Source organism: Gossypium hirsutum, chromosome A04 (genome assembly GCF_007990345.1).
Source record: "Gossypium hirsutum isolate 1008001.06 chromosome A04, Gossypium_hirsutum_v2.1, whole genome shotgun sequence".
In the NCBI taxonomy this organism is placed as follows: Eukaryota; Viridiplantae; Streptophyta; class Magnoliopsida; order Malvales; family Malvaceae; genus Gossypium; species Gossypium hirsutum.
This window is the reverse complement of record NC_053427.1, coordinates 72,745,624-72,817,712: the sequence shown is the minus strand read 5'-3', so window position 1 is coordinate 72,817,712 and position 72,089 is coordinate 72,745,624. Positions and strand designations below refer to the sequence as shown.

Here is a 72,089-nt window from a genome sequence, read left to right as displayed (position 1 = left end):
TCTCTTAAACATGAAGGACTTTTGAGTCTCTCTCATATCGGGTCCAATTACAAGTACTTCCTAGACTTTTAACCCAATACATTAATAATTTGATCCAACTCGATATTTGTTTTTCTATTTCCCAAAATAAACATCTCTAAATTAATTAAATAAATTAATTTCCCAATTAAATAATTTTATCAACTTAAGTATAATTTTGTTAAAATCATGACGACTTTACCGTAAAATAATCTATGAGAAAATATATTTAATATTTCTACATTCAACGGATTCACTATGACCAAATGATTTATTTCTATTTTCGAACTTCATTTAATTCGAAAACCATATATTCGTTTTCAAGTAATTTTCATTTTTGGAGAAAACCATATTCATTTCCAAATGTTTCTCATTTATCCATTTTTACCATTTATGTTCATTTGATTCAACATGCAATTCATTTGTAATTTCAACGAGCTAGCAAATGGACTGATTAGACATATGCCATTAGGGCTCAAATGATTTATAATTAAATTCTAGCTTTTCTCCTACTAATTATTAACTCATTTAGTCACGATGTCATTCCATTATAGTATCGTGACTAAACTCTCCCCAAAAACTTACCATTACGAAATCAACTCGATCAATACTCATTTAATGACATTGTCATAAGTGTGTTACCCTCATAGGATATCTTTAATCTCTTTAGGATAAATTCGTTCTCCCAATATGATCTTATTTTATATCATGGTAACCATTACATCTTCCTTCATGAAAAGTCAATTACTATAAAATAGTAATCAAATCATTCATCACAAAGACGAATGACCCAGGACCACGTTTATTTTTCATCAACCATGTAATGCCAATAAGAGGATATCATTTACCTATATCTCGGGCTATGAATTCCACAGTTGCGAATGACGCTACAAATGTAGAAGTTGTATACCCAATGCACCAGCTTTCAGTTCCTTACCTATATGAACTCAAGTTTTTACTTACATCAAAGTATACTCAGGATTAAGGTATGCCACACTTTGAATGTCACAAGTGAATAAATCCATAAATGAATTTAGGATCTATTTTGATATCCAAGACAAGACATCTCCCAAATTGGACTTGATAGATGACATATTAGTCTTTCAATTGGTTTGCTCATTTTAGATTAGACTAAGGATATATTTAGGTTCGTCTACTAAAATAAGTTGTCTTTCCGTATGACGATCCGACCACGTAATACCGCTTAGTATTAGTTAAACTTAGGCAACCAATGAGCTAATATTTTCTTCTATTTTGCTTTAAATGCAAAAATCACGTGAGGACATTATACAAAGTATATTAATGTAAAACATGAAATATTTTATTAACCAATATGTTTAAAAAAATTACAAGCGTACATAGACGAAAATAGTACAATTAAGGCACCAAATCCAACATATTAGGGCCTAAAGACCTTAGTGAGGGGGTAAGACCCTGTCGGTATGCTGAATTCATACTTGTGCTGCCTTTGGACAAGCCACCAACACCGAATCAACCTCATCATTTCCTTGTTGATGGTGGTGCACTAGTAGGAAACACTGACAAAAGGCTCACTTTTCTTCTTTGCAACTCACCAATATCTTACCACCATTCTAGGTGGTTCGGTGATTGGTTTACAACTAGTTCCAACCATAAATAGCAAAACAACATAGGTAAAGAGAAAAATACTAAGCAAAAACACAATTTTACCTTGAAAATATCAGACGAAGGCAATTGCCTATAAATGTTATCGTTTATAGTATAAATATCACACCAAAAATATATAAAATTAAACCAACAGTGCTCACAAGCGTATGTCTCAAATTGTAATATAGTAAAGTTTACAACAAAACACCGATAAGTATTCCGAGGATCATACCCAAGGGATTACGGATTGGAAAAAATATTATTAAATTAATTACAGAAAATAAGTACTATCTAATCGAGTCACAAATTAGTATTTTTAGTCCAACTTAAAATAATAATTAAACTAATTAAATTAATTAACCTAAATTAACCTAAGGGAATTTCCTATTCCTAGTTTTGACAATGCGAGCCTCTAACCTATAATCGATTAAATCCCTAATTATCTAGTTAAATAATTAATTATCATCGATTGAATTACTTATCACCCTTAGCTAAGAATACCCTTTCGATATCATATTCACTAAGGATTATCACCTAAGCCACTCTTTCGATCTTTTCCTAGGCATACAAATACCCTCCTAGGCTCTTCGCTAGGCACAAGTTATACACGATAGGATACTCTTTCAATTTCACCTATCTAGATATTCTATCAAAGGCATCACTCCCTAATATACTAAGTACTCTTGAATACATAACTAATTTAAGATAAATAATCACTTAACAAATAAATTAGTTAAACACAATAATTTATTCAATTATTCATACAAATGCTAATTGATAAGACTAACGAAAATATAAATAAAAGAATAATAGATAGGAAAAAGCTTATGAATATAGATAGAAGCGTGGTGCCAGAGCAATCTCCATTCCCAATTGTCTTCACATCAAATAGAACAGTTCCAACTACACAAACATGAAAAGAAAATACAAACAAAACTAAATAGGAAAAATTGTTTGTCTAAGTCTACACTCTACACAATTCTAGTGACCCTAAGGTTGCTTATATAGGCAACGGGCTACTTGGTGACCACTCAACCCTAGATACACTTAGATACCAATAAATGCAATATTCTGATAAATGCTAAGGTCGAAAAATGAAAATATCCCAAGAGTGCCATATAAAGATCCAGCTTCTTTTTGGCCTTCCATCGTTGTGTCGTCATGACATAGGAAGGCTCCTCATCACGACGTCGCCACTGGAAACCCTTCTCATATTTATCACGCCATCGTGACAAGGGAAACCTCATTGTCACAGCGTCAAGTGCTTTCTCGACTTATCACGGTGTCAAGTGCTTTCCTGACCTTGGTTGCTTCGTTGTTCTATTGGGCTCTATTGTCTCGTGACTTGATCATCATCCCTTGTATTCTTGAACTTGAATTTACATCCTACACACTTAAATATCCCATTACTCACTCACGAGGGCCAAGTCAACCTTACGGGTCATTGAAATAGTAGAAAATGCGTAAAAATATTTATTTCATTAACTTTTAGTTTTTAACCTACTAATATTGACAATGAAATAATTAATTATGAAATGCCTAAAAAACAAACTAGTTAAGAAAAGGAATGACCTAAAATAACGTCTACATTTGACATCAAGTCAAATATCCCCACACTTAAAACCTTACTTCCCTCAAGCAAACTAAACAAAAACAAAAGTAAAAACAAAACAAACTGAAAACAAGAAATAAACATGCAAGAAAATAAAATGTACTTGAGCTAGTTTAATATAGGAAGTTGGATAGAATTATATTAACAAGATAGTGCAAATGAACATATAAATCTAGGATGATATACAATTGACTCATAATTTCTATAATTAGACAGGTAGTTCAAGAAATTACAAAGCAAACAAATAAAAGAACATTAAGTAAAGGTTTTCATCAAAATAGATACACAAATATATAATTTTGTTCAAATGAATACAAGTAGTAAAAATATCAAAACTTGGCATAATGTCATCCATATAAAGTACTATGTATGTCACATAGGACTTTTCGACTTGTAACGTTCTGCAGCTCAGGATGATTTGGATTTCAAGAATAGGCTCGAGAAAACGGCTAAGCATGAAAGTAGTTTGGCACATTATTTTGTCCTTGATACTCATCAAGTGTACATTTAGCTCACTACCTTATATCCACTTCTCACACCTTCCTTATATCTCCATCACTGAGGCCTAGTATAGTATTCATGTGTACAATCATTCGAGCTCGATTTTTTTTGAACAAATGTGATCGTAATTTTTTTTCCAACTCACTTTGCTTTTATTTTTCTTTATTTCTTTTTCATCGAGATTTCCTCGATTGGAATTTTGCCTTAATTTTCTACAAGCTCAAGAAATCTTATACCGACTATACCACACAATTCCTTAATTCACTCTCTTTTTTTCTTTTGAAACCACCATGATATATCTACCTAATCCATCAATATCAATGGTCAGACGTTTAAATCCGTGTAAGGGCTAAGAAATAAAGGATCAAATAGAATATTTATTTAGGCTTAGGGTTTCATTTGCGGTTCATCAAGAAAATGGATTTAGGCTTAAAATAGGTATTATGGAAAATATTTACGGGATAGCTTTTTGGCTTGAAAAATTATCTACCAAACAATGTCTTAGGTCATCCCTAGGTAATTCAATACATGGATTAAATTGGCCAAGTCTATCAACTTCTACAATCTATAATTCAATTAAACATCCATACTATTTATATACCTATTTATCATGTGGTATACTTAACATCTTAAATCTATTCACAGTGTAATAAATTGAACTAAGTAGTCTAAAATTAGATAATTTAGAATAAGTTGTTATCAAATTGAATTTATAGATTATTCACAAAAGCCTATGAACATGCTCCTAACCAATCACTTGTATTTCTACAAGCTCGAGCACAAACAAAACATATAATAAAAATTTAAAAAAGTACTAAAAACCTATAAAAACAAAACGAAATCACAAAATTTTTAAAATTTTTCTATGCCACCCCCACACTTTATTTGGCACATTGTCTCTAATGTGATATAAAAAATATAAATGAAAGAGGTTACTCAATTAGCTTTAAAGATCCATCGCAAATGGTGGGACTAACTCTTCCTTGCAGTTTTCGCTCAAATTTGTAGTGTATCATAATTTGTGGGGTTCCTACACAGAAAAAAGAAAATGCACAAATATATAATAATATTTTTATTATTTTTTACACTCCCTCAATTGTCAGCAAGGTTGTTGGCATCGAATTCCTCAGTGTCGCCGCCCTTGTACAAAATGACTCTCAAATCCTTTCCTCGAGTAGTGGATGTTCTGGCTAGTGCGGGTCGGGTGGCGCCGGATGGGGTTGTCCAAAATGGTGGAGGTTGGAGGCATCGAAACAACATTATGCTAAATTGTTCAGCTAAATGGCTCATCACCTTCCCGTATTCCTAGTTGCATGCGGTGTTGTACTTGAGATATGTCTTTATGCATTGAGTCATTTCTTCACTCATCATGGTTTTCAAAGTCGATGTCGCCCCTTTTCAATATACCCTCAGTGGTACGAGTTAGGGTTCTTCTATGGACTCTAGCAACCTATAATCTTGCATGTATTCTAGATGTGCCACCACCTATTTATTCTCTCTACTCTACTCGATCAGTGTACTAATTGTAGAACTGCGCATAAATAACATCGTTTAATATGCCCTTTGGTGGGAAAGTCTATTCTTCTTGGTCCATCTCCACTTTGACCCTTTTGCAGATCTCCGTAATTAAGTGCAAGTACAAAATTCCTCGTGTATGCCCTCTGGCACACTATCTCATCGTGTAAAGGATCTGGTACCCTACATTAATCTGTCGTCCCTGAAAAATAGAATACAACAGGAGAGCATGATCACGGGTAACTTCTGTGACATGTTGTGCAGGAAACAATTTTGCACAAATAAAATATATCAATATTTTTCCATCTGGGGGTCATTATTGACAGCTGAAATCATAATGGTTCACGGGTCACCTGCTTTTGGTCCTAATGTCCTTGACTCTTTGTTAAAAAGTGAATGATTTCATCATAATCCACCTCGCCCTCATTTAAATTTTTTTAAAAATAGAGTGTATAACCAGGTGTTTTATGAATGGCATCGATCAAGATTAGAGAGACGTCTACGTACCTGCCTCTCACAAAGAGTTTGTTGTCTTGAGCTTCAAGAAAATTCGCGTAAAGTTCCTGAATGATCGATATTATTGCTGATTTAAGTGGTTGTTAACAGAATGTATTCCACTGTAACCAATCGATCCTTGTGATTATTGGGTCATAGAACAATTGCGTGGCAAAATCAAAGCCACGTTCCGACATTAATGATTTACCGAAGTTGCCAAATTATTTGGCCACTTAATTGGAGATGAATCGTCTCCTTGGATCGTTTGGAACATCGTGTTCTGCAGATCATCGGGATGTCGTTCTCTTTTGCGATGACATTTTAACCAATTTCCAATAAAATCAACAACCAATAATACAATAAAAATAATTCAAAAAAATTTTTGTTCGTTAATCTAATAAAAAGCTAGCATGAATATTTAAAAATTGACAAAGGAATTGAATATCATCAAGTTTTCAAATTGTACCAATGGCGACGTCTTTGTGCTTTCCTGTAAGCCATCGTTGGTTTTCATTGGAGGAGGTGTTCATTGCGACACAATGAGAGTTTCTTGAATACAAAAATGAAAGATAAAAATTGATGTGAATGAAAAGTTACTGAATAATAAATGAAGAAAAAATTAAAGAAGTAGGAGGTTTAAAGCTGTGGAGGTAGAGAATGGCAGAGAAGAAAATGAATTTTGTTGAGAAGCGGTTGTGATAGGGCTCGTCGTGACGAGGCCCTTTTATAATTGGCCTCTTATTGACGTCAGTTATCGGCTCATCGTCGTGTAGCCGTTTCAATTTCCAAGATTGTTACGTAACTATTTATTGCAATGTGGAAAGCCCCTTGTTGTGACATAAGATACTCATCGGGATGACGCAAACTTCCTCGTCCCGACGTCACCCTCTGTTTGTTTACATGTTATGCTGGCATGTTAGGGATGTTGTTGAGCCACGTTGAGATGCATAGTGGCCTCATTGGGATGACACGATACTCCTCGTCCTAACGTCACAATCTATTTCGGCCCCCTACATACAAAATTTTGACTTCTCAATTCGTTCATTGTTCCTCCTTCTTACAAACTCAAAAATTAATACAAAAACATATAAAAATACTAAAACTACATAATTTAACGAAATAATTAATAATACGAAAACAAAAATTGAAAATTAAATGAACTTAAATGAAAAGCCTTATTTTGGAATTGAGACGATCCGTATCACCCCCAAAAGAAGATCTTTCAGCTAGTCCTCAAAATTTTGATTCGGCATCCTCAACCGATTCCATTGACGTTGCCTTATCTTTAACCAATGTGACATCTACATTACGAGCCATTTAACGTCAAATCCATCCCAACCCCAAATGATTCTTTGAGGTATTACTGTATCGAGCTTTCTCCTCTCCATGTCACGAGAAGTTTTGGTTGTCTGAGCTTTATCTTCATCATTGAACAAGAATGAGATAAACTCGTCAATTTCTTTGGCTAGCACAGTCTCAGTTATGGCCAGAAAGTATATTGGCTCGTCTACACTTTCATTCAAAATTGGTTATAGCTCATTTACCTCTAATTCTACTACTATGTCTATGTTATTTGAATCAAATACATCTTCGTTTATATTCAATTCATTCTTGCATCTGGTTCGACACTCCTGTCGACTTTCAAGATTTAATTCCAAATGATTGTCGATAATAAATTGGTCATTCGGATCAAGATTGGAGACATCATGTACGACCTCTTCCATTGGAGTATTTGCTTGGAAGTTTTGCAAAAAAATTCCTCTAACTGATCCAACTGTTATTGGATTCGTTTTGATTTAGCCTAGAATTCTCACTCGCAGCTTTCTTATTTGGACGTATAGTTATACAAATCACAAGAGTTTTGGCTAAATACTCGAATGTCCCTAAAGGTCACTCATGTATCTCTTCCATTGTTTCATTTCTTTGTTTGAAGCAATTCTATAATGAGCGATCTTTGGTTCTCTATAATCTCTCATTGTTTGTATAATCCTTCATCATATACTTCGTCGTCATCCTATGGGTTCATCGGATCTCCATCCCTCTCGAATGCATACTTGTTCGGCTTAGGTGGGAGTTCGTTCAAAGACTTGGGTTGTTTATCTTTTTAACCATAACTCCACTGACTTATTAAAGCTCAGTACAACCAACTTGATTTGGATTGTCCGTCCACTCACCTATAAAAATCAATGTTCTTGATTAAATCTGATAATCAACAAGGTAAATAAAAATATCAAAAATAAAAATATTTAACTATCTAAAACATCAAAATAAAAAGATTTAATTATGTACAAAAAAATCATAACACTATTTAGCTCGTTCGTCTTTCGATTAATATTATTTTATAGTAATCAATATAATAAAAATTTCACCATTACAATCCCCGGGAACAATGCCAACAACTTGATCACCTATAAACATGTTATCGTTTATAGTATAAACATAACACTAAAAATATATAAAATTAAATTAACAGTGTCCGCAAGCGTATGTGTCAAATTGTAATATAGTAAAGTTTACAACGAAACACCGGTAAGTATTCTGAGGATCAGACCCAAGGGATTGCGAATTGGAGAAAATATTATTAAATTAATTACAGAAAATAAGTACTAATCTAATCGAGTCACAAATTAGTAGTGTTAGTCCAAATTAAAATAATAATTAAACTAATTAAATTAACTAACCTAAATAATCTAAGGGAATTTCCTATTCCTAGTGTTGACAATGCGAGCCTCTAGCCTATAATCGATTAAATAAACTAATTATCTAGTTAAATAATTAATTATCTTCGACTGAATTACTTATCACCCTTAGCTAAGAATACCCTTTCGGTTTCATATTCACTAAAGATTATCACCTAAGTCACTCTTCCAATCTCTTCCTAGGCATACAAATACCCTCTTAGGCTCTCCGCTAGGCACAAGTTATACACGAAAGGATACCCTTTCGATTTCACCTGTCTAGATATTCTATCAAAGGCATCACTTCCCAATATACTAAGTATTCTTGAATAAATAACCACTTTCAGATAAATAATCACTTAACAAATAAATTATTTTATTAATCAAATCATGTGAGATATGAAATAAGCACAATAATTTATTCAATTATTCATACAAACACTAATTGATAAGGTTAACCAAAATATAAATAAAAGAATAAGAGATAGGAGAAAGCTCATAAACATAGATTGAAGTGCAGTGCCGGAGCAATCTTTGCTCGTAGTTGTCTTCACATCAGGATAGAAAAGTTCTAACTACACAAACATGAAAAGAAAATACAAACAAAACTAAATAGGAAACAAATTCTGTCTAAGTCTGCACTCCACACAATTTTGGTGACCTTAAGGTTGCTTATATAGGTAGTGGGCTACTTAGTGACCACTCAACCTTAGATACACTTAGATACCAAAAAATGTAATATTCTAATAAATACTAAGGTTGAAAAATGGAAATATCCCAAGAGTGCCATCTAAAGATTCAGATTCATTTTGGCCTGCCATCGTTGCATCATCATGACGTGAGGAAGGCTCCTCATCACGATGTTTTCACCGTGAAATCCTTCCCATATTTATCGCGTCGTTGTGATGAGAGAAAGCTCCTTATCACAATGTCAAGTGCTTTCTCGACCTTGGCAACTTCGTTGTTCTATCGAGCTCCCTTGTCTCACGGTCGAATCATCATCTCTTGTATTCTTTGACCTGAAATGACGTCCTACACACTTAAATAGCCCATTAGTCACTCATGAGGCTCGAGTCGGCCTTACGGATCATTGAAATAGCAGAAAATGCATAAAAACACTTATTTTATTAACTTTTAGTTCTTAACCTACTAATACTGAAAATACAATAATTAATTATAAAATGCCTAGAAAACAAACTCGTTAAATGAAGGAATGACCTAAAATAACTACTACATTTGACGTTAGGTCAAAAGGGCGACAAATCAAGAAAAATGACACACTAAAGTAAAAAACCCAAAAAAGTGAAACACTTCAAGGTCAACAACAAAATGGTAGAAAAACTAGAAAGAGAAAATCTTGAAATTTTGTGGCGGAAAAAATAGTTTCAAGCTTGAGGGGTTTTCCAAAATGGTGCATTTCATTGCTTGTGTACTTTAACGATTACAATCAATAATAGTTGGACACATGTCCCATGAAATTCTATGACCCATGACTGCTTCAAATTCCCATAAACAGTGATTCAACTTTTCATTAAGTACAAGTATTCTGGAATCTTTGAAGCAACTCTTCATATCTATAAGTGTACTCAGTACACAAAAAGAGAAACTTTTAGTTTTTGAGCCATTAACTACCATACCACTTGTTGAAAACATTTGCAAAATGTCTTGAGGTAGGCCATTTTATAACCTACCCCTCAACTAGGGGAACAACTGTTATACCCCTACCTAACTTGGACACGTGGCACCATGAGTGGTTACCTAAGAAGCACCTACGAATGGCACTCCACTTCACATCATCCAACGGGTCACTAAAAGACCAACCATGTGGGCATTTCACCTTTTAACAAGCCAGTCGCTTTTAGTGAGATGCTTCTATCCCCAAACAGGACCACTAAGGGACCATTGAGCCATAACAACCTCGCACTACCTCAACAAAGAGAATGTCAACTACACGACCTTACCACTTGGCCAATAACACGAGCACCATGTCTAGGAATTGTCGGTGATTTGGCACTATTGGGTAGGAGACCATCCTCCAATAAGTGCCCAAAAGAATGATGAAGAATGGATCTTTTTCCCCCATCAACAACCCTAAGCGATATCCCTAACACTCTACCTACCTTATCTTCACAATCTCCTCTACCTCTCTCACTTAATTTTCCAGTTCTTCGCCTGTTTAGATGAACTAACCTTCTTGTCACCACCACATTTGTAACCCTCTAACCCGTATCCATCATTAGAATAGGGTTACGAGGCATTACCAGACTTACACATTAGCATTTGTACAAAACCGTGTCATAAATTTACATTCCAAATCAAAATTTTTCAAATTTCACCATAAAGACCTAGTATGGGCCTCCGGGGCCCAATATATACTCTAGAAGTGATTTGGAACTAAACTGGTAACTTTGGAAAACTTTAAAAAAAAAATTCTTGAAGTTAGGGGAACATGACCGTGTGGTCAGCCCGTGTGCCTCCCATGGCCCTGTGGCCAGCCTGTAGGCAATTCTGACTTGCAATTTCTCAAGCATCAAAGGGGCACACGGCCTGGGCACACGCCCATGTGGCTAGGCCGTGTGGTAAACTGATTTTTCACCATTTTTAAGCCATTTTCACACTATTTTAACACATGACCATGCTTGAAACCCTTGTCTTTCACATGACCAAGACACACAAGCCGTGTCTTTTGCCCGTGTACTATCCTAACTTCACATTTAAGGATGCAGGGGACATACGGTCATACCACACGCCCGTGGGCTTACCGTTTCTTACATATAGTCTAATCACACGCCCGTGTGTCAGGCCGTGTGGACTCAAAATGAGCCATTTTGTCTCAAGTTTACCAACCTTACATAACTTAAGCTTCAAGCTACTAATTTCTTCAACTTTTAACTCAGCCAGAACTCGATTAAACACACTTAATATATATCCAATTAAACAATAAATCATCCAACCAATGTACCCTCATTGGTACCATAATTCATATCGAAATTCTAATACATTATCATACTAATCAAATTCATGTAAATTTAACTTCCAAAATATGTATATTTCATACCATGCTTCAACATCTTTCATGTTCATTCACTATCATTTACAAAATAACATCTAAACAGCTTAGGTACATGCCATTTTACCAAAAGAAAAGTATTTCACCATTCTGAATCTGGGATTGGCTTGGATGCTGAGTTCTTAGCTTTCTTTTGTACCTAATCCTGCGCACAGAAAACAAACCGTACGCTGAGTATGCACTCAGTGGTATTTCTATAAACTAACACTTAAACAAATATTAACATCAAAAAGCATTTTAAGTTACTTAATTCAAATCTATTGGCACTAGTTATATTTAAAGTTCTTTTTCAATGAAACGTTCAGTTCAATGATATCAGTCAGAAACAGACAATTTTTAGTACAGTGGCACAATCATTCAATAATTCAGTACATTAAATTACCCCTATTAACATAACTCGGTCCTTGACGGATACACGGATCCATCCCATACACCAGGATAGTATATAGTGTTTCATCGGCCGAAGCCGGAGTACACCGTAACAGAAATAGTAACAGTAACAGTAACAGTAACAGTAGTGGTACATAGAGTACCTCTTCGGAACGAATCCGGAACAGTAATAGTAGTAGACACTTATAGTGCCTCATCGACACAAAGTCAGAATTTCCCTGAAAACTTCCAATCCTATGGCATGCCAACTATATCCGACTAGCCCGACACTAGTAATAGGGTTTTCGCTTCCAAATTTTCGTATAACAGTTAATACATTTCAAATTTAACAATACTTACCTTTAATTTACTTACCATACATAATAAAGCAATACATACAACATTTAACTTAAAAGCTCAGTTTATAGAAACACAAACCGTAATTCTAGAGTTTATTCGTTATCTTCGTTCACTTTCTCTTTTCCCTTCTTTGATGACGTTTCCGGTTCTACGTTAGCAATTAAGCTTCAATCCCCAAAACCCTATTTTTTCTTTCTTTTTTTCCCTTTTTTTCTTTCTTTCTTTCCCTGTTCTGTTTTGTCTTTATTTTATTTCTTTTTATTTTCTTTATTTATTTTAACTATTATATTATATTATTATTATATTTTAGTAATTATTATTATTTACTTATAATATAAGTAAACATATACTTTTATTACATATGTATGTATTATACTTTACACACATGTAGTTAATTTTTACCACACGCTTGTCCTCAATTGGTTTAACTTCTAATTTAATCCTTTGACTTTTCTTTATTCAATAATTTATCTTTTACCCTTTATTCAATCTAGTCCTTTCACTCAATTAGCCTTAATTCAAACTAATTCACTTAACCAAAATCTAATTAATCACACTACTAACTTCGTAAATATTTATAATAAATATTTATGAATTCATTTTGCATAAATAATGACCGAAAAATTTAATTTTTTCGATACCGGCAAACTTTGGGTTGTTACATTTCTCTCCCCCTTAATAAATTTCGTCCTCGAAATTTACCTGAAAAGAAATGGGGGTACTCTGATCTCATTGTATCCTCTGGTTCCCATGTTGCTTCTTCAATAATATGACTTCTCCATAACACTTTTACTAAGGGAACTCGTTTATTACATAATTCATTTACCTCACGTGCCAGTATTTTAACAGGTTCTTCTTCATATGATAAATCAGGTCAAATCTCTATATCTTCAGTTGAAATCACATGAGAATGATCAGATCTGTATCTTCTTAACATAGAAACATGGAAAACATCATGAATCTTCTGTAATTCAGGAGGCAGAGCTAAACGGTATGCTACTGGTCCAATTCTTTCTATAATCTTATACAGTCCAATGTATCATGGACTCAATTTACCCTTCCGACCAAATCTCAAGATTTTCTTCCAAGGAGAGACTTTAAGAAATACTTTGTCTCCAACTGAGTAGTCTATGTCTCGATGTTTTAGAGCTGCATATGATTTTTGCCTGTCAAAAGCTGCCTTTAATTTTTCTCGAATCTTTTTAATAGTACTTTCTGTTTCTTGAATCAACTCTGGACCAACCACTTTCCTTTCATGTAATTTCGTCCAACATACTGGTGATCGACATCTCCGACCATATAAAGCTTCATATGGTTTCATTTGAATACTTGATTGGAAACTATTATTATATACAAACTCAGCTAACGGTAAATAACGTTCCCAACCTGATTCAAAATCAATGATACAAGCTCGGAGCATGTCTTCTAAAATCTGAATGACTCGTTCTGACTATTCATCAATCTATGGATGAAAAGCTGTACTAAAATGAAGTCGAGTACCAAGAGACTCATGCAACTATTTCCATAATCTCGATGTAAACCGTGGATTCCGGTTGGGAATTATTGATATAGGAATACCATGTAGTCTTACAATTTCTTAAATATAAGTTTCTGCCAACTTTTAGAGTGAGCAATCCGTTCTAACTGCTATAAAATGAGCTGACTTTGTAAGCCGATCAACAATCACCCAAATAGTATTTTTCTTACTTGCTGACAATGGTAACCCGGTTACAAAGTCTATTGTGATACAGTCTCATTTCCATTCAGGAATATTAATAGGTTGAAGTAATCCAATCGGAACCTGATGCTCAGCTTTGATTCGCTGACATGTCAAACATTTAGCTACATATTTCACTATATCTTTCTTCATACCTGGCCACCAATACAGTTCTCGTAAATCACAGTACATCTTTATTTCTCTAGGATGTAATGCAAAAGAACTGTCATGTGCTTCTCGGAGTATTGACTCTTTCAATTCTGAAGTAGTTGGAATGCAAAACCGATTCTGATATCTTAAACAATCGTGTTCATCAATGCTAAAATTTTCTATCATACCATACTACACCATATTTCTCTTCTTCATTAACTTTTCATCTTCTAACTGTGCCGTTTTGATTTGATCAAACGTTATTGGTTTTATTCTCATTTTAGCCAAAAGACTTCCATCATTAACAATACTAATCTGTACAAACATTACTCTCAATTCAGTTGCAGCCTTCCTACTTAATGCTTCCGCTACTACATTAGCTTTACCCGGATGATAATCAATAACACAATCATAATATTTTGGAAGTTCTATCCATCGACGCTGTCTCAAATTCAACTCTTTCTATGACAAAAGATACTTGAGACTTTTGTAATCAGTATAGATATAGCACTTCTCACCATACAGATAATGTCTCCAAATTTTTAGAGCAAAAATCACCGCTGCTAAATCCAGATCATGAGTCAGATAGTTACGTTCATGTGGTTCCATTGCAGTGAAGTATAAGCAATTACCTTTCCACCTTGCGTAAGTACACACCCGAGACCATTTAAGGAAGCATCGCTGTACACAACAAAATCTTTTTCCAACTTCGGTAAAGTCAATACTGGTGCTTCTGTTAACATTTGCTTCAACGTTTCAAAACTTTTCTAACATTGTTCACTCCAAATAAAACGAAACATTCTTTTGTAGTAACTTTGTTATCGGTAAAGCTATCTATGAAAATCCATTCACAAATCTTCGGTAATATCTGGCTAAACCAAGGAAACTACGTACCTCTAACACATTTTTAGGAACTTTCCCTTGAAGTATGGCTTCAATCTTCTTTGGATCTACTCTAACCCCATCTATTGATACAACATGAACAAGAAATACAACCTCCGTTAACCAAAACTAACAGTTACTCAATTTCCCATACAATTGCTTCTCTATCAATATTTGCAAAATAATTTGAAGATTATGCTCATGTTCAGTTTCAGACTTCGAATATACTAAAATATCATCTATAAAAACCACTACGAATTGATCCAAGTATGGCTGAAAAATCCGGTTCATAAGATCCATAAAAGCAGCCGGAGCATTTGTTAACCCAAATGGCATTACCATAAATTCATAATGTCCATACCGTGTATGAAAGGCTGTCTTTGGTACATACTCTTCTTTACCTTTAACTGATACTATCCTGACCTTAAATCAATTTTTGAAAACACAGAAGCTCCCTTTAGTTGATCAAATAAATCGTCAATACGAGGTAACGGGTATTTGTTTTTAACAGTCACCTTGTTGAACTATCGGTAATCAATACACAACCGCATCGAACCATCTTTCTTTTTAACGAATAACACTGGAGCTCCCCACGGTGATTTACTAGGTTGTATAAAACCTCGGTCCAATAAATCTTGCAATTGTATCTTCAACTCTTTCAACTCAGTAGGTGACATACGGTACGGTGGTATTGACACTGGATCTGTACCCGGATATACTTCAATCACAAATTCTACTTCTCGATCAGGAGGTAATCTAGGTAATTCTTCAGGAAACATATCAGGAAATTCACATACAATTCGAATCTTGCTACACTGACTTTCAACTGAATCTGAATTGATAACATAAGCTAAGAAAGCTGCACATCCCTGATAAAAAAGCTTACTAGCTTTGAGTGCAGAAATAATTCGAGCTAAGCCACTAGTCCATATACCATTTACTTCAATTCGATCACCATCTTCATTTTGAACAGTAAATCTCTTTTTATGACAGTCCAAAATTACTCCATGTTTTGATAGCCAATCTATACCCAGTATAATATCAAAATCGCCAAATGACATAATCAACAGATCAACAGAAAAGATTTTATCCTGAATCATCAAATGGACATTTTCGACATATTTCATTTACTAACATAGTTTGTCCCAATGGACTAGACATTTCTATCGTTGCTCTAGACAATTCAGGTTTTAAATTTCCCATCTCAACTAGTTTTGTATTAACATAGGAATGTGACGATCCTAGATCTATTAAAACATAAATGGGTTCTGAATGTAATAAGAATATACCTGTCACCACATTGTGTGCATCTCCTTCTTCTATAGTTCTCACAACATATGCTCGGGCCGGAGCTCTTACTTTAGATTGTTGTGTAGCATTTTCACTGGTTCTTCTAGTACCTCTTCTAGCAATTAGACCACTTCTACCTAACCCCCGACCTCTGGAAGCAGATTCAGATCTTTGTGATTCCGTTAATGCTGCCTTACTAATCTTCAGACAATCCTTTACAAAATGATCAGTGGATCCACATCGGAAACAACCTCCAGTTAATCTTCTACACTCATCTCTATGCCTGTTTTCGCAGTGTTCACACTCTGGAACTTTCATATTCTGATTTGGACTTTTAACACTGCCAATGAATACAGTTGTCTGTCTTCTTCGACTTCTATCACCTCTTTCCGATCTAGAGCTGAATCTCCAATTATCTCGAGCTTTTTTTGACCGTTTTGGTTGTGAACTTGAACTAGCAGTTCTACAATGTTTTTCAGCTAAACAAGCAACTTTAGACTTTTTATTTTTCCTCAGTACCTGTTCAATCATCTTAGCTCTTTCCATAAGATCTGCAAATTCAGTAATTCGAAGTTGCATCAATTGTAGTCTAAATTCATCACACAGCCCTCTCAAAAATCGTTTCCATCTGTCAGCTTCAATCGGTACAAATTCAATTGCATATCGGCTTTATCTCAAAAATTCACGTTCATAATCCACTACAGACATTTCACCTTGCTTCAGTGTTAAAAACTCATGTTTTCCATCTTCCATATACATTTCCTCCAAATACTTTTTCTAAAGTTCTCTTTGAAAGAATTCCCAGCTTATTTATTCTTCTGATACACTTTGAATTACTGTCTCCCACCATACATACGCTTCTTCTTGCAGTAAAGAAATGACACACGTTAGACTTTCCTGTGGGGTACATTCGAGTTGCTTCAAAATTCTCTTTTTAGTTTCCAACCAATTTTCGATTTTTGACAGATCATCTCCCTTCGAACCCAAAAATTCAATAGCTCCATATTTTCGCAATTCTTTAATTGGGGCTCGTCTGGTAGTAGAAGTAGTAGTCATTGCAGGTATGGTTCCCACTTCTCTTTGAAGAGCATCAGCTATTACTCTGAGTAATTCTGCATTATCTCTTTCACTAGTACCACCCCTTCCAGTATTTGATGGTTGATTACCTACCGGGTTTACACTTAGAGTTGCAGACTCCGCCATTCATATCATACGGTTCATTATCTTCACTATACATTTCTTGATCAGTTTCTTCAATTCTTTCGTAAGACAACTTTAACACTATAAAATAGAAACAATTTAATCAATATATATAATTCAGCATCCAATCCCGACTCAAATTTAATTTAATATGGCATGTACCTCTAGACTCAATTCCGAACTTGATTTAGTCCTAGAATCGATTAAACCTGAGTAGCTCTGATACCACTAAATGTAACACCCTTAACCCGTATCCGTCACCGGAATAGGATTACAAAGTATTACCGGACTTATACACTAGCATTTGTACAAAATCGAGTCATAAATTTACATTTCAAATTAAAATTTTTCAAATTTCACCATAAAGACCTAATATGGGCCTATGGGGCCCAATATATGCTCTAGAAGTGATTTGGAACTAAACTGGTAACTTTGAAAAACTTAAAAAAAAATTCTTAAATTTAGGGGCACATGCCCATGTGGTCAGCCCGTGGGCAATTCTGACTTGCAATTTCTTAAACATCAAAGGGGCACACGGCCTGGGCACACGCCCATGTGGCTAGGTCGTGTGGTAAACTGATTTTTCACCATTTTTAAGCCATTTTCACACTATTTTAACACATAACCATGCTTGAAACCCGTGTCTTTCACACGACCAAGACACACAAGCCGTGTCTTTTGCCCGTGTACTATCCTAACTTTACATTTAAGGATGCAGGGGACACACGGTCATACCACACGCCCGTGGGCTTATCATTTTTTACACACAGTCTAATCACACGCCCGTGTGCCAGGCCATGTGGACTCAAAATGAGCTTTTTTATCTCAAGTTTACCAGCCCTGCATAACTTAAGCTTCAAGCTAATAATTTCCTCAACTTTTAACTCAGACAGAACTCAATTAAACACACTTAATACATGTCCAGTTAAACAATAAATCATCCAACCAATATACCCTCATTGGTACCATAATTCATATCGAAATTATACTACATTATCATACTAATAAATTCATGTAAATTTAACTTCCAAAATATGTATATTTCATACCATGCTTCAACATCTTTCATGTTCATTCACTATCATTTACAAAATAACATCTTAACAGCTTAGGTACATGCCATTTTACTAAAAGAAAAGTATTTCACCATTTTGAGTCTGGGATTGGCTTGGATGCTGAGTCCTTAGCTTTCTTTTGTACCCAATCCTGCGCACAAAAAACAAATCGTATGCTGAGTATGCACTCAGTGGTATTTCTATAAACTAACACTTAAAAAAATTAACATCAAAATGCATTTAAGTTACTTAAATCAAATCTATTGGCACTAGTTATATTTAAAGTTCTTTTTCAATGAAACGTTTAGTTCAATGATATCATTCAGAAACAGACAATTTTCAGTACAGTGGCACAATCATTCAATAATTCAGTACATTAAATTACCCCTATTAACATAACTCGGACCTTGATGGATACACTGATCCAACCCACATACCGGGATAGTATATAGTGTTTCATCGGCCGAAGCCGGAATACACCGTAGCAGAAATAGTAACAGTAACAGTAGCGGTACACAGAGTACCTCTTCGAAACGAATTCGGAACAGTAACAGTAGTAGACACTTATAGTGCCTCATCGACACAAAGTCAGAATATCCCTAAACACTTCCAATCCTATGGCATGCCAACTATATCCGACTAGGCCGACACTATTAATAGGGTTTTCACTTTCAAATTTTCATATAACAGTTAATACATTTCAAATTTGACAATACTTACCTTTAATTTACTTACCATACATAATAAAGCAATACATACAACATTTAACTTAAAAGCTCAGTTTATAGAAATACAAACCGTAATTCTAGAGTTTATTCGTTATCTTCGTTCACTTTCTCTTTTCCCTTCTTTGATGACGTTTCCAGTGCTACGTTAGCAATTAAGCTTCAATCCTCAAAACCCAATTTATCCTTTCTTTTTCTTTCCCTTTTTCTTTCTTTCTTTCCCTGTTCTGTTTCGTCCTTCTTTCTTTCCTTTTTCTTTATTTTATTTCTTTTTATTTTCTTTATTTATTTTAACTATTATATTATATTATTATATTTTAGTAATTATTATTTACTTATAATATAAGTAAACACATACTTTTATTACATATGTATGTATTATATTTTATACACATGTAGTTAATTTTTACCACACATTTTTCCTCAATTGGTTTAACTGCTAATTTAATCCTTTGACTTTTCTTTATTCTACAATTTAACTTTTACCCTTTATTCAATCTAGTCCTTTCACTAAATTAGCCTTAATTCAAACTAATTAACTACACTACTAACTTCGTAAATATTTCTAATAAATATTTACAAATTCATTTTGCAGAAATAATGACCCGAAAATTTAATTTTTTCGATACCCATAAACTTTGGGTTGTTACAACATTCTCCTCCTTATCTCTTTCCTTGTTGTACACTTGTATTAACAACTATAAAACCTCAAAAGCAAAAGGAAAAAGCCCCCATTGTTTAAGCTTTTAGGTTTGGGTTAAAATCTACTTCTACAAAACTATTTTAATAATAAAGGCATGTATTTAACAATGTTTGTGTCGTGAAAAGTGCTTTATGTTTGAGTTTCTTACTCTTGGAGAAGTCGATATGTTGGTACGGTCAATGTTTTAATAATTAAGCGGGTGGTTAAACTAAGCAAACCATCGACTTTTGGTTATAATAATTAAAAAATGTTTAATCTATTCAACTGTTGATTTTTTATGTTGATTTTTGTTTTTTGTTTTTATCGTTTCGAGCGGTTTGTTCAAAGGCCAATTCAATCTCCATGTTCGAATAGATATACCAACAAATTTTCGATTTAACCAATTTGACCAACTGATTTAGTCCAATTCAAATAATATTGTGCGAGACTAGTTTTGGGTTGCTGCATACTTGTTGTTTCTCCCGTTTAATGTGTTGTATGTGGTGAATCCATTTTGTGTTGGTGCTTGATGTGTTTTGTTCCCTTGTATGCCTTTCTAAAAATCAAATAAAATAAAATTTGATTAAAAAAAAAAAGAATCTCCTTTCTCGTGTAGAAATTAAATTGTGATTCTATCCCTTCCCTTTTCATCTCCCTTTTGAAAGAATGGACGACCTTCACCACCCTTCTCTTTTTATTTTAGATAACCAAAATGTATAGCATTTCGTTCCCCAAGCATATATTATAAGCATAGAGAAAGCATAAATCAATTTCCAAATATTCTTCCGTTGAAACCACTATTATTTTTAGACCTATAATGAAATATAAATATGAGAAGAGAATCACTATTACTGAGCGTTGCCATTATTACTATCTTACAGTGTTAAACATCAAAACATGTTGGAAACTCCACTATCTTTTGCCTTAATTTTTCAGATTCTCGTCTTAGTTTTTTGTCTAAAGAACCTTTGATGCATCACGGACTGTTTTATTGATTTATTTATTCTTTTTTTCCCTCTGAGCCATAAGAGTCAGTGAAGGGTCTCATCCGAGAAGGGCTAAACGAATAGGTTGTCCGTAGCGCCACATAGCAACAGTTGCACTTGCTTTCTTGGTGGGTCCAAAATGAACCCAGTCCGATTGATGTGGATTCGTGGGAATAATCTTTTCATTTGAGGAGCCGTATGCAACAATGTCCATTCACTTTCTCTTTCATTTTTAATTTCATCGCGGCACATGGAACTATCACTTTTACCTGCATTCGTCTTCTTCCCAGCTCCCCATATGGCCCAATGCCTATTTTCTTTCTTCTTTTGTCGAGAAAAGTGTAGGCGAAAAGAGACTATCTTAGTCCAAATTCGGGCATGTCAACGAATTCATAGAGAGTTAAAAGTGGTATTTTTATTGCCATGGCAAAACAGATACAGAATTGTAGGTTTTATGGTCAGCTTTTGCTGCTTATCAGATTACAGAAACTAAAAAACAAGCATTTTGAACTCTTTTTGGCAACAAGCTGTTATTGCAATAGCCATCAAATTTTCTATTTGTTTGGATTTTATATATAGATATTAAAGATGGGAAATGATGGTTTATTGTAGAAGCAGCATGTATTACACCGTCGAATTTTCATTGCATATGTTGTCTTTTTGAGTGGACCCGGATAAGACGGAAAGAAAAAGGCATGGATGCCCACCGAGACTCTGGTAATTGCAATACGAAAATTTATGGGCATATTTCCCACTTTAGATTAATCCTACAATGTTCATGAATGACTTGTATCATTGCTGGTGAACTGAAGGCTGAGGCGCTTCTGAATTGTAATAAGAACGAACCTGATCTAGCAAAGGCCAATAGTGAAGGTATTCATTTTCAAACTGTAGGGTCGTCTACTCATCGCTCCTTATTAGATCTCAATGGTTTATGAAATCCAAATTTAATGCTCAACGAACAGCTTATGTTGGCCCAACTCCGCATCCTAGTGGCATTAATTGGACTGATGTGGCATAATGGAGATACAAAGCTGGTGATGATCCAACTCATCTTCTTGTTTCAGAAGATGGGTGGGCTTTGGTTGGGATCTATGGTGGCCTTAGAAGACCTGATCTGATGCAATTTATCATTTGGTTGGTAGTCTTTTCGATGCTGTATTTGAAGAGCTTCATGTATTGTTAGGGAAGTTATGTATGCACCACAAGCTTGGACATCATGACAGATTTGAGTTTTTCAAGTGGGTGAATCACAAGATTAATATCCAAGAATCGAATTCAAGTTTTGTTGAAAAGTTTGTCTCAAGAAATTTAGAGCAATTGCATGAAATCAATGAAAAGAAGGAAATTTTGGCTTGAATTAATAACACAAGACTATCATTTTTTTTACAAGTACAATTATATCAAAGTCCAACTAAAACGGTTAAACTTGATCATATACAAACTGTCACCCAATTATAATCGTATTTCAGTTTTAGTCACTCAATTTTAAAAATTCTTAATTTAAGCACTAATGTTTGAATTTGTTCATATTTTAGTCACCCGCCATTAAATTGGTAACAAAAAATCTTTTTCTAACTGGAATAATAACACATTTAGTACTTAATACTTATTCTAACAATTTTATCTTAATTCTAAATAATTCAATAGATTTAACCGTTCACATTTACAAATTCTATAAATTTGATCCTCAAACTTTCTAACCGAAGCTTTCAACTTTAAAAATAGAGGCATTCCAATCTATTAATTGTTTTTATTTATTGTTGAAATTATCCAATTTGATAAATAACCTTTTTTATTTATATTTTTAAGAAATTAGTATTACAAATTAACTAAACACCATTAAAAATAATAGAAAATAAAAATTTAAAATTATATAGATAATTTAATATTTGTAATAAAAAAATTGACTCTAACTAGAATAATTTTAGTTTTTAATTAATTTGGTAAATGATTTGACACTAAAGGTTTATTTGTTTCACCGAAAATAAATTTTGAAAAATGATTTATAGAAAATAACTTACTTTCTTGGAAAAGTTAATATTTTCTGGTGTTTAGATGAATCCGTATAAAATATTTTCTGTTGTTTGACAGAATTCTTAAAAATATTTCATAAAAGACGTTTTCAATGAAACAAACATAATTTGAGATTTTCTAATCTTTTCATTATTTAATTTAGTTTATTTTATATCTAAAAATTTATATTTTACATTTTTTTTGCATTTATTAAAAATATTTTGTTAAATTAGGTTAAATAGAATGTCATTTTTTAGTTACATGACTACCAAATGAGTATTTTTTTATTTAAAAAATGTGACATCAATAAAATTGACAAAAAAAATTAACAATGTTAATAATTGGACTTGATTTTTAAATATGAAAAGTAGATGGACTGAATTCTTGAAAATAAAAGTAAAGAGACTAATTTGTAAATTCATGAAGAGTACATAGACTTATGACATATTTTAACCTTTATCCTACAAAACATTTATTATTAACATATTTATTGTAACACCCCTTATCCGTGTCCGACTCCGGGACAAGGTACGAGGGATTACCAAACTTAAACATACACATACATGCAAAAACTAGGCCATAAAATTTCTTTTTAATTTAAAACTTTTATACACATGCATCATGCCCCATACACGGGCCTATAATGCCCTAAAATGCATTTAAAGTAGTCAGGGACTAAACCAAGAACCTTAGAAAGTTTTGAGAAAACTTAGAAAACTTCTTTCCATGAAATAGGGTCACACGCCCGTGTCAGCATAGGGACACACCTATGTGCCTAGGACATGCCCGTGTCCTCAGGCCATGTAACTTTCTGACTATGACGTCAGCAACCAAAATTTAACCACACAGCCAAGCCACACACCCATGTGCTAGGCCATGTCATCCACATGGCTAAGACACACGGCCATGTCTCTGCCCGTGTGTCTAACACTTAGGCTATTTTCCAAACCTTTTGTTACCATTAATCCTTCACATCTTTACACACATCAAAGTTATACCTCATGACATCATTTTAATAATTTAACAAACTTCACTAAAGTGTATTCTTAGCTTTAACATGCTATCATTCACAAGTTTCACATACTCATATAATATCAAGCCTAGATACATTAATCCATATTCATTGACCTTGTCAAGTGACCTTATTTAAACATTAAGCATTCATGTTCAATCATCATTGTCTTATTTATATACCATACAATTACTTCATGACTATAACCATTTTGATTGGTCATGAAGCATTTATCATGCACACATTTCTTAACACCAATCATGTATGTCCCACAAGCATAGAAAACATCATCGCATCGCAAGCAGTAGAACTTATCATGAATAACTAGGCTTACAAACCACAATCATTATAAGCCACATCTCATGGCTATATACAATGAATCAATATAAGTCAATACATTTGGTTAATCATAACAACATCTATCATAAAAACTAAGTCCCTATACATGTCACTCACTTGAAGGTGCTTAATACACATATGTCAATACTCTAAAGGTGATGGCTTGATAGTGTGATCTGCCTCCGACGATCTCCAACCCCGAGCTAACTTGACAACACTAAAGAAATGAAAAGGAGAGGGTAAGCTTTATAGCTGAGGAAGACCGTATGAAAATAATAAGAAATTTATCAACTTGCTTCTCAAGGTAATACAACCATATTTGCATTTTTACTTATGTTCTAGTCAAGTTGTTTTCTCGAGTCATAGTTACTAAATTATTTATATCTGGAGCTACGGAACTCCAATTTAAGATCCGAAATTGTTTTTTGAAACTAGACTCACATATATTTCTACCATAGAATTTTCAAAATTTTTGGTCTAGCCAATAAGTATAGTTTATTCCTTAAAATTACCCTTTTTTTGCTGTCTAATAGTTCCGACCCCTCTTCACTAAAAATTAATTATCTCGTAATACGGGACTCAGATGACATTCCTGTCTATTTATTTTAAAAATCGACTCATTAATAATTCTAAGCATATAAATTATAACCCATAAATATTTTTTTACAATTTCCAATAATTTTCTCAAATCAGAATAGGGGATTTCGAAATCATTCTAACTCAATCTCACAAAAATTTAAATATTTCATAATATGAAACTCTTTTGCTTACATCGTTTCTTCTATGTGAAACTAGACTCATTGAGATTTAATTTCATATTTATTCAGCCTCTAACTCAATTTCCATAATTTTTGGTGGATTTTCAAAATCATACAACTATTGTTGTTCAACACTGTTTTAGTGCAATATAATGATAACTATCGTAAGTTCACTTTCAACTAATCATGAACTCACCATTTCATGAATTCCATGTTCAAATGCACAATATAAGTTAACATGATACTGCAACAAAATTTATAATCATAATTCATACATCTTAGCTCACCGATGTCTCAACATTTCAAAGTCTCAATAACCATAAGCTTAGTGTACATACTTGTACTCATCGTAATATATCATATAACCATACCTCTTTAACATGCCCTCCCTAGGATCACATCTATTGCATTACCCGTTGAACCCTCGGAATACTATTAGATACACGAAAAACTTGCACATATACATATGTAGCCAAAGCTACCTCATAACATGTAACGCTCACAATGGAGCTACTCACGGGTTTGCTCATAAAAGCTATCAGTCAAGGTGTAGCTACACGGGCTACTCACATAAGCTATCAGGTATCCGACCAACTCAAGGATTACCTAGCCACCAACAAGGCACATAAGACCATTGCCCGGAACCCAATTACATGTATCGCATCCATTATGAACTCAGACCAATTCAACGAGTTCGGATGCTCGCATCCATAATGAACTCGGACCTTCAACGAGCTCAGATGCTTCATATATATCACGAACTTGGACTAACTCAACAAGTTCAGATTTCTTAATTCCTAGTGACATGTCACTTGTACCCTAGACTATTCCTAAGGTTCAGAAGGGATTTTTCGATACTCCATCTCTGTCGAACTTACTCGAAGTGTCGATCTCACTATCCATAGTATCAATTGTCCTTTCATAGCATAATAAAGCATAACTCAAATAGAAAATAAGCTTTTAAGAATTTACATAACATATATCACATATTGCATATATCACTTGTCATGGATCATCATTTTCTTGCATTTCATGTAATATTCTTCCATGTCATATTTCCACATCATATACACCATTTCATCAACTTTTCCAATATATATATATTAAATCATATAATATATGCAACATAGTAAAGAATAATAATTCAAACATAGCATTGCACTATTATTATCATACGAACTTACCTCGAATGTAAATTTCAACCAATTACTCCATTTTAGCCCATAATCTCGTACTTTTCGATTTAAGCCCAAATCTCGATTTCCTTGATCTAACATGATTAAATTCACTCATTTAATCATTACATTAATTAAAACATCCTATAATTCAAAATTTAGCAAAATAACCGTTTTGCCCTTAGACTTTACAAAAATTATGATTTTTCCCTTAGGCTCATAAATCAATTTTTATCGAATTTCTTCCTTTACCAAGCCTAGCCAAATTCTTTTTATAACTATAGCAACTCATAATTTCAATTATTTCACACATTTACAGCTTGTTTTACAACTTTACAAAATAGCCCTTTTTAGGTGTTTTCATGCAAACTTCTTTCACAAAAGTTGTTTATTACACAACCAAGACTTATTTTCTTCCATAAAAATTCAGAAAAAAACATAAATTATCTCATGGAAAAACCCTAGACTTTCAACAATTTTGTAAAATAGTCCCCCCCCCATTAGCTAGTTCATACTACAAGGGTCCCAAAAGTGTAAAAATCATCAAGAAAAATCATCAAAATCACTTACTTACAAGAGAACTAAGTGGCTGAAAGCTTAAGCTCTTAAAACCCCCTTGTTTGCTGCCATTTTCGGTGGGGAAGAAGAAAGGGAAAAAGATGATATCTTTTCTCTTTATTTTATTTTTATTTTAGTCAATCTAGTCACCAAACCTACTAAATTTTGACTTTTTGACCATCTTTGTCTCCTATGGCCGGCCATGCTTCTTTAAAGAGTCTAATTGCTCTTTAAAGACTCCCAATTTAGGTTCTCTAGTTATTTGACACTCTTAGCTATCAAAATAAGACTTTTGCACTTTATACGATTTAGTCCTTTTTCGCAATTAAGCTCACAAACGCTAAAATTAAATCACCAAAATTTTCATGCACCTTTATAAACATGTCATCACGCATAAAATAATATTAAAAATAATTTCTACGGCCTCGGGTTAGTGGTTCCGAAACCACCGTTCCGATTAGGCTCAAAATCAGGCTGTTACATTTATAATTTTAAATATATTTATTATATGATTAAATATAAATAATTAAATATGTATGTTTAATAATATTGAAAAATATAATATTTTATATTAATATATTAATATTTTTAATAATAAAAATAAATTTTATTATCAATATAATAATATTAAGCTTGATTTAAGTTATTTTTATATAAAAATAAAATTACCTATAGAAAAATTCTTTTTCGGAAAATGACTTATGTTTTTTAAAAAGGTAAGTTACAGGAAAAATAACTTATTTTACATTGACATATAAGTCATTTTCCGTTGACCAAGTTGTTTTTTGTGAAACAAACACAGGAAAAAACAAAAAATATTTTTCGTAAAACCTTTTACATATAAACAAACAGACTCTAAATCAAATGGTTAGTGATACATATTGTTCATTGCAGGTTTAAAAATAAAACACAAATAGTTAAAATTAAATAGAACACATAATAATCTCTTAACCAGTCCATACAACTAAAAAAAAAGGAAATTTAATTAATTCCTTCACATTTTTTTATAAAAAATTCAATGTTTATAATTTTTTGAACAATTAAATTTTTTAAAGACATATTTTTAACTTTGGATTTAATTTTTAATTTCAATAATCAATTTCAAAGACTATTTCCACGTATCTTAAAGAAAATATTATAATACAAACAACAAGAATATAATATTTGTAAATATGATTATTTAAAAGGAAAGAGAGAGAGTAAAATATATAGTTTGAGAAGGTTTTTTTTATTTACAAGATCATTTCTTGTTTGATTTTTGAACTCAACCATACACTGGATTGCTAAGGTTTCTACTTTAGAGGGTTGGTTTAAGTCCCATGACTGTTTCAGAATGAAAGGGGCATAAGAACAATCTATTCATTTTTCATACTCAAAACTATTTCTGTATCTTCGTTATATGAAATGATTTTGAAGTGAATCTTTTTAATTTCATAAAGCTCACGTTCTAAGCTTTCAATATGCACTTTTTCATGACTTTAAGGAATTATCACGTTCAAAACGTGAATATGTCTAGATTTTACAAATCATTTCAGATCTCAAACTTTTCTATTCTATTTACTTTCTTTCCTATTTAAATTGATTGTTTCTCATTTCTTAGACTTTATTCTAATTTGTTGTTTCTTTATTTTAGGAAATTTCATAATCACAAAATCATTCGATTTCAACAAATTTAACAATAAATATTCGTTTAGATTGTTTGATTCCGGATTCCGCATCAATAATGTAAAAATCAAACTGTTATATTTTATATTGCATTCATATAAATCATACATGTCAAATTTGACTTAAATTATAATTTATTAACTATTTGTTTTACGTGAAAAACTTTCTACCATTCAATAAATATTAATATACACAATATTTTATATTAACATGAAACAAATATCTGTTCGGTTTGAAATTTTACATACATAACAAGTACAATTAAATTAATAAATTCAAATGTTTGATCTTTAAAATATTAATCATACAAAACTATATGAAATAGTGTAAAAATATTTTTAATTTTACATCAGTATAAGTGGATTTCTCTTTTATTAACAATATAAATTAATTTATATAATCAATTATATATACTAAAAGCTAATTATATATAATTTTTAATCTAATTCATTTTACAGTTTTTTCATTCTCATTATAATTCACCTAATTGCTATGGCTGTGTTTGAATTCAAACATATATTTTACTACTAATTTTAATCTTATTGTAATTAGTATTTAATCTTAACGTCACCGCTATTTTTAATATTGCCAAAGTCAATCTTACTGTTCATCCAAATGAAACCTAGTACTATTTTCTTTGCTTTGATCATTCAACTTCAATTTTTTTTTAATTTTGTGATCAAGATTATCAATATTTAAATTTTTAGGCCATTCCTTCACCATGCCATTAGCAAAATATTGATGTGATCTTTTTTTATTGACATAATAATAAATTTAATCATTAATTTTACACATTATGTTAATTTGATCATGTTTTAAAAAAGTCAACAAATTTAACTCTCAATATTTATATTTCTTGTCAATTGTAAAAAATTAAAAAATAAAAAATCCAAAAAATAGATAAAATATTTAAGAATTATTAAAATTCAAAAATAGAAAATAGGAAATTTATAAAATATAAAAAAATATAAAAAGTTACAGGAAACACTAAAAACTCTAAATAAATTTATATTAAAATATATAAAATAATTTCTAAAGAATTCTCATATTTATTTTGGCTGACTCTAGCCTTTCATGGTTTAATAGATACAAAGATACTTGAACTTAATAATTTATAATTTATTTAGTATTTAAAATTCTTTTAGACAATTTAATTGGTACCTAAATTTAAAAATCATAAGTTAATCTGATACTTCTTTTAAGTATTTGACTAACAGTAATAAAAAATGTTGACATGGCAGCTAATAGTATAGTGACATGACATTTGACAACTTCGCATCTTGACACTTGGCAAAAAATAAAAAAATAAAAATTATAAACATGTCGAGTCACCATACTATTGATCGTCAGTTTCACATTAACATTTTAACGGTATTAATCAAGTACCTAAAAAAATAATAAGTTGACTTACGGCTTACAAATTTAGGTACTAGTTAGGCCCAAAAAGATTTAGACACTGAATAGGTATAAGTTATTGAGTTTAGGTATATCTGTATATAGTAATCCATTTATTTAGAAGTGCTGGAAAATTGTCATTCTGAGAGGAATTTTTTTTATTATTTTGTTTTCCTTTTAAGAGAAAATATTTGAATGGATTTAAGAGTAAACTACATCAATAGTCATGAATATGCGTAACTTATTGTTTTGGTCCCTCAACTAATAAAGTTACAATTCGGTCACCAATATTTTTTGGATCAGGTGTGACACTTTTTTTAATTGATATAATAAATTTGATCCCAACTTTTATATTTTCTATCAATTTGGCCTTGGTTCTATATAAAAATTATTTTAAAAAATTAAAATTCTTTAAAATTAAAAAAATTGAAATATATATAAAATTATAAAAATATAAAACAACAAACTACACTCTCAAAAACAAAAGAAGAGCTAGAAATAATAATAATAATAATAATAATAATAATAATAACAACAACAGAAACTACACCCTTAAGAGGTTGCAAATTTTAAATGAAAAACAAACACTTAAATCACTTCAAAAGGCTTTTAATTAAGTGTATCTACTGGCAGCAACTAACATCGATCATCATCAGACAACAGCTCGAAAACAAAACAAAAAATGCAGCAGCAAGCAAACCGACAATAAATCAAATAACAAATCTACATTTATACAACGGAATGAACAAAAATGAAAAAGAACGATCAATATTTGACCTAAACAACATGATCTTCTTGCACTCTGAACGATCCTGGAATTGTACACCTTCAATTCAATTGCGTTTGTTCTAGGTGAAGGAAGAAATTGAGAAAAACTTTTAGGGTTTAAATTTATAACTTTAAAAGTTTTAGCTTTTTTTGTTTGTTTTGTTTTTGGTTTTATATTTTTATGATTTTCTACATGCTTTTTAGAAGCTTTAAAATTGAATGAAGATTAACATTTATATTGGAACATGTGCAAAGGTCTAAAAGGATGGGTACAAAAGTAACATTATGAAGATATACAATGTTTTACATCATACCGATTTTGGAAAAGGTTAAAGAAGAGCACATGGAACTTGGTGGCTATCAAAATATCTCTTGATATGAAATTAGTTTGCTTCATCTGGTCTCACATAAAATCCATTTCTATAGCAGCAACTATCAACTCTCATCTCATTCTACATACTGTTTCATTATCCAATACCCTTCTTTCAATGCAAATTGGAGTAATATACAGCAGGAGTTTTAAAGTTGGAGACAAAAATCAGTTTTCGAGCCATGCTTCATGAAGGTTGAGTGAAGTCCATGTGATAGCAAGTGGGATTGCAAGGATAAGGGCAATCAATCTCCTTCGTTACTTTACGGTTGAAGTACCAATCACCTACAGACTCTGCAATGGTCTGTTTCCAGAAAATCACCCAACTCGGATGGTTAATAGATATCAAAGATCCAAGAAAAGCGCAAAGATCAACGATACACATTAAATATGACACATTGCTCACCTTATTGTTGATTCTTGGAGAATTGGATGAATGCCATGTCTCAGCCATCCATGTTTGGCAATGAACAAAGCAAGAATTTATGAACATTCCCCCTTCCTTGTCATGTTGGAGCTTACTTAGTGCTTTAAGCAGGGAACTACGGAAACCTACAGGTCAGAAGCCCACGACATAAGGGTTGCGTCAATGCTTGGAAATTTCGATTGCATGATTTTGATGTTGAGAAGTCTAATTGGATTGTTTTAGCCAAGTAGATTGGGTACATATTACATATCCAACTACCTTGTAGATTTTCAATCTGGGTAGAATCACATTTCTGAATGCTCAATCTGCACCTTCTCCAGTAGCCATCAGGATCCGATCCGGCGGGGACTAAGATGTGTTGTATCTAGTGATAGAACCTATAATGAGAAAGGAAATAGCATTAAGTAATAAGCAAATAGTCGTGTTTGAACAAGTTACCTGCCAAAAATCGTAGGCGGGGTTGACAATGAACAATGGGGTCCTAATATTTTCGATTATTTGTTGAGGAAAGATGCACTGGAAGAGCAATCAACAACAGACAGACAGCAGGTAAGTTGTGATTCAAACTATTTGAACTTGAACAGCAAAAGGAGAAAAAAGATTTAAAGGGAAACAAGAAACAAATAAAATAGAAAAGCATAAAACCTACCTTGGATGGCTCCATTTCTGTGATACATTCCTTGTGCAAACTTTTTGCTACACCCTGACATGACATGCATACAAGATCAAATTCAAAAATGGTCGAATAACAGAAGAAAAGATTGAGGAATCACTGATCAGGACCTAATGGTATGTACTCAAATTACCTATTAAAATTTTTATGATAATCGCCAAAATGATTAAAACCAAATGGCATCATTTTCTAAGGAGGAACAATACATAATACAAGTATGATATATGGAGATTGAAACTGAACCTGTAGTTGGACAACATCATGGTAGAAATTACTCATGGTGCGATTTCCAAGAATATCTGGCCTGCAATGTAGAGAATACAAAATAAACTAACATATACAGTCAAGACTCAAGACTAACTTCAATTAGGATGCATTACCTTGGATCATACAGACAAACGAAGCAATACACATTATTAAATACATAAAAGTATATACATATATGATGTAGTTTTATATCCACACATTATAGAACATTATGACCAGTTAAAGAATTAGCTTAAATTTTAAAATGCATTGATCTTGTACCAACAAAAAAAGAACATACTCATCAAGGAAAAAACCTGCATCAGCAAGACACTTGACAGTGGCATCCTTTGGCAGATGCGCTCGAAAGTCATCACAATGTATAAGAGTTGCCAAACCTCCAGCAGAGCATCCTGTAAGAAGTGCCTGCAAAGTCCACAAATCCATCACCTTGCAACTATCAACTGAACGATAACGATATTGAAAAAGAGTGAACAATGTCGTTATTTACAATTTCACTTTTAAATATGAAACTGTAAAAAAAGCATCAGTGTAGTAGCTACCTACCTGTTTGGCCTTAGACAAGCCAAGTGATAAGAGTTCACTCATAATTGCTTCCCAAATGAGTTGGCCCCTGAGGAAAAGCTTAGTTCCATTCTAAGGAAAAAAACCCGAAAAATTAAACCATATTTTTAAAGCAAATAATTATTTCAGTAAAAAAAAATAACAAATAAAAAAAAAAAACAAATTTACCTTGAACTCACTTTCAGGGTGGCCAGCTAAAGATGCACCATCACAGTAACGCATCTTAACAATGTTCCAATTGTAAAAATCTGAAGAAAATAAAAATTACCCATTTTGAAAGCACACTCTTTAAACAGCATAAGTTATCCAAAAAAAGAAAAAGGAAACTAATGATGCAAAAAGTATACCAGGATTTTGCGAAGATTGATGGCTTAAAATCCCATCGAATGGAATTAGGGGATCCATGTACTTAGAGGAACCCAAAGCTGTTCTTTTTCGAATCTCGCATGTTTCTATTGAATTACACCAACCTCCACCCTATAAATCAAACAAGTAAAATTCGAAAACCAAGTTAAATTCTTGTAAAACCCCAAAAGGAAAAGGGAAAAGTAAAGAAATTACCTCAATGTGGAGAAGCCAATTGTTAGAGCCAGAACCAAAGCCCTTCTGAAAATGGTATCCAGGTAAACTTCCATCTAAACAAACTGCAAAAAAGAATTAATCGAAAAGTCAATGCTAATAATTAAATTTGATAAGAGACCCAAAATTAAAAGTTTGAATCTTGGAGGATACAAGCGCCTGTAGCTTTGGCTCTGTGAAGCAAAGTCAAAGGAATGAGATGGTGGTTGGAGGGGAGATTGAAGGTAGAGGAGGAGGAGGAGGACGTGGGGTTTCGAGAATCAAAGAGGAGAGTGAGAGCGAAGAGGATGATAGTGAATCCCACGGCTGCGATCGCCCAATCCTTCTTCGCCCACTTTCTCCACCCACGAAGCCTAGGATTTGCCATTGCTTCAAAGCTCCAAAAAAACAAATTGCAGTGGAGAGTTAGGTATTTCGTTTGTTTGTCTTTATTGTAACAAAACGAATGGATTACTAGACTCACAAGTGGAAAGCACAACAAGCCCATACTGCGTCCTTTGATAGATCTCTAAACTACATGAATTTTAGTTCATATCAAAATTTCATATTTTTAAAACATGTTTTAACTCTGACGTGTGAAATTTATCATTTTCTAACATGTTTTTGTATCATATTCAAAATTTTCGTGCCCAAAAATTATGCCACAATATCAATTAAACCATCTGAAAATAATATTGGGAAGTTATGAATGACAAGAAAAATGGGAAAACTGCATGAATCCTAAAGTATGTGTACCATTACCAACATCATTTGGTTACATGACTGCAAATCAAACATGAAAGATCCATTTGCTTGACATGAATGAAATTACAATCGTTTGTAAAGGTTAAATCTGACACCAATACACACGATCCAGTATAAAATTCTAAAATTAGCAAACCTGTGCGAGTCACAGTATCATAAGGTTTTGGTATTTCCTATCTACCATATGAACCTTTGGATCATGGGTTCATGTTCCCAGTGGAACGGCCAAAACGAACATTCTCATCATAAAGATATTAAGGACTGTATATAGAATACCCGTCAGAAGCCAGCTTTGGCTGTTGTTAATGCTGGAATGAAGCATGACCTGCTGTGAAATGCAGAGGAGCCGCAAAAAGAGAGAAATGAGACTAAAATACATTATTTGAGCAAATTTTGGAGAAACTGCATGAGCTTCTTTCACACCTGTGACATTAAGTGGCAGAAAGAGAAAGAAGAAACAAAAGAAAGGAGGTAAAGGAAACAAATAGTATGGTAAAGTGAATAATACCTAGAACTACACTCCCATTCCAAAAGAGAAAAGAAACAAATGTCAGCAACACGAAGAAGAAAGGGCTAACGGAGACCGAAAGCTTCCACTTTATGTGTCATGAAGTCAAAACAATGGCTGAAATCTCATAAAGCAGACCTGAATTATAATGTCAATAGGATGTCACATTAGCATAAATGATCTCTTCTCTGGCAAAGAGTAATTCCTTAAACCTTATGAACATGGTTGAAGAGAAAGTCTATAACAAAATAATTTAGTTATTTTTGCAAATTATTTCACTAAAGCCAAGATCAAAGATGTTAAAGTTACCTGAGGTTTGAGAGGCTGAAGAGGTGTTTGTCGAGTTTGTCCAGTAAAAAGACTGTTTATTAGCCTCTGCATTTCCCATGGATTTCCTTTTCCTCAAGTTTGATCTCACATTGACACTGGTATAAGGGTTGACAAACTGCTACCCTTGTTTGATGCCTTCAAATTATCTACTAACACACGATTTCTTTGATGTGCCAGAGTGATATCACTGACCCCAGAGTATGCAACAAAAAGCATCCATATAATAATATTTTCTGTTGAATAACAACAGGCAAGGCCTCAAGCTACAAGAACATAGCTGAAATGAGTAAAAACCTACAGGAAACAACAAAGAAGAAAGGTACAAAAACATTTAGTTAAATATGATCTATCCCAAAATTGTTTGATTTGATTGTCCTAATTATTGGCACTCTCTTAGCCATGTATATCAAGATTACGAAGTAAGAAACCTCAGGAATAGCTTGCATTCAGTTTTCCATATGCAGTCCGAAACATAGCAAGGTAACCTTTTCCCCAGGCAGCTTGTGAAATATCATCCAGGAAATTTTCATTATTGACAAAATAAGGAAACTAAAATTAAACCGACTCATTTACCAATGCACTGAATAGATATTTCTTCTTCAGACGTGCAAGATACATGGCGAGCACAGCAGTAAGTGATGCAACATCAGTATAGTAAAGAAAAGTGAAGAACCAGTGGACTGGATACAAGGCTAGAATTGTTGCAAAAACCGTTGATTTTGTATCATCAAGAGCTGGCCTCAAGTGGGTCATTATCTCATATACAAGAATGCTACATAGTACTGCCAAGACTTCGTTCCGTTTTACAGAACGAAGAAAGGCAGTGGAGCCAACTTGAGGAAATTATGAAGCCAATTGTAGAAAACATTGGCACGGAAACAATGCAGCAAAATGAACAAGATAGTATCTGTAGAAGTATTTTATAACTAAATGTAAATAAAACATTGTATCTGTAGAAGTATTTTATAACTAAATGTTAATAAAACATTTACAGCATTTGAGCAATAAAGTCAAAAATCCATCTTTTCTTAATATATCATCCATTAATCTAATTGACTAGAGCCAACCCATCCCTTGCTCATAATCTTTTATTTCATACAAAACAACCCATTAAAATTCAGTAAACTAAACCCGAACTCTCATTTTAAAAGAGGAAGAGAAATAGCATTACAGGCCAGGTGGTGCGGTGACCATGGGATCGCAGCTCCTGAAATCGCCATTGCAGTATTGTTGAGCTTGAGGTATGTGGAAACTCTCATTCTGTACTCAAAATCCACTACTTTTGAGAAAATTCAAAGAGGAGAAACAGTCTAAGCGTCTCTCTTACCATATAAGGATGAGGAACAACGCTATCACCAGGATGGAAATGGGGATTACCCAAAGGCTCGTTATAGCCACCACTGCTATGTATTCTCGTAACGAAGTTCAAATATCCAATAATTTCAAGCCAATTATTTTTAGACGCTAAATTCAGCTGGAGTAGCCGAGGCGAGTGATACAATTCTATTAACAAACCGAAGGAAACCATCGTGCTGCAACTGGTTGATTGTGTTTCTCTCCCACAAGGCGAAACTAAACTAGTCTTTTCAGGTAGCCTTTTTATAAAACTAATTAATTACTTAGATAATTTTTTTGATAAAATATAAAAATAACTTAAAATTTACAGTAAAAGTTAATAAAATTAACACATTTTATGCCACCAACATACCATATTAATAATCTGCATAAAAAATTAATATTTTAGTGGAGTCATCATGACTCCATTTATATAAATAGTAAGAAAATAATGAGAAATTTTTAAAAAATAAAAGACTTTAAGCAAGTTTTTTTTTTGGTGGAGCGAGATAATTTAACTTCACTGTATTTCAACACTCTAACCTATTGCCTATTAAACAAGCTGAATTTTTTAATTCTTTTCATTCCTTGTTTTTTGATTCTTTATTTCATTTCTTTGTCCTTTTTCGTTTTTTATTTTGTTTTTCTTTATTTATTTTTTCAATATTTTTTTATTTGTCTTTTATTTGTTTTATTTATTTGTTTATTATTAGTTTTATAATATTTTAAATGTATATTTTAAATGTTTTATAATATTATTTTAAAAATTTTAAATATATTTTTAAAAAATTTAAATATTATTTTTGAAATTTTAAATATTATTTTTTAATATTATAAAACATTTAAAATACATTATTTTTAAAGATACGACCTTTCAAATTTATTATTTATTTTATAATATTTTAGAAGTATATTTTAAAATTTTAAATATTATTTTTTAAAATTATTTTTAAATATATTCAAACACTTTTTTATTATATTTAAATTAAAAAAAATAATATTTTATTCGGTGGAGCTATTTAGGATGGCACCACCACTTTATTACAAGTGTAATCTTTTTAAAATATGTTTTTTAATATAAAAATTTAAAATTTTATTTTAGTGAAGCTATTCTTTATGGATCCACCTCTTGGTTCTCTAGCATATATAGAATGGTGATATTGTTTGTTTAGTAGGAGAGTGCAAAAATTCTGTTGAAGATTAATAACAATGTGTTTTCGAGTGTACCTTCTTTTTTATGGTGAAATTGTAGAAGGTGATGTTGGTTGTGTATTTCAAGGTCGACAAAGAGTAGTATTGCGATTCAAAAAAATATGATGCTGACAAAAATGAAAAGGAAGATCAGAACAAAAATAGCTATCTGTTGTCGAAGGGTGATGTCCAGATTATTTTACAAATTTCCAATCTTTAGAAATCCGTTGAAATTTTGTGAGATGCAACTGTTAGATGATTATGACTTGGGCATTATGATGGAAATATGATGGTCGACTGGGAGTGAGAACCCCCAACCAATTGAGTTATTTGCTAAGTTAGCAAACTTAGAGCTTGTTAAGAATGTTAGTCTAATAAGTCAACATCGCGAATTTGACTTTGATCTTAATGTCGGATGGACAGACCAGCTAGAATGCGGAAGGACGTCGCAGATACCCAAAAATCTAAATTATGGTGGGAGTTTTTATAACAACCCTACCCTCGGTCCCCATCTACAAGTACATCCAGAGGTGATAATAAGCACAGAGGCAGATTGTAACAACTCATTTTTAGTAAAATCGGAATAATGGTTTCAGGACCACAAATCCGAGTCAGAAAGAAAAATTATTTTAAAATTATTACTTGGTCTGCATTATGATAGAAATGTTATATGAAAATAAGAGTTATATGTTTGAATTGAATGTTGTATTTGTCAGAATTGTATAAATGATTAATGTATGAAAATAATCACATGCTCGAAATTTCTCGAAAAATAATAAGTTCTGTCTGAATAATGAAATGCGATGGATACAGTATTTTCCCGAAATGATTATAGTCCTGCATAAATTGCCGACATTATAGCTCGGACTAGCATCCTGATAAAAGCCTCCTCAAGCATTCTTGTTATATGGATCCTGCGAGCATCCTGATCGGTAGTGATCCTACATGTGTTGCGCACTACCGCAGCTCTTTGTGAGCGTCCTATTACATGATTTGATCGGTTGTGATCCAGCATTTAATGTGGACACAAATGCAGCTCTTCGTGAGCATCTTGATATAAGCTCTCATGAGCTTCTTGACATGGCTCGCTTGAACTCCCTGTTAAATGGCTATCCAGTACTCCTTGATAATAACTCTTCGGAGTTACCTGTTAAGCTCAATGAGCTTCCTGATTTAAACTCTTATGAGTTTCCTGTTTAGCCCGAATAGGCGTCCTGTTACATGGCTTATCTGAGCATTCTGATATGTGGCTCAAGAGTGTGCTCCCTGATTATGTGCCCTAATGGGTACCCCTGAACATGAATTGATAAATCACTGATTTGTATACCTTGCGTATACTACCTGAGTATCCATCGATACACTACAGCAAAATTGACTTTTAGCGGCGTTTTTTTAGGCCTTTAGCGGTGCTTTTAAGCGCCACTAAAACTATTCGCGGCGTTTTTGCAAGCGCCGCAAAAAAACGCCGCTATAGACGGCGCCGCAAAATTTTGCGGCGTTTATTTGGAAAAGCGCCGCTAAAGTTCATGAAATTTAAAAAATATATATATATAAAAAAATTAAAATTCATTATCAAAATATTGAGAAGAATAATGTCCATGATTTAAATATAAAAATTTTCTATTAAATATAAAAATTTTCTATTAAAATTCATTATCAAATTAAAATAAAAATAAAAATATAGAATCAAAACTAAAATAAATAATAAAAATTAGATTAAATATAAATATAGAATCAAAATAATAAAGCACCATTATAAGTCACTAAAAGCAAGAAAAACAAAATGACTTAATTTATGGAATTCACGAATGTTAACATCAGACATGAGTTTAAAACTTTGTCTTCGGAAGGATGTTCAAAACCAGAATCCACAATAGATTGAAGCAACTTCGGTTTCATCAGCAAGTTTCTGAATCCCGAACTGTGAATTCCAACATACCCCCTACACCACATAAAAAAGAACATTGCTTTACACTAAAACTAGCAGATTATATTAGAACATTGTTTACCTTAAAAATATGTATAAATTAGAGTCAACTAAGGCTAAAATACCTGAGGAAGTGTTTTGACACAGCTGCGATAAGTATAAAGGACTGATGCCATCTCCTTCCCATCCTGGATAAATGTGTTCTGCCATGCCATCAAATACAAGATCAGAGACTAAAACAAAACACTAAAAAGTTTATCAAGATTTTGCAATTAAAAACACCATGTCAAACTAAGTTTAATAGCTCCACCAAAATACATCTTAGAAGGAAAGGACACTTTGCTCACAAAATGTCTTTGTTTTTCACTCAAACTAGTAGTTGACAAGCACATATAATCATAGAAAGAAGATAAACATTTAGCCCATTAGTCAACCAACTTTGGTACCCTGAGAGTTAGAAAGTCAACTTACTGTATAGGACCAATCAAAAAGCAAATACACTAACTCTTATTAATAAATTTTACTTTTATTTTGTAATTTGGAAATTGGAATTTTTTTTATTAAAATGAAAATTGAAATCCTTTGGCTTAAACCACAAAAAAATAACTGAATTTTTTTTGGTCATAATTGATACCTAAGCTAAACTTCATTACTCAAAGTAACATATAAACTACATTATGTTACTCAAATTACCCAATCTGTTAAAAAAATTCACTTATCTAATCATTTTGTGATAGATGATAATATTTAACTAAAAAAATAATTTTTATTTCCTTAAACTTCTTTCTAAAAAAAAAACTTATAAATATATACATTTCTTTTTTTCTCCACCCAACAACTTAGCTATAGAAAATTCAAGTTCATCCAAACCTACTTTTCAATAACAAAACCTAAACTTCGGCAAGCTTTTTTTTGTTTTTAAATCTCAATTTCGACTTGTTTTTCATCCAAATTCAAAATTCATTTATTAATTTTTTTTAAAAATAAAATTTTTTATTCTTTTCTATATACTTTTTATAAGATAATTAATATTAGATAAACATCTATAACAAAAAAAAATTGGATAACACATTAAATTCAAATACTTGAAAAAAAATGAGTAAAAACAGGTAAAAGAATTACAAATAAAAATTATCTAACAGTTAAAAAAATGCATCAAAAAAAAGGATCATCGTGCGAAGAGAGAGAGTAAAACAATGAAAACTTAATTTTATTAAATTTGATTTTTATTAGTTAAATTAAATTAAATTAAATTAATTTAAAATTACCACGTTTCATAAATTATTAGCTAATTTTAAAAACATCAAAATGTAATTTAAGCATATTAATAGCTTAAAATGTAATTTAAACATCAAAATGATAGTGGTTATGTTGTCAAGGGTTTTTGATACTGTATAAAAAAATGATTTCTCTAATCATTTAATCACATCCAAATACACATGAAAGATATCACTCAGCTATTAATTCCCCTGAACAACATACTTGTTCAGGGGATGCACATCAAACTTATCATTTCTCTCCAAGCCAAAGATACAACCTTGAAACTAATACTCTTATGTGCCATATCTAACAATACTAAATCTAGTTGGCAGCATTGAACAAAACATAGACAACCACACAACAAGGACATGCAAACAAATATAATACTACTCTAAAAGGAATTACCTCTGAATAAGGCCTTGTATTCTACAGCAACAACACGGATTTCGAACCATACCAGCGTAGCTTTAACTGTTTCAAAAATATCATTCAAAAACAAAGTGAAAGAATAAAGATCTAGATGGAAATTTGATACATCTGCTCTATCAAACATGTCAATCTCATCAACTATGACCAAAGCTGGAAAACGATAAATGAGTGATCATGTCCATAAACAAAATTTTGTAGATGTTTGTCAACTCTCTAATGAAGTTAAAAAATTCCACAGCTTATAAAACAATTTTCCTTTTAAGTAAAATATTTTTATTATAAAAGAAAACAGTAATCCAGCCAGAAAGTCTAAATAGGAACTCCAATTAATATAATGGAGAAAAATCGACTCTACGGCTCAACAAACACAATCAGACCCAAGGGAGCTGCTCTGCTCATATTTGCCATGAAATCAGCAGCCTTATTATTCAATATTTTTGATAGTGGTTACTGTATAGGTTTGATATTAATAGCTTGTGGTGTATTCATATTTTCTATTTTCATACATTGTTAAATACACAACAGGTCCAAATAACAATAATTTACAACCATTTAAGGTAAGCCAAAACAAAATCTTTGTTGCTGTACATGGATAAGGTAATACTACTAAGGTAGCCTAAAAAACTCGTATACTAAATTAACCATATGTTAGAACCCAAGGCCAAATGCAATTATCTATTACCTTATTTCATCATTTTGCAATATGCCTAGGTCGAATCCTAATACGGATCAATCCGTCTTATGCTACGTGCAGGTTCGTATTATGATCCTAAACTGCACAGTTAAGGGACATGTGAACTCATTTTCTATAAATTCACTCTTAAGTTGACCATCCAACTCGGAGAAGGTAATGTTGAAATTTAAAACGCCACAGGAAAATGTATGAAGCTCTTACCATGGCTCAGAGTTATTGCCAAGATAATTTCTGACATACCATGGCCGAGTCCAACCTTCCTCCATTGCAATGAGATTGAGACGTACAATCAATTTCTTCACAGCATCTTCTTCTGGGTTGCTAACTGGATCTGTTGACGGATTTTGTGCGGAAGAACTCTGAAAATAGTTCACTAAACATGTTTGTCCCAATTCTTCAAAACAGAGTTTGAAGTTGCATATTAAGGTGTACCATGAAACTTACCTTCATGTCTTGATACAATTTGAGAAATTTCAGAGCCTGCTCGTACAATCCACAATGATAGAGGAGAATGTTATAATCTCTCATTTCCTTCGGATTGGTTTTTAGAAGAATAAAGCGTTCACATGTTGGAAATATGGTAACAATTTCATCATAATAGAAGTACATAAACCTTGACATTACATCAGAAATGCATTGAGCCATACAACTTTATGAGCAAAAAGAAGACGAAATTTTACCTAAAGTAGGTTTGAGAAAGGAAATTCAAAAGCGGAGAAAAACGATAATGAACTTAATAGCTGAAACCAAAAGCTTTGAACTGACAAGAAAAGGAAGAAAGATCGAATGCTAAAACTGGAAATAGTGCAAATAATTTTCTGAACCCTTTCTGTTCCAAGGAATGAGAACGAGAGAAGGAACGCACAATAATAAGTTTCAATTATCTTTACATTTAATGATCTTGATATGTGATACCTAAAATAAAAAAGTATTTACTCATGCAACACCATCTAATCATACCAGATAAAGCACGCCCCATATCCCCAAAATGAACACTGGTCCAGACACCCCGATCTAGCCTATGTTGAGCAGCCTTTGCAGATGCAAGTCGATACCCATTGCATGAAATAAATGTGAAATCATAACCTAGAACACCAAAATAACATCTAAATACAGATTGAATTGAAATATAGATAAAATATCTATCTTCAAAGCCATTAAATTTATCTATACAGTTAGCAGCATTTGCTGCCTTTAAGAATAAACTATCAGCAGTACCACGTTGAAATGGCTAGAAAGCATCCTTTAAATTTCTTAAAATCTGCAATCATGAAACTATCTGAGAAGAGAACAGATAACAAAAACCAAATGTAAAAGATTACAAAATGAGGAGAAAATGCAATATCCATAACAGAAATAGATTAAATAAAAAGTTCAAAGTTTGAATGTATTGAAGATAAATCTCCCACAAATACCCAAAAAAGGAAAAAGATTAGCTTACCCATACAAGATTTGAACTTAGACTTACTAGATTTCGGCGAAAATCAAAGGGATGGAGATTTAGAGATGGAGATTTAGAGAAGCAAGAAATGCAGTGAGAGAGATGCTGAGGATTAGGGATCAGTATGGCGACACGGAAATGGTGGAAGGATTTTGATTTGGGGATTTTGATTTGGGGGAAAAATTAGATATGTTTTGGGGATACCGATTTTAGGGGGAGATTTTAGGGGGAAATTTTAGACGTTCCAATGGGTAAAATTTGGGGATAAAATTAATAAGGGATTTCGGGGTTGTGGTTTAGGAGAAACAAAATAGGTTTTTAGTAGAGTAAAACGGCGTAGTTTTGTTCTAAGTAAAATGATTTTTTGTGGCATTTTTATGAAAATGCCACTATTGCTTATCTTTTGCGGCATTTTTCAAAAAAAAACACCACAAAAAATCATTTTATTTATTTTGCTTAAAATCCCTTGTTTTGTCTGGTGAAAATTATTAGTCAAATGATTTTATAAAATATTTATTATTACTATTTTTATAAATTGGATTTTTATAAAAAAAGACTAAAATTTTTATTAAATGGCTGTAATTAGAGAGACGAACAACATAGTAGGGGAGAGTGAGTGGATGTGGTAGGAGGGAGGGAGCGATTCTTAAGGCACCTGAAATGGAAGAAAGAATAAGAGGAACCAACGGGGGAAAAATTAAGGGTTTAACGGGGGAAAATTTTGGGGATAAAACGCGTGATGTTTGAAGGAAAATATATTTTGCTGCGTTTTCATATAAAAACGCCACTATTGTTTACTTTTTGCTGAGTTTTTCATTGAATAAAAAATGTTTGAATATATGAATTTCCTTTTTAGACAAAACTTAAAATACTAATTTATTGAATTAGTAAAATTTATTTGATGATGTAATGCTGATTATACGAATTTCCTCTGTAGACAAAGCCTAAAATACTAATTTAAATTTTTGTTTTTTAGTGTTAGATTTTATAAAAAAATGTTGACTTTTTTTGTCACTTTTGCTTGATTTGAATATAGTATTGAAGTCGAAGCTATTAATTTCCTTTTTACTTATTTGAAAAGATAAAAACCAAAATAATAATTTATATTTTCTTTCGGTTTAATGTATAATTTGGTACCCGAGTTTGATATTTTTTAGTATATAATTCAAGTTTTAGAGTTAATTTGATGATAATTCATGTTTAGATAATAATATTAGTTATTAATTTTTGCTAAAACAACCCTAAAATCATAATTAAATTACATCCATATATGAAAATTTAAATAAATTCACAATTCACAATTGGCGTTGAATGTTAATTGCTAAGACTCAGTCAACAGTTGGGTGACATCCCAATACCATCAAACATGTCGTCTAATTTGTATGCCAACACACCAATGTTGTTCAATTGTAGTTCATGTTTCAAAGGTCTAGACATTTTTCTTCCCTTTCAAACCCCATTCAGTTTTAAGCTACACTCTTTCAAATTGAAATTCTTTAATTGTATGTGATATCGTTTCAAACCCCATTCAGTTTTAATTCCATAATTTATTATGAACATAAGCTTTTACATTAATATCTATGTATATACACATCAACATCCATATGATGGTTTTTGGAGTTTAGGGTTTTAGGGGTTATAGTTTAGTGTTTAGGGGTTTTTAGGATTTAGAGGCTTAGTGTTTTAGGGGTTATAAATTAGTGTTTATTATTTTTTGGGGGTTTAGGGTTTTAGGGATTATATGACTTTTAGGGGCGTTTTATCGAAAGCGCCGCTAATGCTCTGGTTTTTAGCGGCGTTTTGCCAAAAGCGCAGCTAATGCTCTAGTTTTTAGCGGCGTTTTGCCAAAAGCGCCGCTAATGCTCTGGTTTTTAGCGGCGTTTTTTCAAAAGCGCCGCTAATGCTCTGGTTTTTAGCGGCGTTTTACCAAAAGCGCCGCTAATGCTCTGTTTTTAGTGGCGTTTTAACAAAAAACACCGCTATTGCTCTGTTTTTAGCAGTGTTTTTTGATAAAACGCCACTAAAAACGCCGCTAAAGCCCTATTTTCCTGTGGTGATATTTCAATAATTCAACGGATAAATCTCCAGTCATGAGAAATTATGAGAATAAAAGAACTATGTCTCAAATGATTCTGAAATACCAGAAAGGTTGTAGTATGATGAGCTCATCCATGTTTGTTTGATGTACATGTGAATATGTGACTAACTTGCTTAATTGAACATATGTAAATAGGTAAACTTGCCAATTTGTTGGGAAGCATGTTATTGTTATGTTTATTTAAATTAATATGATTGGTAAGTTTAATTCCTGATATACAAACTTGCTAAGCATTAAATGCTTACTAGGTTTATTTTCTTCTGTTTTATAGTGCTCAGAAGCTCGTAAAGGTTAGAGATTGGTCGGAGTATCATCACAATATCCACCACCTCGTTTTGGTATAAATAGTAAACATATTTTGGTATAATGGCTTGTATATGTTAAACTTGACAAATTATTGGCTTGTAAATGGTTGTTTGTGATCTAGCCATTGGAATGGCTAGTGATGGTTTGAATTGGTATATTTATAAGGTTATATCATGGTAATTACATATATGTTTAGTATGGTTTGATTGAGTTATGTTAAACAAGTATGTATATAAAATGTAAGATTATAAACATGAATGCATGTGATAATATATCATGTTAGATGTTAGAGTTGGCTTGGTTATAATGCTTGAATTGGTCGGTATATGTTTGCAAGAGTTGCTGTAGGTTGTTGGCAAAAATGACTTTATTTTGTCCACATGGGCATGTGTCTTGACCGTGTGTGACACATGGCCATGTGCATGGGCGTGTGGTTTGGCCGAGTGTCCCCTGCATCTTAAAAGTTAGAAACAAAATGCTCAGAATTGATCACACGGGCAGAGACACGGGCATGTGTCTTGGCCGTCTTAAACCTGAACCTAAATTTCAAAAATTAAAATTAACCACACGGCCTAACACATGGGTGTATGGCTGGCTGTGTGACCTAAGTCAGAGAGTTACATGGGTATGTACACGGACTGGGACACGGTCGTGTGCCTCACATTGAATACCACACGGCCTAAGACATGGGCGTGTCATTGGCCGTGTGAGCCACATGGCCTGACCACACAGGCGTGTGTCCCTTGCACCTAAGAAAAATTTTGAGTTTTCGTAAAAAAATTTCTGTGATCCCGGTTTAGTCCCGACTCGACTCTAATATGTATTTTGGGCCTCGATGACCCATATGAGGGACATTATGATTGATTGTGATTTATTTTCGAAAATAAATAGTAAATGACAACAATTAATTGTAATTGATCTGTAAACTCTAGTAATGCTCTGTAACCTTGTTTCGGTGACGGATACAGGTTAGGGGTGTTACACAAATGTCGGAGAAATGACCAATAATAGTGAAGATTCTGATCAGGACGTTGAAGATTTTAGTGACCCTGATGTTGATGAGGTTTCGAACGATATCAATGATGAAGGCCCAGAGGAGGTTGAAGATGTTCACGGCCCTTCATTCAGTAACCTGAGTTGTGATATTGTTTTACAAAATGAACCCGAGGGCGACATGTTTTACGTAGATCCAAATGCAGCACATGCATCCAGGTTCCCTGAGTACGCTGATATAGTACCTGGTCATAAATTGGTGTCAAATTCACAGTTGGAGGAGGAGTTGTTCGTTGGGCAACAGTTCGAGAACAAGGTGAACTTTATGTTTGCCATCAAACATGTAACATCTCGATTTTGGGCCTAGTTGGAATAATGGTTTCGATACTACAAATTCGATGAGGAAAATTTTTATATTTATTATATTTTTATGGTTTACAATTTCACGGAATGATTTCGTAAAAATTTCGTTCTAAAATTTTGACGTTTGGGCATTCAATTTAGTCAAAAGGTCTAAATCGTAAAAAGTGCAAAAGTTGAGTTATACATGTTAGAGGTGTCCAATTGTTATAAAATTTTAAATTGGAGGTCCTTATATGGTAATAGACCATTGGTTAAGTTGGTGGAGAAAAATGGACATGGTTAGGCATGTTTCCAAAGTTTTTCATTAAGGGTATTTTGGTTATTTAGTTATTAAAATGAATTAAAAACAAAATTAAAAGCCAATTTTTGTCCATCTTCAACCTCTTGGCTGAAACTTGCATGGATAAACAATGTATAGGGTTTTTCAAGCTTCCAAGCTCGATTGTAAGTCCGCTCTAGCCCCGTTTTTAATGATTTTTACATTTTTGCAATCCCCGTAACAAGATCTATCTATTTCTACCATTAATTTGAACTAGGGTTCATGTTTAAAAATTGACCTGTGTGTGACATGCATTCATTTTGATGTATAATAGTAGAAAATGAGTGTTGGGTGCTAAATAAACGACTTTTACTAAGCGATTTTCGATGAAAATGTTTGAAAGGACCATTTTGTAAAATTTATAAAAATGGCATAAAAGGGTGTTTTGATAAGAATTGTAGTTTTCCATAGTTATGGAAATGGTTCGGCTAAGCCAATAGAGTGAGAAAATTGAATAAAAATCACTTTACGAGCCTAGGGAAAAAGTGTAATTTTGATAAAGTTTAGGGGCAAAAATGTAATTTTTCCAAAATATGATTTTTGGATCACATTAAATAATGTGACTAATAATTAGAAGAAATGTGATATTATAGATCAAGAAAAACGAGGATTGGACCTGGATCGGGTGAAAAATGGAAAATCGATGGTTAGGTTCCTTTTTGCTATTTTGGTGCTGAGGCAAGTTTGTGTGTCAATAATATTGCATTGCTATATTTGAATTGAAAATTCTATATTATTATTGCATGAATGGCATGATTTAATATATATTGAAAAGTGATGAAAGAATGATAAATAAAATTTGTGAGAACAATGATATATGTCTAGTAGCACATGAAATGTTTGATGGTTCAATCATTGATGGCTTACTATATAATAGCTGAATATATTGAGAATTTGATATAACATGATGTTTTATTAAGTTGGATAACTTGTGAAAGAGTGAAAAGGAAGGTAAGTCCATTTGTAAGTAAATACAATGTGTGAGGTATGTTAATTGCTCACATGATGATTATGTGATAAATGTACGTTCTTGACAAGAATATGATTTGAATGTTCAATGTATGAAAATTTATGAAACATTGACATGATTGATAATAAGAGGAAAAAAAATCTCGGTTGAATGAAATAGGATATTTGATGGATTCCTAAAAAGGAATTGATGGTAAAAAGGATCTATCCCGGACGGGTGATCCAATCCCTATATAACCCTCCCGAAGAATATGTGTGAACGGATTTAGCCCGGACGGGTAATCCGAATTAGGTTCTAAATTTTGCCTGGACTAGTAATTCAGATCCGATCTTATTTGAGTATATGTCATTAAAGGGAATTTATCCTGGACTGGTAGTCCCAACAATACTCTATGAGTTTATATTATAGGGGATTTAGCCTAGACTGGTAATCCCGCTGTAAAAAAGCAGGTTTGCGAGAATGTGCTTTTTAGAAAGGGAAAATACGAATTGACGAACATGAACTTGTAAAGTGATCTAGCCTCCCGAAGAATATGGGTGCAATATGGATTTATCCCGGATGAGTAATCCGATTAGGGTCTGAATTTAGCCTGGACTGGTAATTCAGATCTGAGCTCATGAGAGTAATTGTTGTTACAAGGGATTTAGCCTGGACTGGTAATCCTGACATTTACTCTATGAGTTTATACTACGGGGGATTTAGCCTGGATTGGTAATCCCGCTGTAAGATACGAGGTTTGCGGGAGTGCGTACTTGAAATGACCACTTGTACGATTTGATGGTACATGGGATATCCATCGAAATTTCCGAGAAAATTTAACGAGATTAATATGAGAAATGAAATAAAAAGGTTCTTGCCATGATAAACTCATTTATGTTATATGATACTATTATGATGCTTATGAATTGTCATGTTTGGACGAGTGTTGTGCTAAATGATAGCACAAGTAAGTACTCAAAACCCATGGACTTGTGATAAGAATGAAAATGAATAAGTGATACTTATAAGAGTAATTTCATGAAAATCTTATGATGGTATCATTATATTGTACTAAAATAGTTTGGACATTAGCGGTAGTCCTACTTTGAAAATCCACCAAAAATTGTGGAAGTACAATTAAAGACTAAATTAAATATTAAATGAAGGCTTATTAAGTCTAGTTTCACATAGAAGAAACGGTGCAAGCAAAAGAATTTAATATTATGAGATATTCAAATTCTAGTGAGATAGAGTCAGAATGAGTTCGGAATCCCCTGTTCTGAATTGGGAAAATCACTAAAAATTATAAAAAAATAATTATGGGTTAGAATTAATACGAATAAGTCTTTAATTATTATATTTTCAATAGAATTAGACAAAAAATTATCCGAATCCCGTACTAAGAGATAAATAAATATTTGTGAAGAAAGGTCGAAGCTGTCAAACAACAAAATAGGGGAGACTTTAAAGAATAAACTATAATTATTGGCTTAACCAAAAATTCTAAAAATTTTATGGTAATAATATATGTGAGTCTAGTTTCATATAAAATTATCAGATCTTAATTTGGAGTTCTGTAGCTCTAGATATAAATAATTTAGTGACTATGACTTGAGAAAATAGCTTAACTGGACTTTGAATAAATAAAGAGAAATTGAAAAATAGCATGTTAATACATTGCTTATTATTTTCATATGAGCTTACAAATCTTAAAGCTTACTCCCTCCTTTCCATTTCTTTTAGTGTTGTTAGGTTGGCTCGGTGTTGGAGATCTTCGGAGGCAGTATCATATTATCAAGCCAATACCTTTGGAGTATTGATACATATGTTAGAAATATCAAGTGAGTGGCATGTATAGGGACCTAGTTGTATGTCATGTGTGTTGAAAGCATGTTTTATGACCATGAATTAAATGTGTAATAAGGAGATAAAGCAATAATGCTTTGAACGTGAAAGTTTGATGATAAGTTGAAATAAATTGGCACAAAGATAATTGTGGTATGACTAGTCTTGGTTTAATGTGAGAATGTGCAACACATGTATGTTGATAGGTAAATGATATGTTTGTATCAGTATTGAGGATGTTGAATGCCATTGGATCCATGTCTATGTGTGTGCATGTAAGGGTGACAAAAAGGCTTGGAAAATAGCCTAAGAGTTAACGGCACGGGATGAGACACGGCCGTGTGTCTCAACCGTGTGAGAGACACAGCCTGGTGACACGGGCGTATGGCCTAGCCGTGTGGTTCAATTTATTTGCTGACGTCATAAAAAGAGAGTTACACGTCCTGAGGACACTAGCGTGTTGATGGCACACGAGCGTGCCCTTGTGTCCACACGGGCGTGTGACCCTGTTTCATGAGAAAAAAAATTTAAGTTTTCCCGAAACTTTCCAAAGTTCTCAATTTAGTCCCAAACCTTTTCTAAAGTATGTTTTGGGTTTCGTAGACCCAAATAAGGGACTATGTGCATATGATATAATGGTTTAAAATATGAATGAAATTTTATGGTCCGATTTACATGATTGTTTGTGTTTAAGTCTGGTAATGCCTCGTACCTTGTCCCGGTATAGGACACAGGTAAGGGGTGTTACAAAATAGTACAAAATGAAGTTGTCGATTGATTACATAGTTGTCAAGTCTACACTAACATTATATGTTGGGGAATGTTGAAGAGCTGACGATGGGTGTGGTTGGTGGGTTCGAGCTGCATTTATATAGAGGACTCAACAATGGTAAATACGAAAATTAGAAAGGCGTCATGCATGCATTGTCGCACGTATGTCTCAAGACTACTGAAAATTAGATGCCAAAAGTATTTACAACTGCATCATGCCACTAGTTAAAGATAGCCCAATCATTCCTATTTCAACATTGATTGCGGACATGCAAGCCCGATTCTAGTGCAGAGTGTTGTACAGGAAAGCATGGTGGGCAAAAAAAATGGCCTTGCAACAATTGTACGGTGGCTGAGATGAGTTATACAATAAACTTTAGGGTTGGATTTCACCAATGGTAGAGTACGTCCCAAGAACTGTTCTGGACTAGCAAACATTACCTTATAGAGGCTTGAATGGACAATTAGAATTGGGGAGAAGAGTTTTCCGTCGACTATTCTGGACTTTTGGTCCATGTGTTAGGGTCTTCTCCTACTGCAAACTGCTAGTGCAAGTTGATGGAACATGACTTTATGGAAAATACACGCAAAAACTTCTGATTGAAGTTGCACAAGATGGTAATGAAAATGTACTACTGATCGTTTTCGCCATCGTGGAGTTAGAGAACTCTGAATCGTGGACATATTTCATTCAGAACTTAAGGAGGCATGTTGTCAGGCAAGACAACATCTGCATCGATAGCTCGAAGGGCCTTGTTGCTGCAATTCGGCAATCCGAGGTTCCATGGAGGTCCGTCTACTGTATTCATCACATTGTTGTCAACCTCCACAATGAGTACAAGAACAAAGACTAGTACAAACAAATCGTGAACATAGGTAAAAATATCATATTTAAATTTGTATTTGTAAATATTTTGAGTCCATTTCCTAATTGGGATGGTAATGTGTTTTATCGGAATACATACGTAGGATACGAGCTGGAAGCACACCAATTCAGACATAAGTTGGCGAGGTTAAAGACTGATATGGCGGGGTCCAAACCTTCTCTCAGACAATGGTTGGGTGCATGGAGCCCTGGCAATAGGCTCAATGTTTTGACGAGGGGTACCCAATACGATCATATAATGACCAACCTCGTTGAAACCGTTAACTCCGTCTTGAGGCATATACGTCACTTACCAATTTCAGCAGTTTGTTCAGCCACATTTTATTGGCTAGCAACCTTAATGCCAAAAATGGGGTTGAAACAAGGAAAATAGTTGGAGGCAGGACACGTGCACGTTGAAAATATCAGGGATGCCATGAAAATGAACGCTCAAAGGGCTAGGTCAATGGATGTAGAACTATATTCCTGAAACTTGGACACTTTTCGAGTGACAGAATACATTGGTCGTTGGTCGGGAATCCTACCACGGTCTTACGAAGTTGATCTCCGAAACAGGTAATGTGAGTGTGGGATGCTCCAAACACTATGGTACCCATGTGCGCATGTGATTGCAGCGTGTGCTACGTATAGTTTAAATGTCGAATAATATATCGACGATGTGTACACACTTGAACGTACATTGTGTATTTGGGGTAACAAGTTGCCCGTATTAAGAGATATATCGACATGAGAAGTGCAACCACCTGCATTCGAGATGTTGTCAGATTTGTCACTACGTAGGAAAGTCAAAGGTCGACCAACAACAACAAGAATTCGGAACGACATGGATATCAGATGACAGGTCTATCCAAATCTTTGCACCATATGTAGAACAATTGACCACAATTAGAGCAACTGTCCCCGTAGAAATATCTATACTAGTCAATCTTCACAATCTGAAGGAAACTATTATGCCCTAATCATATTTAAGCATTAAAACAAAAAGGCAACCATAAAACTACAAAAAATACATAAAAAAACAATAATATCTTAAAAAACCATAGGCGATATGGGTAAATAAAAAAATAAAAAAGACTTATTTTTATTGAATCGATATCTATAATAATACATAGAATTTTATATATAATTAAACTAGGCATATTCAAATTCGAAAATTTATCTCACATACAATAGCTTTTAAAATATATATATATTCACTCGTTAAAGACAAATGTAAATTTTTTGTACCCCACAAATGGAACCAAGCACAATAACAATGCAAAATTAAACAGAAAGGTCATCATATTAAAAAATATATATATAAATTTATAAATGTGTCATAAATTTAAAAAATTATAACTAACACGTAGAGATCAATTTCATACAAAAAGGAATTAAAAAGAGGTAATAACAACCTAATAGAGATCGTTTCATACAATCAAAACATGTTGAGCAAAGTAGTGCTTAGCAAGAAAAAACGAGAAGCTAAAATGAATTTTTTTATTTAATTTATAATTAATTTTACTGTTTCGTTGATCCTCGATGAAGTGTGATCCGTATTTGCTCTAGAAGATATTTTGATATTTGCATAATTTTAAAAAAAATTACATAAATTAAATATAATTAATTATTATATTATAATAACTATAAAATATAAAATACAAAATACAAACTATAAATAACTTACTAGTTTTTTTTTTCTCTTTTCTTCTTCTACAAAATATTTGAAGGGGGACCAAAATTCCACATTCTTAAATAGGACGTTCTTCTACTCTTTTTTTAACTAACAATTATTAAGCTAATGACTAGTCAAATTGTTGATGTCATTGACACGATGTGGCGGGTCATAATATATAATTTTAATTTGTTAATATATATTTTAAAAAAGCCATAGTTTTTTTAAAAAATAAATCCTTTTTTATTTTTTTCCAATCAATTCAATTTTCACCTTTTTTTTCCTTTTTTTTCACTTTTATTTTTTATTTTTTGGTCCTCTGTTTTTTTATTTCTATTAAAAATGTCCCTTTAAATTTCTTGATTTCACATTACATAAATTATTTATAGCCTTTTTTTATAAAACTAACTTAAAAAATTAATTAATTACATAAATTACCTTTTTTATAAAATACGTAAATAACCAAAAATCTACAGTAAATATATAAATATACTTAAAATATTATAAAAAAATTAAAAACAAATAATAATAAACAAATAAAAGATAAAGGAAAAATAAATAAAATATTATTTTTTAAATTTTAAATATAATTTTTAAAAAAATTGAAAATATTTAAAAATAATTTTAAAAAATATTTAAAATTTTAAAAAATAATTTTTAAAATTTTAAAATATACATTTAAAATATTATAAAACAAATAATAAATTTGAAAGGTCATATCTTTAAGAATAAAATATTTTAAATGTTTTATAATATTAAATTTTTTTTTTAAAAATTTTAAAAATAATTTTAAAAATTTTAAAAAATAATAATTTAAAAATATATTTAAAATTTTAAAAAATAATATTATAAAACATTTAAAATATTATAAAACCAATAATAAACAAATAAATCAAACAAATAAAGGAAAAATAAGAAAAAAAGTAAAAAAGTAAATAAAAAATTAAAAAAAAAGAAAAAGGACAAAGAAATGAAAGAAAGAATCGAAAAAAACAACGAATGAAAAAAAAAATAAAAAATCCAGGCTACTTGAATAGGCAATAGAATAGATTAGGGTGTTACAATTCGGTGGCGTCAAATTATTTCGCTTCACCAGAAAAAGATAAAATTACTGAAAGCCCCCTATTTTTTTAAAAATCGTAGTATTTTCCTAATATTTATACAAGTGACGCCATTTTACATGGCTCTACTAAAAAATTAATTTTTTAATGCAGACTGCTAACATGGCATGTTAGTAGCGCCAAACACATTGGCTCCACCAACTTTTACTGTAGATTTTGAATTATTTTTGTATTTTATCAAAAATAAGTCATTTAAGTAATTAATTATTTTGGGGGTTAGTTTTATAAAAAAAGCCATCTTTTCACTTTTGTGGTTCTCTGTCAATTTCAAAAATTTGACAAATTGACAATTTAACCCTTAAAATATACTTATTTTTCATGCTCAATTTGATAATTAAAAGTATGTACCCATTATAAAAGTATATTATTTTTTTCTAATCTTTTTTTAAACTTACTTTCAAAAAAGTGACTTTCTTTTTTAAATATATAAAGTTCTTTTATTAAATATATAAACGTGAAAATAAATATATAAAAAATTAAAAAATATAATATAAATATATGTAAGTAAAAATAAAAATATAGAAATATCATATATAAAGTAGCGTGTAATTTCTTCATGGGAGGTTTCTAAAATGTTCCAAGCTTTTCATGTGTTGAGAGGAATCCATAAATTCTTCTAAACTCTTGAGTATCTACCCATTGAAGATAACATGCAAGGCTTTACAATCGTATTTAATAGTCTTATCTTTTTTAATAGTCCAATTTACTTTAGGTTTTGGAGTTCTCTCAATAGTGTGAGGTGGATCCTATCAATTCAACATAGCTTTTCATGCTTTTTCACCAATTGATCTGATAAATCTCTCGTTTGAAATTTTCAGTAGACATAATTGGATCTATCCAAGAGTTGTGGACATATAGTCAAACAACTTTCCTTCATACACTCCATTATTAATTATCAGACGCTAATTACTTTACATGAAAGGTTCTGATACCAAATGCTACTATGTTTAATTGTAAATTGTCGAAACTTATTTTTGGTATGTGATGAGGCTACAAGTATTGGTATGAACAAAGCAACAAATACTAGAAAAAATATAAGCAAATTGGTAACATAATTTGGTGGACCATCTACCCCTGTACGACTTAGCTCAAAGAAAAATTCACTACTAAACTCTCAGTTGTGCATTTGATATGAACTCTCCCCAAATAACCTCTCATTTTAAATGCTATTTAACTAACCACTGTTATTAAAATACCATTGTTGTTGTATTAACAGACCTTTCTCGTTCTCCATTGCTCCTCAAAAAGTGTACACCATGTTATATGTGTGTGTGGGAAGTGGAATATATACTAAAGATTCACTTATATTAATTAATCTACAATTCATTATTTTTACACTCCATTAGAGCTTAATAAATGTGTGGTTGGTGTAGTAGCCAATTTTGGCCCAGACCAACAAACACAAAAAAAAAAAACCCAAACAAACTAAAATAAAAGTCCCAAAATAAAAGTCCATTTACAAAACCAAACCAACCCAAGCCTAAACCCATTTCAGACCCAAAATCCTAGAAACCCTAAAGCCCAACTAGCCCATTACAAAGAAAACATTTCAGCAACCCTATCCCCTTCAAGCTTCAGTCGCCGCTCACCCCATGCATGCTGAGCCACCACGCGCGTCGCTTCGTCGCACTCCTCGAATGCTACCTCTTCCACGCGCTTGGCATCTCTCTGACACCTGCAAAGAAATTGAATACAACAACAGAGAACATGCAGAAGAAATAAATAGTAAAAAAACAAAAAAGAATAGAAACAGAGAGTTGCTTAACTCAACTATAAAAGCCGAATCACTTCCTTTGTAAATTCTTTACACGCACATTTTAATCAAAAGAGCAGAACAAAAGTTTAAGGTTGATCTCGATTTTCTTTTATTTTTGCTTTCTATTCATTTTTTTTACTACAAATCTATTTTTAAAAAAAGTGGGTATAAAATAAATAAAAAGGGGAAGGAAACACTTACCTGGACTGTCCTGGAGTTGCACCGCCCAACCTCCGCTCGTGGTGGCGCCGTGACAACGGTGGCGATGATGGGTTTCAAAACCGTAGCCGCAGGGGAGAAAAGGAGAGGGAGAGAGAGCAAAGAAGCTCTCTGTGTTTTTTTTTTAAAAATGGGAGCTAAAAATAAAAAAAATAAAAAAAAATTAGCTTTAACAGCCACGTAAAACGGCAGAGTTTTGGCCCTCCCACATGCCTCAAAACGGTTCCGTTTAGGGGGGAACGCGAGACCCGACCCCTACCCAAGGGGGATCCGCGTGTTTCCGAGTATTGGGGTATTTGCCCGAATGGCCCTCCAAATTTCTCAGTGCATATAGATTCACCCTATGCTGATTTTCTTTGCCTTTTTAATTTGGCCCCACATTTTGGTTTTAATACATTTTGGTCCTTTGACCAGTTTCGAAGCGGGGATACGTGAAACGATGCATTTTAAGATTTGGGCTTATTTCCCATTTGGCCCTCGTGGCTTTATGCAAGTTTCATTTAGGCCTTAATCTTCCCTTTTTAAATTCGCCCCTCTAATTTTTACTTGATTTCGATTCAATCCCTGATTCTGTTACTTTAAACTGTTTTATTTTTGTTTATTCCAGGTTTTTTTTATGTGTCAATTATTTTAAATATATACATATCTTATTTACTTTATTTTCTCTTTTATAAACTGTTTCTTTTATATTTCTTTATTTTGCATGTTTATTTTAAGCCTTTCACATGCTGTTTTTACTGATCTCTTTGAATACTTTACATTATTTTATCTTATGCTAAAAACATTATTCATATTAATCATTATAAACTGTTACATTCATTACTTTAAAGTACCATTTTCTATTTTAAAATCGTTTCATGTGTCATTTATTTAAAACTTTTTTTATTTTAAATTGTTTTACATACCTTTTAAAATTTTATTTATTTATTTTAAATATTCTATTTATTATTCATTATAAGTTTTTTATATATTACCCATTTAATACTTTTATGTACATATATGTATATTATTTATTCTAAAATTTATATATATATCATCTTTTCTTAACTTGTTTTATACATTATTGATTTTAAAAATTCATCTTTTACTTTATTTATTTTCAAACTTATTTATTATCTTTTTAAATAGTTTTAACGTTTTACTTATTTTGATTCGGTTTATACTATTTTTTTTAGGTTGTTAAATATGTTTTATTGTTCTTTGATTGCTAATGTTAGCATGTAAATAATGTATGTTGAGTCATTATTGGCATTGTATGTACCATAATTTGTTCACTTGTATTTTCATATTATTGTCGTACATTTGTGTGATGTTATTCAGGTATTATTGTCCACACTCATTACTATATTGTATTTCATATCATTGCCTCACGAATTAAACCCCAACACATTTATCCAACTTAGATCGTTTTATTTTATTTCAAACAAAATAAATGTACGTTGTTAAATATCATAATTGTTATATTTCAAAATGAAAATTTCAAAATAAGGCAATGTTTCGCGCTTTGGAACATCGAGGAATTGTGCCCTCTCGTTAATTATAAATAGCCAAATATCCTTTTGAGTTTTAAAATACACGAATTTCCAATTAAAATTAATGATAAACTTGCACTCGGGAGTTCACGGTATTGTGTCCTAACTTACAGGATGTGATACTCTGATATCTCGAGATGAGAAAATCTTTAGCAATCGTTTTTTTAAAATCGACATTAACAAAAAAGGATTGTATTTCAAATCCGTTCCCGATTTTCAACTTTCGACATTGAGACTTTAACTAATTAATTTGATACCAATTTTGGGCATGTCAAGGGTGCTAATCCTTCCTCTCACGTAATCGAATCCTGAACCTTTTCTCTCGAGTTTCGTAGACCAAAAATGCCGTTTTAGTAAACTAAAATGTTTTATTAAAACAAAGGTGATCCGATCACACCTAATAAATATCGGTGGCGACTCCCGTTTTAATTTTCACTTTCAAACAAAGTCGATTCCCATTTTCAAAAAATGGTTTTGACAGCTTGGCGACTCCGCTGGGGATTTTGAGAGTCGAGCCATAAATTGATTAATTTTTGTTTTTTGTCGAAAATTAAAAATCTGTTTTAAATTTACGATTACTTCATTGCATGTTATCTGTTACTTTCGTGGTTTTCTTCATAATATGCTTGCTTTAGTGGTTTAATTCTTTTGATGTATCTTTGCACATCACATCGCATAAATTTGTCAATTTTACCCTCTTAAGTGGGAGTGAGAAACTATTCCTTCGTGAGTTCTTCACCTCCGTATAGGATAATGGATCGCTTTCGGGATACATCTGTACTTACGTCTTTGTGAGATTTTTATCTCTGTATAGCCGTAGGGAAATATATTCCCCTGAATCGAACTTGGTCCATATGAGCCTATAATGGGTAAGGATCGATGAATCTGCTAGTTCAGGTACATGTAATGAGCCCTAAGAGCCTACCCTAGGTAGAACCACATCAAACCCTAGTGGTTACCCGAATAGGTGCTTGATTATTTCCTTTTTGCTTTGAGTTCTATTCTTTGTTTTTAATACTGACTTGTTGTGTTTTGCTGTTATTGCATGACATCTCATCATAAAAAGGTGTTGATTCACGTTCGGTTACTAGATAGAAAAGCTTAGCATGAAAAAAGGGTTTCTTGATAGAGTGGAGGATAATGCGGCCGTTCGAGTGTGGTCTGAGAGGACGTAACAAGAGAAAAGAGATAGTTTGACTGAGGGATATGAATCAGAGTTATGGGATTTCACTCGCATTAGTGTGACTCAGAACGACCTGCAAGAATTAAAGGAGATATGAAATAGTAGGAACGATGAGATCAAGCAGCTTTTTTACTGTAATTACGATGACCTACCCTATCTGCTCGATGTAAAGGTGGACAAGTACTTGTTTCGAGCCCTCGCGTAGTTCTAGAATCCTGCCTACAGTTGCTTCACCTTTGGAGGAATCGATTTGGTACCTACTATGGAGGAATACATGGCTTTACTTAATTCCCCGAAGATTCAGGCCGACAGGGCCTATTCAAGACCTGTTAATGTCCTGACTTTTTTTGAAGAAATTGATGAGTACCACGGGGATGAGCAAATAAGGGGTTACAACCCGAATCAAGCAGAAAGGGGATAGTAAGTGTATTCCTTGGAGGAATTTGAGGGACTTGATCCTAGCATACCTAGATATATAAAAGAGGGTTGATGTTTTTGCCTTAAGCATCTATGGTTTGGTCGTCTTTCCTAAGGCATTAGAACATGTAGATGAGGCAGTCTCAGACCTATTCGATCAACTTAATAAAGGGACCACACATGTCCGGAAATCCTTGCAGAAACTTTCAGATCCTTGAACGCATGTCAAAGGACGGGCGAAGAAAGATTCATAGGATGTGCGCAGTTATTGTTGGCTTGGTTCCACAACCACTTTTGGAAAGTAGAAAAGGTCTCCTATTGAGTTTTCTCTAAGGACTATTCCTCATTAAGAGAATTAGTGGCTACACTGAGGCGAGACGACATCTCAGAAGAGAAATGGATAGTTATTCTCCAGAATTTGCAAGGCGAAGATGTTAAATGGAGGGCTCCATGGTTGATCCCCGATGAGATCTTATATCAGTATGGTGATTTTGACTGGGTCCCTCTAGCTAGAATATGGGGAACCATTGGATACACTCCATTACTTATGTTAAGGCAGTATCGATCAAGGCAGTTTATACCGGTGACACAAGGGTTGGCTCAATGTGAGTTCTCTTGTAAGGATAATAATTATAAGAAGAAGGTTCGTGAGATATCAGATGCTTGGAACCAAACCCGAAGAATGAAAGGATTCACCGCGGGCCCAATGACAACCCCCGAGTATGAATGGTGGTGGGGTAAGAGAGTCAATGATAACATCCCTAGGCTGAATCAAGGGAACACTCGATCGATGGAAGAACATTTACGAGTTATCCCTTCCGAGTTAGAGATCATCAAGCAATACTTTGAGAAAAGGAGCTCGAAAATGGGAAAAAAATTGAGCAGTTAGAAGAGGAAAAGATGAAGTTGGGATTAGACATCGATATCCACAAGCTAGAGGCCGAGAAATTAAGGAAGGGAAAGAACAAGGCCGAGGAAGATTTGGATAGTCTGAAAACTGATTATAAGAACTGCGTATGTTGATAAGAACTGCCGATTTAGGTAAAACATCAGAGCAATGGCGTCAAGAGATTAAAGAAGAGAAGACTAGAGCCGATCATTGGGAGAAGAAGTTTCAAGATGCCTAAGCGCGAGAGGACGCTCTAAAAAAGAATTTGTTGGAGGGCCAAAGCGAAAGAGAGAGGTTACGAGCTTGGGTGGCCGAATTGCAAAAATCACTACATTTGTATCGTAGCTGTAACTCCATAATTGAGTTGATGGCTAGTCTAAGCAAGATCGAAGAATTGAAAGGAAAAATAGAGGAACTCGAGACTGTACTACAAGATAGCAAAATTTGAGTGGAACTTTTTGACGCAAACAACGACCATTGTAAGGAACAGCTTCACCACTCTCAAGATCAGATCAGAGATAGAGATTATGTCATGGGCGAAGCTGTGGCTCAGGTTCGGGAGGTAGCCGATCACTTGCAAACCTTGGCAGTTCAGGCTGATGTATTAAGCTTAAAGCATGGAGTCAGAATCAGATCGAGGCTGAAACTTGGCTTGGCTTCTTAGAAAAGTTAAGGCTTTGGGTATTAGGGCAAAGTCGTATATGTAATCATCCGCTCTATGTAAAGAAAATTTTCTTCTAGTAAAGTTATTCTAATGAAATTAGATCAGAATCAACGCCTTTTTTGCATTTCATTTCATTAATTTTCATTTCATCATGTGCATTAAGTTTCATAAAAGGACCCTAATTAAACAAAATTTTTTTAGTTAATCTGGAAAGCAATAAGAATCAACCAACCGAATACCGCTACAATACCCGTCGTAAAACCAAAGCAATGGATCAGAGATTAGAAAGATTAGAACAAATGCAAAGGGATATGCAAGAGCAATTACAAGCGTAGATGCAAGAGCAACTGGCTAAAATACAACAAGATATAAGGGAAAAAATGGAAGAATCCCAAAATAATATGATAGGCCAGTTGGCGCAGTTGCTGGCTAGAGAACGTGAAAAAGGGAAGAACACTATGGGGAATGATAATGAAGACCCTGTCTACCCTCTGGGCTTTGCTCTGATAAATACTCAACCACAACTGGAGGTGCACCCACGAGGGGTACCCATCACTATCAGGCCCCAACAATACCAGGCCGGTGCCTCGACACCGATGAATTTTCCTATAGGTTCGGGCTCTAAACCCGGGGATAATCCAACTAATCTAGTTGTCCTGGACCTTGATGACGTGGCAGAAATAGAGAAAGGAAAAGTAGACCTGGCAAAACAACTTGATGACCGATGTAAATGGCTTGAAGAGAAATTCAAAGCAATGGAGACTGCTGATTACCGTTGCGGGATCGACGCTAAGGACTTAAGCTTGGTCCCAGATTTGGCGCTCCCACTAAAATTTAAAACCCCGGAGTTTGAAAAGTACAATGGGACTAGCTGCCCTGAGGCTCACATAACGATGTTCTGTCGAAGGATGACAGGATATGTTAACAATGATCAACTATTAATTTACTATTTTCAAGACAGTTTGATCGGGTCTTCGGCCAAGTGGTATAACCAGATAAGTCGTACCCAAATTGGTTCGTAGAAAGACTTGGCTCAAGCTTTCATGAGACAATACGATCATGTTATAGACATAGCACCTGACAGAATTACATTACAAAACATGGAAAAGAAGCCAAGTGAGAGCTTCAGCCAGTATGCCCAACGATGGAGGGAGATAACGATGCAAGTCCAACCACCTCTCCTGGAGAAGGAAACGACCATGCTTTTTATCAATACCCTAAAGGCCCCATTCATTAACCACATATTGGGAAGCATTACTAAGAGCTTCTCAGACATAGTAATGTCTGGGGAGATGATAGAAAAAGCGATAAGATGTGGAAAAATTGAAGCGGGAGAAAGTGCCAAGAGATCAGCTTCGAGAAGGAAAGAAAATGAGGTGAACAATGCGAGCGTATACAATAAGGGTTATTCCAAGCCAGTCACAGTGAGCCAGCCGAGGTCAGTGACTACTAGCCATCAGGGCTTCGCAAAAAAAGATTCCAACCCAAGGCCTAACACGGAAAGAGTCTAGTTCACGCAGATCTCGATAACGTATAGGGAGCTTTACCAAAATCTATTCGATGCGCATGTGATGTCCCCATTTTACCTAAAACCCATACAACCTCCATTCCTTAAGTGGTATGACGCAAACACTCAATACAAATACCATGCAGGAATCTCGGGGTACACGATTGAGAACTGGCACAGCCTTCAAAAAGATTGTCGAAAGGTTCGTAAAGATGGGAATTATAAAGTTCGATGATCCCATAGGGCCTAATATGGTAGGAAATCCATTACCCAGTCATTTAGACAAAGGGGTAAATGTGATAGTTGAAAATGGAGGGAGGAGAACAAGATGGATGTATCGGAAGTAAAGACTTCGTTGAGATGGGTTTGGAAGAAAATGGTAGAAGAAGGTTTAGTTACACAAAACTTAAGGGAGAAGCCCGAATGAGCAAAGTGCTATTGTGAATTCCACGACGAAGAGGGTCATGAGATCCAAAAGTGCAATGAATTCAGGGCACTGGTACAGGGACTGATGGAAAATAAGGAAATTGAATTCTTTGAGTATACTGAGGGCCCGGAAGGAGAAGATGTGTGCGCTTCAGAAAGAGGGTCAACTAATAAAGTCCATGGGGTCAATCACCCGGTGGTAATCATATCACGACCAAGAATTAGTAAAGTCAGAGCATCAATTGCACCAAAGGTCATAATCTAGAAGCCCGTTGCTTTCCTTTATAAAGATAGTAAGAGGGTTCCTTGGAACTATGACTGTAACATGACGATCCTCGGAGAGGAGAACCTGGCTAGCACTTCAGAGGAAGGTCAAGACGAAGGTTTCTATACACGCAGTGAAAGGCATTATACCCCGAACACAAAGGCAAAACCAGTTAAAGGAAAATATGTGGTTGTTGAACAAAAAAAGGAGAAGACAACCAGACCAGAATCACCTGTCAATGAGCCTGTAACTGAAAAAGAGACTAAGAAATTCTTAAAATTCCTGAAGCACAGCGTGTGCAACGTTGTGAAACAATTGCACAAACAGCCAGCTTGCATATCGATACTAGCCTTGCTCTTGAGCTCAGAGACTCACCGCAGTGTATTGATGAAAGTGTTAATTGAAACATATGTTGCGAATGATATCTTTGTCAACAAGCTCAATCGTCTGGTCAATAACATCAGCGCTGATAATTTTATTTTTTATAACGATGACGAAATACCACCTGGAGGTATGGGATCTACAAAGGCCCTACATATCACCACTCGTTGCAAGGGATACACGTTGCCGGGGGTACTGATTGATAATGGATCAGCATTGAATGTCCTGCCCTTTTCCACGCTAAATAGGTTGCCAGTGGATAGCTCTCACATGAAGACATGTCAAAACATAGTAAGAGCATTTGACGGTACTGAAAGAAAAGTGATGGGAAGAATCGAGATACCTCTCTTGATTGGCCCAAATACATATAAGGTGGACTTCTTGGTAATGGACATCAAGCCATCGTACAACTGCCTATTGGGGAGGCCGTGGATCCACTCAGCTGGAGCAGTGCCATCGTCACTACACCAAAAATTAAAGTTGGTGATTGAGAGTAGATTGGTAACGATAAACACAGAGGAAGGCATCATTGCATCCGTTACCAGTGACGTACCATACATAGGTGCGGATGATGAGGTGATAGAATGTTCCTTTCGATCCCTAGAATTTATCAACGCTACATTTTTTGTCGAAGGGAACAAGATCCCAATGCCTAAAATATCCAAAACCACGAAGATGGGCCTGCAATTGATGGTCGGAAAAGGAGCTTTACCAAGGAGAGGACTTGGAAAATGCCTCTAAGAAAGGATTGAGGTACCGGTGCTAAAGGAAAAATAAGACCGCTTTGGTTTAGGATTTAAGCCATATGCGAAGCAAAAGAAGAAAGAGTTAAAGAAAAAACAATAGAGAAGAAATGTGCGTCTGCGCGGTGAGGAGGTCAAATAGGAACTAATAACCTTTCCTCATTTATCTAGAACATTTGTGTCGGGAGGAACTATCTACCCCGAACAGAAGATGACGAGAAAGAAAATGGTAGAAGAAATATTACAGAGTTTTGATTAATGCTATATATGAGAAAAAAATTGAAGAAGGGAATTTATCTAGAATTCTCCCTTACATCCCTGGGATTGTTTTGAACAATTGGACCGTAGAGGAGATCCCTGTAACTTTTAGAATTAAGTCAGAGTAATGTTCAAAACAAGCTTATTTCTCTAAGCCTAGGGGCAATAAGAATCCTTTTATGAAATAGGCATATGTCCAAATATTATTATTTCAATAAAAAATGCATTTTTGCGTATCATCTTGAGCAAATATTCTTTTATTCTTTCTACTTCATTCATAATCATACCACACAAATAAAATATTCTTAGATTTTTTTATTCTTTGGATTTCTTTCTTCATCCCGATAATAGGTCTCCAAATATCAATGATATGAGCAATGTTGCCACTGACTCGGAGTCTCCTTTTGAGCAAGATTTATGTATGGAGGATACTCAGGATTTTGAAGATGATCGAAATTATGACCTATCTCCTGATTTATTAAGGATGGTAGAACAAGAGGAGAAACAAATCTTATGGTAGAACAAGAGGAGAAACAAATCCTACCTCAGAAGGAGTCGGTGGAAATTGTGAGCTTAGGAAAGGGAAAAAAGGTGAAGATTGGAACTTGTATTACTGCAGAGACAAAACAAGACCTTATAGAGTTACTACAAGAATTCAAGGATGTCTTTGCATGGTTATATCGAGACATGCCCTCGTTGAATACTGATATTTTGGAACACCGACTCCCCATAAAGGAGGAGTGCAAGTCAGTTCAACAGAAACTCCGAAGGATGAGACCTGATGTTTTGTTGAAAATAAAAGAAGAGGTCAAAAAGCAATTCGATACCGGTTTCTTACAAGTGGTTAAGTACTCAGAATGGGTAGCTAATATAGTCCCAGTTCCTAAGAAAGATGGGAAGGTACGAATGTGCATGGACTATCGGGATTTGAATAAAGCTAGCCCAAAAGACAACTTTCTGTTGCCTTACATTGATACATTAGTGGATAACACGGCAGGTTACTCACTTTTCTCCTTCATGGATGGCTTCTCGGGATACAACCAGATAAAGATGCATCCCGAAGACATGGAAAAGACCACATTCGTAACCATATGGGGAACATTTTGTTATAAAGTGATGCCATTCAAACTGAAAAATGCAGGAGCGACTTATCAGAAAGCCATGGTAAGTTTGTTCCATGATATGATGCACAAGGAGATTGAAGTATACGTTGACGATATGATTGCAAAATCCAGAACAGAGAATGAGCATGTGCAAGTTTTGAGGAAACTATTCTTAAGATTAAGGAGGTTCCAACTAAAACTCAATCCCGTAAAATGTACCTTTGGGGTCAGGTCAGGAAAGTTGCTAGGATTCGTAGTCAGTGAAAAGGGGATTGAGATTGACCCGGATAAAGTCAAGGCTATACAAGAATTACCTCCACCGCGCACTTAACAAGAAGTTTGAGGTTTCCTAGGAAGACTAAATTACATCGCCCGTTTCATTTCACAACTAACGGAGAAATGTGACCCGATATTCCGTCTCCTTAGGAAGCACAACCCAGGTGTGTGGGATGAGGAGTGCCAGAAAACTTTTGATAAGGTTAAAAACTATTTGTTCAATGCCCCAGTATTGATGCCACCTTGCCCGGATAAACATTGATATTGTACTTGGCGATGTTCGAAAACTCCATGGGATGCGTATTAGGCCAACATGACGAGTCAGGAGAAAAGAAAAAGTGATATACTATCTCAGCAAGAAATTCATTGAATGTGAGACAAGATATTCGTCGATCGAGAAGTTGTGTTGTGCTTTGATTTGGACAACCCGAAGACTGAGACAATACATGTTGTACCACACAACTTGGCTCATCTCAAAAGTAGACCCTTTGAAGTATATAATGGAGTCAAATGCTTTGAACAGAAGAATGGCTCGTTGGCAAATTTTTCTGTCTGAGTTTGACATAGTCTATGTAAACCAAAAGGCTATAGAGGGGAGTGCAATAGCAGATTTTCTAGCCAGTAGAGCTCTAGAAGGTTATGAGCCGTTGAGCTTTGATTTCCCGAATGAGGATCTAATGTATGTTGCAACCATGGAAGAAGACTCTCAAGAAGACCATCCTTGGAAGCTAAATTTTGACGGAGCTTCAAATGCTGTGCGTAACGGAATCGGGGCAGTTTTGGTATCCCCAAATGGAGATCATTATCCTTTCACCAGTAAATTGGATTTTGATTGCATAAACAATATGGCCAAATACGAAGCATGTATAATAGGAATTCGTACAGCCATAGAACGCAAGATTAAAGTGCTAGAGGTATATGGGGATTCTGTACTAGTGATCTATCAGCTTAAAGGTGAATGGGAGACAAGAGACCCCAAGTTGATCAATTACCAAAGGCTGGTTCTTGAGTTAATTGAGGAGTTTGATGATATCACTTTCTGCTACGTCCCACTAGATGAAAATCAGATGGCTGATGCCTTGGCAACCTTAGCTTCTATGATCAAAGTGAACTAGCAAGAAGATATGAAGCCCATCCAAATGAGTATTTATGAGGCTCCGGCTCATTGCGGCAATATCGAAGAAGAAGAAGAAAAAGATGATTGTCCTTGGTATCATGATATTTTGCGATATGTGAGGAATCGTGAATACCCAAACCAAGCGACTGAGAATGATACAAGGACATTAAGAAGGCTGGCTAGTGATTATGTCTTGGATGGAGAGATCCTATATAAAAGAAGGAAGGATCAGGTACTCCTAAGATGTGTGGATGCTGTCGAGGCTAAGCAAATCTTGGAAGAGGTCCATGAGGGTGTCTGTAGAACACACGCTAATGGTTTCACAATAGCCAGACAGATCATGAGATTCGGATATTATTGGTCCACTATGGAAGGGGATTGCATCAACTATGCTAAGAAGTGCCATAAATGCCAAATTTATGGAGATAAAATTCATGTACCTCCTTCACCCCTTCATGTCATGACTTCTCAATGGCCTTTCTCCATGTGGGGTATGGATGTCATTGGGCCGATCTCACCAAAAGCATTTAATGGACATCGATTCATCTTTGTGGTCATAGATTACTTCACCAAATGGGTAGAGGCCACCTCTTACACCAACGTTACAAAGTCAGCAGTCAGCAAGTTCTTAAAGAAAGAAATCATATGTCGGTACGGGATGCCTGAGAGGATCATATCAGACAATGCATTGAACTTAAACAACAGCACGATAGCAGAGGTCTGTAGCCAATTCAAGATCAGACACCATAACTCGTCACCATATTGCCCAAAGATGAATGGTACGGTGGAAGCAACCAATAAGAATATCAAGAAGATCATAGGAAAAATGACTGAGACCTATAAAGATTGGCACGAGAAGTTACCATTTACCCTCTACGCCTACCGAACTTCAGTCAGAACCTCTACTGGGGCAACACCTTTCTCTTTGGTTTACGGGATGGAGGCGGCTTTGCCTATTGAGGTTGAGATTCCCTCTCTACGAGTTCTATCAGAATTAAAGTTAGATGAAGCAGAATGGACCCAGTCTCGATATGACCAGTTGAACTTAATTGAAGAAAAGAGACTAAAAGCTTTTCGCCATGGTCAAATGTACCAAAAGCAAATGATACGGGCTTATAAAAAGAAGGTTCGACCTAGAGAATTCCATAAATGAGACCTTGTTTTGAAAAAGATCCTCCCCATACAAAAGGACTTCAGAGGAAAATGGATGCCTAATTGGGAGAGACCTTATGTGGCGAAGAAGACCTTCTCTAGAGGAGCTCTGATTTTGACCGAGATGGGTGGAAAAAGCCTGCCTAATCCCATGAATTCAGATTTGGTCAAGAGGTACTTTACCTAAAAAAAAAAAGAAAGGCCAAGGCGAAAACCCACAAAAGGGCGCTTTGAGATCAAAAGAGTTTTGAGTTGAAAACCCAGGAATGGGCAATTCAAATTTTGATCGAAATGGGGCACGTGGTAGTATTGTCTTCTTTGAATTAACAAGAAGGAAGGATGCTACATCTCGGGGCATCAACAAAGTACTCTAGGTTTTCTAAACACATATCAAGTTCAAAGGGTCCTCGAGAGGATTTGTGTAACGAAGCTCATACTGCGATATCTGGAGCACCTATTCTTATCTCATTCATTTTGTATTTTCTGCAAAATGTGCTATCTTGATTAATTCATTAGTTCTCATTTTGTATCTTAGCAAATTTGCTATCTTGATTACCCTATTCATTTTGAGCTTTGCTCTCAATAAAATTCCATATTGTCTATTACGATAATCTTTTTTAAATGTTTTTTTGTTGAAATGATGATTAATGGAATAATAATATTAAAAAAAAGAGTTCTGCATATTACTCTGAAATGCTTCTAAATGATACAAGAACCTGAAACGGGACTAATTAGTTTGAATTACCCAAATTCAAGGGTTGGAAACATTGGGGAAAGAATAGCCCAAATTGTGATTATTTCTTTGGATTTCTGCCAAAGATATCAACTAAAGAAAAAGATAGAGTAATACGTCAATGATAAAACCTCGATGAACAACGAGTAATATCAAATTAAGCATTAAAAAATGAGATTTTTTCATTCATGCAAACATCATTCATACACATCTAGCTAGGAGCATTTGATTCATTCTGATCATAACATCCTAATCATTTGACATAGATAGGCCCATGAAATAGATTCAGCAGGTCATGTTCTCCAAAGAATGATGTAACGGACCAGAGAAATCAAAATCCTACACCCTTGAAGATGCAGTAGGACGGATTGAAATCACCATGGCAAATCTTATCTCCCTGAAGTTACAGTGGAGCAGATTAAAGCCAAGTCCTATCTTCCTGAAGTTGCAGTGGAGTAGATTGGAGTTATAGATATCATCTCCCTGAAGTTGCAATGGAATAGATCAAAGATAGCAAACCTTATCCCCCTGAAATGACAGTGGGGGAGGTTGAAGTACAAGTCTTATTTCCCTAGAGTTGTAGAGAAACAGATTGAAGCTACCAGCACCAAATCTTATCTCTCTGAAGTTACAGTAGAGTAGATCAAATCTACAGATTACAGAGCCTTATCTCCCTGAAGTTGCAGTAGAGCAGACTGAAGATAACAAATCTTATCTCTTTGAAGTTGCAGTAGAGTAGATTAAAGCTATGAATCCTATACCTCTAAAGTTGCAGTAGGTCGGATCAAATCTACCATGGCGAATCTTATCTCCCTGAAGTTGTAGTGGAGCATATTGAAGCCACAAACCTTATCTCCCTAAGGTTGCAGTAGAGTAGGTTGAAGTTACGATTCTTATCTCCCTGAAGTTGTAGTGGAGTGGATCAAAGCAACAATTACTATACCCCTAAAGATGCAGTGGGATGGAATGAGGCTACTCGAAGAACAAAAGCCCCAAAGAAGTTAAGATTCCCGTTACACGACAATGAGCAAAGAGGGGCAGCTGTAATAGCCAATTTTGGCCTAGACCAACAAACATACACAAAAAAAAAACTAAAATAAATGTCCCAAAATAAATGTCCATTTACAACACCAAACCAGCCCAAGCCTAAACCCATTTCAGACCCAAAATCCTAAAAACCCTAAAGCCTAACTAGCCCATTACAAAGAAAATATTTCAGCAATCCTAGCCCCTTCAAGCTTCAGTCCCCGCTCACCTCTCTGACACCTGCAAAGAAATTGAATACAACAACAGAGAATATGCAGAAGAAATAAATAGAAAAAAAAACAAAAAGAATAGAAACAGAGAGTTGCTTAACTCGGCTATAAAAGGCAAATCACTTCCTTTGTAAATTTTTTACACACACATTTTAATCAAAAGAGCAGAACAAAAGTTTAAGGTTGATCTCGATTTTCTTTTATTTTTGCTTTCTATTCGTTTTTTTTATTTTCTACTACAAATCTATTTTTTAAAAAAGTGGGTATAAAATAAATAAAAAGGGGAAGGAAACACTTACCTGGACTGCCCCGGAGTTGCACCGCCCAACCTCCACCCGTGGTGGCGTCGTGACGATGGTGGCGATGATGCGTTTCAAAACCGTAGCCGCAAGGGAGAAAAGGAGAGGGAGAGAGAGCAAAGAAGCTCTCTGTGTTTTTTTTAAAAAAATTGGGAGCTAAAAATAAAAAAATAAAAAAATTGGCTTTAATAGCCACGTAAAACGGCAAAGTTTTGGCCCCCCAACACGCCTTAAAACAGCGTCGTTTAGGGGGGAACTCGCGACCCGACGGGTACCCAGGGGGATCCGCGTGTTTTCGAGTATTGGGGTATTTGCGTGAATGACCCCCCAATTTCTTAGCGCATATAGATTCACCCTATGCTGATTTTCTTTGCCTCTTTAATTTGGCCCCGCATTTTGGTTTTAATACATTTTGGTCCTCTGACCAGTTTCGAAGCGGGGATACCTGAAACGATGCAGTTTAAGATTTGGGATTATTTCCCATTTGGCCCTCGTGGCATTATGCAAGTTTCATTTAGGCCTTAATCTTCCCTTTTTAAATTCGCCCCTCTAATTTTTACTTGATTTCGATTCAATCCCTGATTCTGTTACTTTAAACTGTTTTATTTTTGCTTATTCCAGGTTTTTTTTATGTGTCAATTATTTTAAATATTACATATCTTATTTACTTTATTTTCTCTTTTATAAACTGTTTCTTTTATGTTTCTTTATTTTACATGTTTATTTTAAGTCTTTCACATGCTGTTTTTACTGATCTCTTTGAATAATTTATATTATTTTATCTTATGTTAAAAACATTATTCATATTAATCATTATAAACTGTTACATTCATTACTTTAAAGTACCATTTTCTATTTTAAAATTGTTTCATGTATCATTTATTTAAAACTTTTTTTATTTTAAATTGTTTTACATACCTTTTAAAATTTTATTTATTTATTTTAAATATTCTATTTATTATTCATTATAAGTTTTTTATATATTACTCATTTATACTTTTATGTACATATATGTATATTATTTATTTTAAAATTTATATATATATATTATCTTTTCTTAACTTGTTTTATACATTATTGATTTTAAAAATTCATCTTTTACTTTATTTATTTTCAAACTTATTTATTATCTTTTTAAATAGTTTTTACGTTTTACTTATTTTGATTCGCTTTATACTATTTATTTTTTTTAGGTTGTTATATATGTTTTATTGTTCTTTGATTGCTAATGTTAGCATGTAAATAATGTATG

The 72,089-nt window shown here is 33.7% G+C and overlaps 2 protein-coding genes, 2 long non-coding RNA genes and 1 pseudogene across 7 annotated transcripts; all 5 read right to left on the bottom strand.

Moving 5' to 3' along the window:
- Nucleotides 1-24,249: 24,249 nt before the first annotated feature.
- Nucleotides 24,250-26,880, bottom strand: LOC107949370 (uncharacterized). 2 transcript variants are annotated; one of them, XR_001697729.2, is made up of 3 exons: nucleotides 26,806-26,880; nucleotides 26,241-26,326; nucleotides 24,250-24,515 (listed from the first exon to the last, which is right to left on the bottom strand). It is a non-coding gene; the product is annotated as an uncharacterized lncRNA (long non-coding RNA). The 2 variants fall into 2 exon arrangements; XR_005925673.1 differs by having other exon boundaries at nucleotides 26,802-26,847.
- A 3,991-nt stretch (nucleotides 26,881-30,871) lies between these two features.
- Nucleotides 30,872-34,085, bottom strand: LOC107948895 (pectin acetylesterase 5). 3 transcript variants are annotated; one of them, XM_016883556.2, is made up of 13 exons: nucleotides 33,961-34,085; nucleotides 33,651-33,874; nucleotides 33,480-33,562; nucleotides 33,266-33,395; nucleotides 33,087-33,166; nucleotides 32,901-32,990; nucleotides 32,635-32,759; nucleotides 32,331-32,391; nucleotides 32,064-32,117; nucleotides 31,853-31,930; nucleotides 31,673-31,778; nucleotides 31,394-31,539; nucleotides 30,872-31,291 (listed from the first exon to the last, which is right to left on the bottom strand). In XM_016883556.2, exons 2-13 carry the CDS (start codon nucleotides 33,862-33,864, stop codon nucleotides 31,175-31,177), a joined length of 1,284 nt encoding a protein of 427 aa, XP_016739045.1. In that variant the 5' UTR covers nucleotides 33,865-33,874; nucleotides 33,961-34,085; the 3' UTR covers nucleotides 30,872-31,174. The 3 variants fall into 3 exon arrangements, with proteins under 3 accessions (XP_016739045.1, XP_016739043.1, XP_016739044.2); XM_016883554.2 differs by having other exon boundaries at nucleotides 33,651-34,049; XM_016883555.2 differs by lacking the exon at nucleotides 33,961-34,085 and having other exon boundaries at nucleotides 33,657-33,955.
- An 84-nt stretch (nucleotides 34,086-34,169) lies between these two features.
- LOC107948044 (dol-P-Glc:Glc(2)Man(9)GlcNAc(2)-PP-Dol alpha-1,2-glucosyltransferase-like) lies at nucleotides 34,170-36,607 on the bottom strand (annotated as a pseudogene).
- A 5,490-nt stretch (nucleotides 36,608-42,097) lies between these two features.
- On the bottom strand, nucleotides 42,098-42,958 carry LOC107949368 (uncharacterized). The gene is made up of 2 exons (XM_016884059.2): nucleotides 42,360-42,958; nucleotides 42,098-42,274 (listed from the first exon to the last, which is right to left on the bottom strand). Exons 1-2 carry the CDS (start codon nucleotides 42,558-42,560, stop codon nucleotides 42,113-42,115), a joined length of 363 nt encoding a protein of 120 aa, XP_016739548.2. The 5' UTR covers nucleotides 42,561-42,958; the 3' UTR covers nucleotides 42,098-42,112.
- Nucleotides 42,959-55,947: 12,989 nt separating this feature from the next.
- On the bottom strand, nucleotides 55,948-56,943 carry LOC107949367 (uncharacterized). Its single transcript, XR_001697728.2, has 2 exons — nucleotides 56,619-56,943; nucleotides 55,948-56,336 (listed from the first exon to the last, which is right to left on the bottom strand). It is a non-coding gene; the product is annotated as an uncharacterized lncRNA (long non-coding RNA).
- Between the last annotated feature and the right edge of the window lie 15,146 nt (nucleotides 56,944-72,089).

Bases quoted from the DNA above. Each gene is read 5' to 3' on its own strand.
- LOC107948895 (XM_016883554.2), bottom strand. From the start codon at position 33,984: ATGGGCTTGTTGTGCTTTCCACTTGTGAGTCTAGTAATCCATTCGTTT. The intron at 31,931-32,063 runs GTAGGTTTTATG...TTGCTCTTCCAG, and splicing joins CAGAAATGGAGCCATCCAAG to TGCATCTTTCCTCAACAAAT. The intron at 31,292-31,393 runs GTGAGCAATGTG...TTCTGGAAACAG, and splicing joins CTCCAAGAATCAACAATAAG to ACCATTGCAGAGTCTGTAGG.
- LOC107949368 (XM_016884059.2), bottom strand. From the start codon at position 42,560: ATGGCTCAATGCATTTCTGATGTAATGTCAAGGTTTATGTACTTCTAT. The intron at 42,275-42,359 runs GTAAGTTTCATG...AACTATTTTCAG, and splicing joins AATTGTATCAAGACATGAAG to AGTTCTTCCGCACAAAATCC.